At 39.4% G+C, this 63,969-nt stretch overlaps 1 protein-coding gene and 1 long non-coding RNA gene across 2 annotated transcripts; one reads left to right on the top strand and one right to left on the bottom strand.

Moving 5' to 3' along the window:
- Positions 1-6,059: 6,059 nt before the first annotated feature.
- wnt7ab (wingless-type MMTV integration site family, member 7Ab) lies at positions 6,060-16,713 on the top strand (the record flags this gene model as incomplete). The annotated part of the gene is made up of 4 exons (XM_081386331.1): positions 6,060-6,130; positions 6,683-6,909; positions 9,071-9,342; positions 16,231-16,713. 4 exons carry the CDS (start codon positions 6,060-6,062, stop codon positions 16,711-16,713), a joined length of 1,053 nt encoding a protein of 350 aa, XP_081242457.1.
- A 32,152-nt stretch (positions 16,714-48,865) lies between these two features.
- Positions 48,866-51,536, bottom strand: LOC308702731. Its single transcript, XR_014031646.1, has 6 exons — positions 51,419-51,536; positions 50,822-50,898; positions 50,637-50,745; positions 50,357-50,431; positions 49,529-49,611; positions 48,866-49,424 (listed from the first exon to the last, which is right to left on the bottom strand). It is a non-coding gene; the product is annotated as an uncharacterized lncRNA (long non-coding RNA).
- Positions 51,537-63,969: the final 12,433 nt, after the last annotated feature.

Genomic DNA, 63,969 nt, shown 5'->3' with positions numbered 1-63,969 from the left:
TGCTGGGCCATAATAACCCAGAGCTCAGTGGGTCCGGGAGTGTGTGCTGGCCCATAATAACCCAGAGCTTGATGGGTCCAGGAGTGTGTGCTGGGCCATAATAACCCAGAGCTCGGTGGGTCCGGGAGTGTGTGCTGGCCCATAATAACCCAGAGCTCGGTGGGTCTGGGAGTGTGGGCTGGCCCATAATAACCCAGAGCTCGGTGGGTCCAGGAGTGTGTGCTGGCCCATAATAACCCAGAGCTTGATGGGTCCAGGAGTGTGTGCTGGCCCATAATAACCCAGAGCTTGATGAGTCCAGGAGTGTGTGCTGGCCCATAATAACCCAGAGCTTGATAAGTCCAGGAGTGTGTGCTGGCCCATAATAACCCAGAGTTTGATGGGTCCAGGAGTGTGTGCTGGCCCATAATAACCCAGAGCTTGATGGGTCCAGGAGTGTGTGCTGGCCCATAATAACCCAGAGTTTGATGGGTCCAGGAGTGTGTGCTGGCCCATAATAACCCAGAGCTTGATGGGTCCAGGAGTGTGTGCTGGGCCATAATAACCCAGAGCTTGATGGGTCCAGGAGTGTGTGCTGGCCCATAATAACCCAGAGCTCGGTGGGTCCAGGACTGTGTGCTGGCCCATAATAACCCAGAGCTTGATAAGTCCAGGAGTGTGTGCTGGCCCATAATAACCCAGAGTTTGATGAGTCCAGGAGTGTGTGCTGGCCCATAATAACCCAGAGCTTGATGAGTCCAGGAGTGTGTGCTGGCCCATAATAACCCAGAGCTTGATAAGTCCAGGAGTGTGTGCTGGCCCATAATAACCCAGAGTTTGATGGGTCCAGGAGTGTGTGCTGGCCCATAATAACCCAGAGCTTGATGGGTCCAGGAGTGTGTGCTGGGCCATAATAACCCAGAGCTTGATGAGTCCAGGAGTGTGTGCTGGCCCATAATAACCCAGAGCTTGATGGGTCCAGGAGTGTGTGCTGGCCCATAATAACCCAGAGCTTGATGAGTCCAGGAGTGTGTGCTGGCCCATAATAACCCAGAGCTTGATGAGTCCAGGAGTGTGTGCTGGGCCATAATAACCCAGAGCTCGGTGGGTCCGGGAGTGTGTGCTGGCCCATAATAACCCAGAGCTTGATGAGTCCAGGAGTGTGTGCTGGCCCATAATAACCCAGAGCTTGATGAGTCCAGGAGTGTGTGCTGGGCCATAATAACCCAGAGCTTGATGAGTCCAGGAGTGTGTGCTGGCCCATAATAACCCAGAGCTTGATGGGTCCAGGAGTGTGTGCTGGCCCATAATAACCCAGAGCTTGATGAGTCCAGGAGTGTGTGCTGGCCCATAATAACCCAGAGCTTGATGAGTCCAGGAGTGTGTGCTGGGCCATAATAACCCAGAGCTTGATAAGTCCAGGAGTGTGTGCTGGCCCATAATAACCCAGAGTTTGATGGGTCCAGGAGTGTGTGCTGGCCCATAATAACCCAGAGCTTGATGGGTCCAGGAGTGTGTGCTGGGCCATAATAACCCAGAGCTTGATGAGTCCAGGAGTGTGTGCTGGCCCATAATAACCCAGAGCTTGATAAGTCCAGGAGTGTGTGCTGGCCCATAATAACCCAGAGTTTGATGGGTCCAGGAGTGTGTGCTGGCCCATAATAACCCAGAGCTTGATGGGTCCAGGAGTGTGTGCTGGGCCATAATAACCCAGAGCTTGATGAGTCCAGGAGTGTGTGCTGGCCCATAATAACCCAGAGCTTGATGGGTCCAGGAGTGTGTGCTGGCCCATAATAACCCAGAGCTTGATGAGTCCAGGAGTGTGTGCTGGCCCATAATAACCCAGAGCTTGATGAGTCCAGGAGTGTGTGCTGGGCCATAATAACCCAGAGCTCGGTGGGTCCGGGAGTGTGTGCTGGCCCATAATAACCCAGAGCTTGATGGGTCCAGGAGTGTGTGCTGGCCCATAATAACCCAGAGCTCGATGGGTCCAGGAGTGTGTGCTGGGCCATAATAACCCAGAGCTTGATGAGTCCAGGAGTGTGTGCTGGCCCATAATAACCCAGAGCTTGATGGGTCCAGGAGTGTGTGCTGGGCCATAATAACCCAGAGCTTGATGAGTCCAGGAGTGTGTGCTGGCCCATAATAACCCAGAGCTTGATGGGTCCAGGAGTGTGTGCTGGCCCATAATAACCCAGAGCTTGATGAGTCCAGGAGTGTGTGCTGGCCCATAATAACCCAGAGCTTGATGAGTCCAGGAGTGTGTGCTGGGCCATAATAACCCAGAGCTCGGTGGGTCCGGGAGTGTGTGCTGGCCCATAATAACCCAGAGCTCGGTGGGTCCAGGAGTGTGTGCTGGCCCATAATAACCCAGAGCTTGATGGGTCCAGGAGTGTGTGCTGGCCCATAATAACCCAGAGCTTGATGAGTCCAGGAGTGTGTGCTGGCCCATAATAACCCAGAGCTTGATAAGTCCAGGAGTGTGTGCTGGCCCATAATAACCCAGAGTTTGATGGGTCCAGGAGTGTGTGCTGGCCCATAATAACCCAGAGCTTGATGGGTCCAGGAGTGTGTGCTGGCCCATAATAACCCAGAGTTTGATGGGTCCAGGAGTGTGTGCTGGCCCATAATAACCCAGAGCTTGATGGGTCCAGGAGTGTGTGCTGGGCCATAATAACCCAGAGCTTGATGGGTCCAGGAGTGTGTGCTGGCCCATAATAACCCAGAGCTCGGTGGGTCCAGGACTGTGTGCTGGCCCATAATAACCCAGAGCTTGATAAGTCCAGGAGTGTGTGCTGGCCCATAATAACCCAGAGTTTGATGAGTCCAGGAGTGTGTGCTGGCCCATAATAACCCAGAGCTTGATGAGTCCAGGAGTGTGTGCTGGCCCATAATAACCCAGAGCTTGATAAGTCCAGGAGTGTGTGCTGGCCCATAATAACCCAGAGTTTGATGGGTCCAGGAGTGTGTGCTGGCCCATAATAACCCAGAGCTTGATGGGTCCAGGAGTGTGTGCTGGGCCATAATAACCCAGAGCTTGATGAGTCCAGGAGTGTGTGCTGGCCCATAATAACCCAGAGCTTGATGGGTCCAGGAGTGTGTGCTGGCCCATAATAACCCAGAGCTTGATGAGTCCAGGAGTGTGTGCTGGCCCATAATAACCCAGAGCTTGATGAGTCCAGGAGTGTGTGCTGGGCCATAATAACCCAGAGCTCGGTGGGTCCGGGAGTGTGTGCTGGCCCATAATAACCCAGAGCTTGATGAGTCCAGGAGTGTGTGCTGGCCCATAATAACCCAGAGCTTGATGAGTCCAGGAGTGTGTGCTGGCCCATAATAACCCAGAGCTCGGTGGGTCCAGGAGTGTGTGCTGGCCCATAATAACCCAGAGCTCGGTGGGTCTGGGAGTGTGTGCTGGCCCATAATAACCCAGAGCTCGGTGGGTCCAGGAGTGTGTGCTGGCCCATAATAACCCAGAGCTCGGTGGGTCCAGGAGATAATAAAAATAGTATACCAACTTTGTTTGTATGTGGCTTCAGAAAATACATAGGTATTCGTAATATACTATTAGCCTATAGTTTTGGTTAATATTTGAATTAGTATTTAATTTTATATTTTATATTTTCAATTTTTTTTGTAATTTTGTTGTGTTTTTGTCATTTTTATTTGTTTTTTGGTAACGCTTTATAATAAAGTTCATTAGTTAACATTAGTTAATGTGTTAACTAACATGAACTAACCATGAGCAATATATTTGTTACAGTATTTATTAATCTTTGTTAATGTTAGTTAATAAAAATACAGCTGTTCATTGTTTGTTCATGTTACTTTACGGTGCATTAACTGTTAACAAATACAACCTTTGATTTTAATAAAGTATTAATAAATGTTGAAATTACTATTAACTAAGATTAATAAATGCTGTAGAAGTATTATTCATTCTTAGTTCAAGTTAACTTCATGTTATTGAAGTTCATTAAGGTAGTTAAATAATGTAAACTAATGAACCTTACTGTAAAGTGTTACCAGGTTTTTCAATGTCTATATAGTGTATTTATTTATTTTTAGTTTAGTTATTTTTGTATTTGAACTTAAACTAAATGGAAATGAGAAATGGTGCCTTGGCAATGAGCAGAAATTTTTGGAATTTTAGTTAATGTTTTTTTTTCCCAAGTGATTACATTTTTTTTTCATGGTCTTGGTTTTAATTTTAAGCTAACTTTGATTCACATGTTGTAATGCTTTTTAAAATGTTCACATCAGTCTCACTCTTTACCCCAAAATTATAAAGCCAGAATTGTCATTACTTTGCCAATGTATTTATTTAAAGAAATACTGAATGAAGAGGTCTGAGTGCTTTCTGAATGCACATAATACTTTACAAGAGTGTCACTGTCAGAGAAATGTTTGATTTGCAGGCTTCAGGCATCACCACACCATTACTTCATGACCTTCAAGTCAGCCATGCGCTTGAACAGAGTCCAGTAATGAAAAGGCATCTCGTCTTGACATGGTGCCCAACGTGACAGAAACTCAGCCGAATCTGAGGCGAGGAACCAGCCTGAGACCAAAAATAACATTATCTGATAATAAGTGACAATATGTGCCCCATTATTGTGAAAATATATACTGTATTGGAACAAACTTTACAATCACAGTTTTCATTTGACAAACATTTATCACATATGTTTTAGCTTATAATAGTCCTGTATATCTTTTTGCAGATGTTAAGGAGTTTGAAAAACTATCAAATATTAGGTCATCATACAGTTTTAAAGCTCATATAAATGGGCACCGAACTTTTGATCTGATATTTAAACATGAAAGTGCAAAATTAATTTCATAAATTAATTAACAGAACTGACCACATTTAAGAAAATAAACCTTCTTGAAACATGGATAAGTTGTGTTTTCACAAATACTCGCTCTCAGATGTACAGTATTCACTGAGTCATTTAACTGATCATGCCTGTAGGGGGAGTGATTGCAAAAGATGTTAATGTTTTCTTGAATTGATAAACAATACTGCTAAGTAAAAAGCTGCAAATTATTAAAATTGTGATTATGTGCCTTGCTCGAGTGAATAGAGAATGGACGGACAGACATCTGACACTATAATCTGCAGTTATTCCTGAAGCACCTGCAGTCTATCTGACTTCAACACTCATAAACCCACAGCAAACACAACTGCGAGTTCATCAACTAGAGAGAAAGAAAGAGCGTCAAGAAAGAAGTCAAATTGGACACGAGAAAACAGTATTCTGTTCTCTAAAGAAGATGTAGCACAGGTTTGACTTTAGCTACATTTATTTATTTATTTTTTCCAGTTTTTGAGTCCTGTTTGCTTATATCTATACATCTAAGCAAGTCTTTAGAGTAGCCTATACAATCACTTCTGAATTGTCCTTGGCATTGATCCACAACAGCAATGCTTCAAATGCGCAAAATCTCCTGTTATCAGAATCAGAATGAGCTTTATTCGCCAAGTGCGCGCAAACACATACGCGATTGTTGTGGTTGCAGGAGCTCTGGGAACATTCATTCATTCATACATACATAACACAAGATAATAGAAAGACTATTTAAATAAGTAAGATTAAGAAAAATAAATTAATTTAAAACAAGTTATATGCATCAAGTTCAGAAGACTTACAGATGTTGTGTTGATTCTTGCTAACAACGTATGTGCTTAGTGTTAATTGATTTTTGCCAGCCTGTGTCAAACGGTTTGTTCCATTAACCTTATGATTTATGGCAGTGAATAAAGCATACAGGGCTACTGTAATGCATATGAGATAGCATGGGTGTCTCTAAAGCCCGCGAGAACACGCCCAGAGATATAAAGCCGTCTCCAGCGTGAGGATGAAGGGCTCAGATCAGACACATCTGTTCGACCTGTGCCGATATGCGCTCTCAACTCGACCTGGACACACCGTGAAGGTGGACACACACGACCTGAACACACCGTGAAGGTGGACACACACTATCCTTGCTGGAACTTAAGTGCAAACTGACTTTATTTACTAATATACTGGCTATTCAAGTTCCTCGTTCCTTTTGAGCGAAAACGAGACAGGACCATCATGAGCAGAAAAACACGACGCTGGATATTTCACATTTTCCTTTGTCTTGGAATAATCTATTTGAAAATGGGGTGAGCTGATAAAAACTTTACTGTAGGTAAATAGGCCATGCTCTTTGGTGTCTATAAGTTCTACTTTTCTAGTTCCAGCTGAAGTGAAATTGATGTCTTATCAGGTAATTTTATAACAACGATATTGAGATAGAACAAAGCAAATTGTTTTTATTCAGTGGGAAATGCACTTTTTTGGGGAGAATACAATCCATTAAATAATGATGCTTTCCAGAGACATTAGGGGATCCGCTGCGCGCTTCGGAAACCTGTGGATGTTTTCGGTGAGCGCGTGAGCTGTCCAGTGCTCGTCCATGCGCAGTATCCTATAAAACCTGCACTAGGCTGTAGGTTATATATATATATATATATATATATATATATATATATATATATATATATATATATATATATATATGTGTGTGTGTGTGTGTGTGTGTGTGCGTGTGCGTGTGCGTGCGTGTGCGTGTGTGTGTGTGTGTGTGCTATATCTCCTACAGGTCGTCCAGTTTTTAATCTTATGCATGCATTCAAAGATTAGTTTGATTCGCGCTCTTCTCTGATCACTTCTAGGGGGTTCTCCACCGTACTGGCGCTGGGAGCGAGCATCATATGCAACAAGATCCCGGGCCTGGCGCCCCGTCAGCGGCTGATCTGCCAGAGTCGCCCGGACGCGCTGATCGTGATCGGCCAGGGCGCACAGATGGGCATCAGCGAGTGCCAGTTCCAGTTCAGACACGGCCGCTGGAACTGCTCCGCGCTCGGCGAGAGGACCGTCTTCGGGAGAGAGTTGAAAGTGGGTATGTTGGACATCTTCTCATGTATGTCAGTGTTTCGAAAACAGTGTTTGGGTTGAAGTGTGTCACTGAAGATAGGACGGAAGTGTTTACCAATGTGGTTACGGATTATACAGTTTGTTTAATTTGGGGTAAAACAGTTACCTCCTTTACTAGTCGCCGTTCATTGGCTTCGATATACAAATCGACCGGTTGAAGTTAAGGTTTCCGCGCCACATGCCTGAAATGTCTAGTAGATGAGATATTAAGCCTATATGCGCGCGCATGTTTCTCACCTGCGGTCATAGGTATTCATGATGCGCTACAAAACATCTCATTACAATCGCAGAAACCAATCATTAAAGATGGGAATATAGCTAATAATAATATAAATAAAATGTTTATAAATATCTTCAGGAAAATACAAGCACATAAATGGCTCTTCTTGGAGGGGTGTAGGCCAACTCGAATTGCTTTATTTATTTATTGTAGCCTACTTTTTTAGATTCAAAAATGCTTGAAGTTTAATAGCTTTGAGATCAGTATTTCAGTGTCTTGGGCTCTTTAAAGCACCAGCACCGATGGTTTTGAAAAGAACTAGAAGTTCTCCGACAGAAGGACTAGGCCTACTTGGTTCTTGTTAGAACCTTTATTTTTAAGACTACAGCCCCCTTTCCAAACTGAAAACTGTCCTGTGAGTTTGGTACTAACATTTTTCATGCATGTATCAGTGTTTGGGTTAGTATTTGCAGCCTGAAGAGTTTTTCCACAGGTGTAAATTACAGAGCATGAAAAGATGTCACCTGAGACAAATGGACTTTGCCAAACCAACCTGCTTAAAACTACTGTATCAGTTTATAACTTAGGTCTTCCAGATGAGTAAAGTTAAAGAGCGCAAGCAAGTCAAGTCACCTTTATTTATGTTTTAAAGCAGCTTTACAGTGATAACAGGAAAAGGATCCAATGATGCAAACAGAGTTCATTACGGCTGTACAGCTGAAGTCAGCTCAGTGTTGATTCAGTTCTGTTGTAAAGATCATCAATTATTAAATGAGTTCATTTCATTTATAAAGCAGTCCTGCAGAAAACAGTGATGTCATCATCCAGCTCTCATCCAGTAATGTCAGTGCAGTCAGATCAATAATGTTGTTGAATATTAAGTGTATGTAATGACATGGACAAAAATATATAAGCATATTTCTTTGCAACTTAAGTAGCTTCAAAAGTCCCAGATGAAAATGTTACATTATTTCTGTATGGGGTCTGCGAGAGCTCAGGTATAAAACGTTAATAAAAGCAATTAATTTTTACATACGTTTTGACTATACGTTCATTGATTTATCACATTATCTTGGATGACAGCTCTAATTTACAATTCGAGTTAATGGTTATACATCTGCCGATTATGCAAATACTGCCGTGTTTGTCAATGATTTATGGAGAAGCGATGAGTGATAACCTCAGGAAGCAGATGTTCGGAAGTTCATTCCGTCCTTCAAGTAATTCGTTTTTTTTTTTTTTTTTTTTTTTTTTTTTTACTTTTAAGCTCATTCATATTTTGTCTAATTAAATGTACTAAATGTTCTCTGTCTGGGAAATATATTAAAAAAACTACCTATATAAGAGTATAAAAAAACACACACACACACACACACACACACACACACACACACACACACACACACACACTTATTAGTCAAGTCAAGTTACCTTTATTGATATAACGCTTTTTACAGTACAGATTGTTTCAAAGCAGCTTTACAAAGATAACAGGAAAATAATACAACAAAGTTTGTTTCTAGAAAATAGCGTCACAGTCCAGCTTAAGTAAGTGATGGTTAATTTTTATTGTAAAAAAGTTATTATTATGAAAAGTATTTCACATTATTATGAAAAAGGCATATGACACACTACTAATTGTCTGCACGTAACCAAACGTTTTTACAAATACATATGCACTAGTGGTCTAAGACATTTGGACATGGATTTGACAAATCTGCACGTCAGCACTTATTCAAAGTCATTTGTTTTTGCGCTTCTAATCACATTAAATCCGACATCATTGCCGATATTTGATGGTTAATTTGAAGTATTTGACTCTTGGCCAGCCACAGTAGCTGATCTACAGAGAACTGTGACTGTTGTGATGTGCAGTTAATACAGCGTGTCTGTGGTCTGCTGGCAGGCAGTAAAGAGTCTGCGTTCAGGTACGCCATCCTCTCGGCCGGAGTGGCCCACGCCATCACCTCGGCCTGCACGCGGGGGAACCTCAGCGCCTGCAGCTGCGACCGGGACAAGCAGGGCTTCCACGGGCACGCCAGCGGCTGGAGGTGGGGCGGCTGCTCCGCGGACATACAGTACGGCCTGGGCTTCTCCAAAGTCTTCATGGATGCTAGAGAGATCAAACACAGTGCCAGGGCGCTTATGAATCTGCATAACAACGAAGTCGGAAGAAAGGTATGTATGTCAAAGTCCCTTGCATCTTTGAAAGGCCCCCGGGCACAGCTCATATCTCTTTGAATGGGGAAACATCAAATTCCAAGCGTACGATTAAATTTCATATTTGAAATCACCAATAAAATCTGACATGAACTGTCTGCCTCACAAATGTTATTTCTCACGCTCATATGGCGTATATCTCAGGTTGGTCCAGCCAATGCACATATGCATGAGCCTCAGGTTTCTCTGACTTTACCAACTCCTGATTGGCTCTTTTATTTATTCCCCCATTCATAGTAATACGAGAGAGCCGTCTTTGTATGTCTTTAGTCTTTGATGTATTTGATTATCAAGAAAAGGTTTCCGTTTGTATGTTTGTTGTAAATGAAAGCTGCCGGTGTCCAAAGCGTGTCGCTTTAGTTTAAAGAAAAGTTGACCCACAGTATAGTGTAACTATTTTACGAGGTGGTGATTTCATATAAATTGGTATGATGTGAATAGGATAAAAAGTAGGATTTTTAGAAAAAAAAGTAGGATGAAGGTTCTCCCCTAAACATAACCGTCATTTGGGGGAAAACAGATGGCACATAAACGCGTGAATGAGATTGGGCAATTTCATATGAATTAGCCACGAGTTCACCAGTTTGTCACCCTTGTGTTGTGCTGCATGTGTTGTGGAGCTCAAAAGAGTTCAAGTCTAGTCACCCTTATTTATATAGCGTTTTTTACAATACAGATTGTATCAAAGCAGCTTCACAGTGATAACACGAAAATAATACAACAAAGTTTGTTTCTAGAAGAAAATTGCGTCATCGTCCACCTTAAGTAAGGCAGATCAATAATATTGTTGAATATTAAATGTCCCCAACTAAGCAAGCCAAAATCCAAGGCGACAGTGGCAAGGAACCAAAACTCCATCAGTGACAGAGTGGAGAGAAAAACTTTGCGAGACCCAGGCTCAGTCGGGGCCAGTTCTCCTCTGGCCAACGAGCGAACAGTGTATGATTATGATCCAGGCAGCATTAAAGGTCAGAAGAAGGATTGGATCAGAACATTCAGAATATTTATCCAGTTCATCTGGTTGGAGGTCGGAGTCACGCCGGTATGGAGACGAGTTTGTTGAGGATCAGTGCCGATGGCTGTCGAGTCCATGAGGCCTTCACAGGGCTGATGAGGCTGGCACTTCAGGGATGCGTCATGGTCGTGTCCAGGCGCAGGTCCTCCATCTGGTCTGGATCCGGCCCGGATCCGGCTGACTTCAGTAAAGGGAGCCAAAGCAATGTTGACAAACGACAAAGACTTGACAGAGCAGCCATCAAGTGTTAGACAGTATTCTGGGTTAATACGTGCAGAGGTTTTGTGCCCAATAATTAGAATCTCTTGTTTTTTAAGAATAAATTACTAGTCATCCAAATTTTTATATCAGCTATGCATTACGTTAATTTTGTGAATTGGTGCATTTTGTCGGGACGTGAATAGAGCTGAGTATCGTCAGCATTACAGTGAAAACTAATTCCATGCTTCCTAATGATATCTCCCAAGGGTAGCATGTACAGGGTGAACAGCAACGGTCCTAGTACTGAGCCTTGTGGTACACCATACTGAACTCCGTTCACACCGTTATTTTCCGTTCACTGAAAGCATACAGTTACTAGTGACAAAATCACACGAGAAGTATCATAAAAAGTAGTGTGCATTCCACCACATAATAAAAATAAGAAATAAAGTCTGAATTGCACGATATAAACTCATAATTGTGAGAAAAAAAGTCTCTTGCAATTCTGACTGTATAATTTTATCACAATTCTGACGTGAGATGTAAACTCACAATTGCGAGAAAAAAAGTCAGAATTGTGAGATAAAAAGTCGCAATTACCTTTTTTATTTTTTAATTCTGTGGCGGAAACAAGCTTCCATATATTCAGCTACGAGACGCATGACGTTCAGTCATGCCTTGTCACGTCAGGTTGGAAAACGAGGATATGTGGATGACATGCGAGAGCTACATATGGTTTTGAATGGCATGAGGGTAAATGACCGAATTTTCATTTTTGGGTGAACTATTTCTATAAGAGGTATTATCTATCAGTGAAGTGATGTTTTGGTTACACTGAACGCATCAAGTGAAAGTCAAGTACAGGGAAGGATTCAGTAACTATGGCTCTGCGGTTTGCAGCCGTCAACAATCCAGCAGCAAAGCCAAGACTGGACTGGCACAGCGATAATAGGAAGCTTTTAGGGGTAAGAGCAGAATAAGTGCTAGAGTTTGATTACAAATCAGATGAGCTCCAACACACCGAGCTCTGTACAAAACCACTCCCATTTTCTGCTCAGTTAAATAGACACTGGCTTACACCAGTATCCCCTATCTCTACCTTTGATGGAAAAGCTTCATCTTTGATGGTGTGCTTTTGTCTCAACTTTCAATGCTCAAACCGCCAGAGGTCCTAAAAGGCTTTTTCACTTTCACCTGCATTTAGAGGCTGTGCTTTTCCCCGCATATACTGTTCAGACTTTTGTAGGTTGTCTTTGATGTGGAATAAGGGATACAGTCCCTTGGGGGAAAAAGCGTGCTTAAATGTCCTGAATGTGCACTTGTAGTGTACTTTTTTTTTTTTTAACTGTACATATACACTTAAGTACTTGAGTACAGTAGGCTACTTTAAAGAACATTTTAAATCATTGTTTTAATAATCTTTGTTATTTTTTTTTAACAAAGTACACGTTGTGATTACGTTGCTTGACTTACTAAAGCACAGGTATTGTGCAGGTATCATTTAAAATATAGAGTGTTACTTTACATTAAATTTAAAGTTAAATACATTTTAAATGTATTAAATTGCAACTTCTTTACAAATGTGTAATTACAAATATATTTAAATATGTGAATACAAGTTTCAATAGAAATTACATTAAAGTATACATTAGTTTGCCATAAATACTTGTCAGTACATTCGGCGGTACACTTTAACCATATTTCAAAGACAATCGAATTATGAAATGACAAATAAAGATGCTTAATACTAAAGTCCTTTTTAAGTAGGTCAAAAATGCTCTCTGAATTTCAGCTAATTGCATTTAAATGTAAATGATAAAACATGTTTATTACTTGTAAATATCATGCAATTAAAAACATTCAGTTTGACTTGAGTATTTTTTTAAGAATATTATTTCCGTAATAAGGACTCTTTCTTAAAGAATGCTTTTTAAAGTGTGCAAATTTGTAATGGGAACACGTTTTGTGATTTATTGTTGCATTGCTTCATCAATGGGAGGAGAATTACATTAATATAAATAACGTTCTTCCAAGTGACCAACTAAATGGAACACCGATCACAATAATGGTGAGTTCAAACAAACATTTCAAACATTTTTAGGAAAATCTACATCAATTTATGAAGTCAGCTTATGTGATGTTCTCTCAAATCTTTCAGTTGTATTGACAATTCAACATTCAAGATGACTTTGGGAAATTAGTGAATGCAGCTAGAGAAAGATGCAGAAGTGGAGGAAATTAGCACAAAGTCTATTGCCCTGGCACTTAAACTAATCAATTAATCTTAACTTAAGTTTTCTGAGTAAACAATGAATAGTATGTGAAAATGAAAGTTTACTAGGTTTTTTACAATAAAGACATTAAGTGTTAGTTAGAACAACTGTTGGATTTTACAGTGTAGTCATTATGATGCACTATATATTCCAAGCCTTCTGAAGCTTATGGCTCAGTTCGGACGTCAGTGAAATAAAAAATCATTGGTTCTCGCATGTCTCACGACCAAACATCAATAATGTCAATGTAGTTAAATATAGTTTGACAGAAATCGCATTTATCATACAGTGTTTTCATTCTTAAATGAAAGAGAGACTAATCAGTCAAGCTTAATGAGGGGTAAAGAAGCTTCCAGCGTATATCTAGCATGTTCCACCTTTGGTCACAGAGAGCTGATTCATGGCACCAACACTTCTCCTCATTCACCCTGACATTGTGCAGCTAGTTGAAGAGCCTTTTCTGTGGGACTGCGTTCATACGGTCTTATCTGAGATGCTTAATTGCCTCTTAGTGAACTGACTATCCTTACAGGATCATTCTAGCTGCAGGTTTTGTGTTGAGCGAACTAAAAGGAGTGCTCTGTTTGAATGCCCCCTCCCTTTCTTAATTTATGCCAGCGAATGTATTGTAATGACATTGGCTCATGGCGCCCATCTCTGAAGAACAGATAGCAGAACGTCTTGGTATGATGAGAGGATGTGCAATTTGACTGGTGTTATTGCTGTTCGTATGTTGTGGAGAAAAATAACAATATGTGCAATGATAATACAATTATTGTACATTTGTTTGTTGAATGTGAAGTCATGTAATTATCAGTTTGCTAAGTGAAGCCTCACTTTTGCTATTGCTCATACAGGGTTTGTAATTTAAACAAGTAACCTTAAATTTAACTAACTTAAACTAACTTGTCCCGTACCATTTGTGCTGTGAACATGAATACCTTAGAGAACAAGAACTTTATACTTTTTACCTAATAGAGGAAAGAACCCAAGCCATTTTTGAGAACAGAATATTGACTTGGGAATCCATCTAGCAAAGAACACCCTAGCAACCACTTAGCAACCATCCAGAACACCCTACAGCAAACACCTAGTATTAGCAACCATACAGAAGACCCAAGGGCACTGTTTCCCAACCCTGTTCCTGGAGGCAACGAACTCTTCCTAATCAAACACACCTGATTCAAGTCATCAGCTCATTTTAGTAGAGACTCAGGGTACATTTACACGACAACGATGTGCTTAAAAAGGAGAAGTTGTCATTGTCATTGTCACAAGGATCCGCGAAAACGACTAAAAACTGTGTATTCTGCAGCCAGGCATTAGATGGTGATGAAACACTATAGACTAAACATGTAATTTGCATATGCATGATGTTATCGTCTTCAGAGATTCACGTTTTTGCTGTTTACGTGGAGGCCATTTACGCTGCCCAAAACGCTGTTGTCGTGTAAACGGACGGCCAAAAATCGTGTTTTTAGTTGAAAACGGTGTCCTGTAAACAGCCCCTCAAGACCAGGCGCCGATTGCACCCGCTCAGTATAAGTTACAACTTAGCCTAGATTTGACATAAAGGGGCACTTAAGTATTTACACACTATTAAATATTTCTCCATTGCACCATTAAAAGTAGTTGAAATGATACTCTACTTATAAACAAAATATTTATGAAAGCCATCCGAGTTACGGATGGAATAAAATATTAGATTGACTGAATTTCATCAATTAGGTCTTGACTTCAATTCTTTAGACATATCTGGTAATGTTGACATTTACATTAATTTACATTTTAAGAGAGAGAACAGTATCTGAATAAAGTCATTATAGTCAGTAGAATTTTGATGGAGGAGCATCTAAATAAAGAGTTGGCAGATATTAAGCAGACAGTTTATGTCAACTTCATGTCAACTTATTCTACTAACCCTATCCCAACATGTGGTTGCAGATTAATGAGAGTTAGTTGACATGTAGTTGCAAAGCTGCATATAGTCCAAAGTGGACTATAGAAATAAAGCATAACCCATTACGGTGTTTGCGCTCTTCAACACGAGCTCAACCTGAACAGTGTTTCTTTGTTTGCAGTTGTCCATGTCAAATTCATTGTTTTGTTTTATTTGGAATCAGTATTTATTGATCCTTGTATTAATTTCAAATACAGTTGAATGTTATATACCTATTATGTTATTCATGATTAAGTACCCGGCAAGCAAGTTTGCATTTAAAAGACGTCTAATAGCCGTCCAAGCACAGCCCTGACGTCTAGGCTAAAACAAGGCAAAATTTGGGCTGTCAGGGGAAATTTTATAGACGTCTAAACCATAGCCCAAGAATAGACTATAGCCATCAATTAGATAACATGTCAAAGAAATGAAATCAAACACCTTATAATCACTGTTGAATTTGCTTACACAATGAAATATCATACATCTCACAAGTTATTTTAGCAAAAACGACATGTAACCAAATTCAAGATTACTTTGGCTAAAAGTGGGTTACTCATAGCCAGACTGTATCGGGTCTATTGTTAATCTAGACGGTGACATAATGGCTATTGACTGCTGGGTAGTATCGTATTTCAATGGGAACATATTTTTCCTAGTTATGAGAAGCAAAAATGAGTCAAGAATAAACTTTCAGCACAACTTCTGCTCATGTATTTGAAGGCTGCTATTGGATCATTAGGGTAAACGTCATATTATGCGACTACGGAGAGCTTAAGACCTACTTCTGCATTACGTTCCTACATTCTGCCTCAAGAACAAATGGTGCAACCAAATAAAGTTCAGACTTAGTTACAAACTAGCTAGGTCTCTAGTGTGGAGTTTACGCTCCAATTTAAGAAAGACTGCTAGTTGACATGTAGTTGCAGTGTTACTCATCGTTAGTAGAACGTCTAAAGTGGACTATTAAGTCTTACCAGAAAAAGTGCACTTTAAATTGCAGTCATTTAATCACAAAACGACATGTGGTATGTTGGACACTTCATGCACACAATGGTCACACAGCTTTCGTTACGTAGCCCTATAGCAACTACATGGTAAAGGTGTAAAAACAATCAGAAGACTTTTGCACCAGCAGCAAATTCTAGTTCTTTGTATTGTGTAAGTGTACCAACAGCTTCATGTTTTCATACTATTGAGGATGTTATACCTGCTTAAGCAAACCTTTTTAATCTGAATACTGAGGTTCAAACAAAACGTCAACATGAAACGATATTGCAAGCTCCCAAATTTGTGCAATTTATACAATAAATGTATGACATAAATGTAAAGGTGTATTTGTATGACATCATTTGAGTGTGTTGACAATATGTGGTGTATGTGCATAGCTGGTGTATTAAAGCGCTAATTTTGCCCAGGTCCTAGAGCGGAGTATGCGGCTGGAGTGTAAATGTCACGGTGTGTCTGGATCCTGCACCACCAGGACCTGCTGGATGACCCTGCCCCAGTTTCGTGAGCTCGGCTACATCCTCAAAGACAAATACACCAACGCTGTCCACGTGGAGCCAGTGAAAGCCACGCGCCACAAACGACCAACATTTCTCAAGATCAAAAAATCCTACTCGTACCGCAAGCCCATGGACACAGATCTGGTGTACATCGAGAAATCTCCCAACTACTGCGAGGCGGATCCGGTGAGCGGCAGCGTCGGCACTCATGGGCGCGTTTGCAACAAGACACTGATGCACCATCACAACGGCTGCGACCTCATGTGCTGCGGACGCGGGTACAACACACACCAGTACTCGCGCGTGTGGCAGTGCAACTGCAAGTTCTTTTGGTGCTGTTATGTCAAATGCAACACGTGTAGCGAGAGGACAGAGGTGTACACGTGTAAATGACTTTGACCGTATGCCTAGTTTTTGACAGGGTCTTTTGACTCCCTGACCTTAAAATATGACTCAATCAGGTGGCATTTATTCTTTTGCACAAGACCTTACTTTAGACATGCTTCCTTCACTTTAATGGACGATCATCAAGATAACTGGAGAAAGAATTAATCTTGAGAAGGAACTGAAAGGTGTGTATTGTTTTATTTCTGATGCCACACAGTTTTACCTGCTTTCTTCACTAAACGTGACTCGGGTCTGCAGGATCTGGATTCAAATAAGGCTTTCTTGTCTTCGACCTGCTGCAAAACTGATACTAAACTATCTGCACATTGATTTTACCAATGGAGTTACTGGGACATGGACGTCTTGCAATGAAAATTATGGAGTAAATACTCCAATAGAGCACAACAGCAGTGTTCGTGAAGTAAATCCTATTCATCTTCTCTGATAATGTATGACGTTTCAAGACAGACCTACCGTGAGTGTTATTTACGCTTCTGTAGAAGCTACAAGTCAAAGTGGATTAACTGCCATATTTTTATAATGAAGACCTACACTTTACAATATAAAAGCTGTTGAAGACCAATCAGAGAAGTCACTGTTACTAAACTGAGATTGCTGCAAAAGAACTCAGTAGTGACGTTGCTCTACACCCAAATAACTAAATTTTATTCAATATTTTTCAATTAAACAGTTTTATATTGGGCAGTCAATTTTAATAGATTATATAATTTGATATGTTTATATACATACACTACCGTTAAAAAATTTTGGGTCAGTAATTAAAAATACAAACAAAAACAGTAATATTGTGAAATATTATTCCAATTTAAATAATCTGTTTTCTATGTGAATATACAATAAAGTGTAATTTATTCCTGTGATCAAAGCTGAATTTTCAGCATCATTACTCCAGTCTTCAGTGTCACATGATCCTTCAGAAATCATTCTAATATGATGATTTGATGCTCAAGAAACATTTATGATTATTATCAATGTTGAAAACAGTTACTTAAATTTTTTTTTCATGATGAATAGAAAGTTCAAAAGAACAGCATTTATCTGAAATCTAAAGCTTCTACCGTTCAAAAGTTTGGGGTCAGTAAGAATTTTATTTTTATTTTTGGGGGAAAGAAATAAAATAAATCAATACTTTTATTAATCAAGGTTGAGTTAAACTGATCAAAAGTTACAGTAAAGACATTTATAATGTAAGGAAATATTCTATTTTAAATAAATGCTGTTCTTTTGAACTTTCTATTCATCAAAGATTTTGAAAAAAAATTTACACAACTGTTTTCAACATTGATAATAATAATGAATGTTTCTTCAGCATCAAATCATCATATTAGAATGACTTCTGAAGGATCATGTGACACTGAAAACTGGAGTAATGATGCTGAAAATTCAGCTTTGATCACAGGAATACATTACAGTTTAAAATATATTAAAATAGAAAACAGTCATTTTAAATTGTCATAATATTTCACAATATTACTGTTTTTTTTTTTTTTTTTTTTTTTTTATCAAATAAATGCAGCCTTTGTGAGCAGAAGATACTTCTTTTAAAAACATTAAAAATCTTACTGACCCCAAACTTTTGAACGGTAGTGTACATACAAATCAAGATTCGTGATGCTGTGAAGCTGGTTTATGAATCTGAATTCCTTACTGAAGAAAATGAATGGGAAAACTACTTCCGGAACCAAGGTTGCTGAAAATGTTGGCGATAATTTTTGTGCTCTGCTGTTTAATTCTTCCAAACAACTGATTTTATTTATTTATTAAAAAAATGTTGATAACTGTAATTAATGAAACATTGAGCAGAAATAATGGTTAAATGCAGCTCTCCATGTTTATGAATGCTGAATTTATTCAGAAAAACACTGAGCTTTTATCTAAAAAGAATAGCTTTTTTAGTTTACATAATACATTGTTATAAGACAACAAGCAATATTTTTTTCTTTGAGAAATTTCCTGTATGCTGCTACTAGTCTGGAATAATCACATTTGCTGTAATATTAAGAGACTACTGACCACAAGCTTTTTGTAACTGGTATAGTGATAAATCCAGACATAGAATTTACACTGAAAATATTGGTAAGAGAGTATATTTTGTGAAAGACTATTTTTATATGAATGTTTTATTTATACTTTGTCATTACGGACAATTCAATGCCTTCCAGTAGCATTGCATTATGCAGTCATTTTAATTTGTGGGTGACAAAGTTGGAATGTGAATGTTAATTATTAAAATAAAACTTCTAGATCTAATCATGCAAACATGGTTGTCATGAAGATGAAGGTACATAGGATCCAATGCGTAGAGATTTTAATAAAACAATAAACACAGGAACAGACAGAAGGTTTAACAGTTTAACAGACATCACTGGCACAGGCGGCCTGGGCGATGCCACAGGGACGATCGTCTGAGGTGGAGCCAGATCGCCCGAGGACTGAGGCGATGCCGGTGTGATGGAGGATCGAGGCGTAACCGAAGGGAAGGAGGAGCCCGCTGCAGCCGTAGGGGTGGAGGAACGGAGCGTAGCAGAAGATCTGCAAGTCCGTGGCGGAGGTGGTGGGACGAGCCGGTGGGACGAGGGTGTCTGGTGGGGCCGTAAGGCCGAGGGTGTCTGGTGGAGCCGGTGATCTGGTGGGAGATGATACCTCCGTGCTGAAGTCCATAAGCCAATCCTCAGTCTCTATTTCCACCAGTATACCCTCAGCCACAGATGCTGCAGACTCACAGCCCTGGGTGGTCTACGGGGTGATGGTAATTCCCCCCGACACAGAACAGTGACTTGGGGGTCTCGTCATTAAATGGTCAGGTTACGGCCAGACGGCAGAAGTTCTCGGTGAACATAAAACATTTACTAAATACACAGAGGTAACAAACTAAATGATGGGCAGCTGTGGTGGAAGATTAGTGTACATGGGAACAGACGAGTGGCGGGAAACAAAGACTGATGAAAACAAACAAAGTCCATGAAAGTGAAACTGAAGATGAACAAAACTGAGTGCGTGTGACAATGGTGATATTATTAATTGTGTGGCAAGCTGTAAAGTAATCTTTGTTACTATTGCTCTTACTTAGGCTTAGTGATTTGAACAAATAGTCCCAAGTATTGAACATTAGTGTGTTGAAGAGAGGTGTGCTGTTGCTTTTCTAAGAGATGGTGGATGTTAAAATGGGCAAACAAATTGGGACATGATCCATATAAATATTACAGACAGAAGCATAGAGTTTTGGGTTTAAGCTCTTTTGACTTGAGCCAATAAGCATCACCCAAAAACCTCAGTGACTGCAATTCACTAAAACACTTTAGCAAACACATACATATCACATTAAACACCCTAACATCGCACAACACGAGTTTTCCACTCACATTTCCTTGACAATACTGTATGTAAAAATGTTGATGGTGTTAGTGTACCTCGTGTGTCTTAGCATGTGTGAAACATCTTGTTAAGGAATTCAGGCTAAATAAACAGTGATATGCACAAATGCTTAGTTTAGGACAGTAATTCGAGGCTCCTCATGTAATTGATGAGCGCAGTGAGTGTTATAGTGATGACTTGTTTAAGTGGGCGGAGCTGGAGCTGTCAGGTGATTGATGACTCTGACATTTCTTTCATTCAGTCCTTTGCCACTAGTTGCTAAACAACCCCATTGCCTGCTGCAAAATGTCAGCCAGTCACTCAGAGAAAGTCAGCTTGCCCACTAGTGCTGACGTGTGTGATGGCATTCAGATACACACAGTGGGGAAGGAAGGACAGTACAAGGCATTACTTTCAAGGTCATAGTGAATTAAGATAGATAGATAGATAGATAGATAGATAGATAGATAGATAGATAGATAGATAGATAGATAGATAGATAGATAGATAGATAGATAGATAGATAGATAGATAGATAGATAGATAGATAGATAGATAGATAGATAGATAGATAGATAGATAGATAGATAGATAGATAGATAGATAGATAGATAGATAGATAGATAGATAGATGCCCACAAAGCAAATTATAAAACCATCAACAGGTAACCATCATCACCTGATCTCATTTCACTTTAGCTTTCTTTGCTCCTGCAAATGTGTTTAACAAACACACAGTCACAGCGGCCAAAACTGACAAAAGATATAATAAAAGTTAAGAGCCCAACTAATGGAAACACTAATCACCATTATGGTGACTTCAATTGAAACACATTAGAGTTAAACCTCTGTTAATTCTCAATACAAACTTCTGTAGAAGTCTGACAGAAATAAAGTCAGTCTGGTTAGTAATAAGTGAAGCTGGTAATGCTGTTTGTGGAGTTGTTCAATCCTCCTCTGCTGAGATCTTCACAGATTTAATGTCTCCTTTTCTCTTCAGTTGATTTCATCTAAGGCTGTGTCTGAAGTCAGTTGTAGTTCTTGTGTTTCTGCTCGTCTCTTTTTCTGTTCTCTTCTTTCCTTCAGTGATTCTGCTTGTTAACAGGCTTATTAAGGCTGAAATGACTCCATATTTACAGTTTTTCTCAGTCGCTTTGGTGCATTTCTCACTTCACTATTTACATTTGCACAACAGTTAGTTCAATCTCCACAACATTTAGTCATTTGTGCACATCATAGTAGCAGTTTCTCATTCCTTCCAACAAATTGCAAATGCTTTTGGACATGCATCAAATGCTTTCATACAACTCTCTGCTGTTTTATAACATTATCATTTGCTTATGTCATGTCAGTCAAAATTAACTATACTTGTGAATGCTGAATAGTCATTCCATAAAACTAATAGTCCTCATTTCATTGCTTGAGGCATTACATCCAAAAATGTTGAACTAGTTGTCAAAATCTGTCTTTTTAAATCTTTTTTTTTTTTTGAAAATGTCTCCTAAATTGAACAATTTCTCTCAGGTGAATCTCAGCTTTCACTGATGAGGAGCGTCTGGATGTGCATGAATGATTACAGTACTATGTATGCTGTATGTTCAGTTCCAATATGAACTGCAATATTGTTTACAGTTGTGCACAGCTCTACCCAAAGGGAGTTTATGTTTGTTGTAAATAAGGGTGTATTTTTTTCTGTTGCACAATGCTGTGAACAAATTAGAATTGCAAAGAGCATATGCAGTAAAAATGTGAAACATACATATTCAGTGTCTTGTACTCAGTTACCTCACTAAATACAGTAGGCTAATGTGTAACTTTACTGTATTTTTCAAATGGTTGTGCAAATAGTATATAGTGCTGTATTGAGCATTTTCAGGTAGTGTCACCAAGATCTGACTTTGTTGCTTTTTTGCATTGGAAAACATTTACAGAGTAAACTGTCATAATGAAAACACGACTAAGCCATTTGACTAACTTGTTCATAAACAATGGAGTCAGGTCTTTTCATCTTGATGACACTGACACTTTCATTGACATGAATACTTGCTTTTGAGGAATGGGCTATCCATTTTGAGCAAGTGACACGCTTTTGCAGGTTATCAACTAGGTTTTGCAGTTTGTACTAATTGTTTTGAGAACTGCATTAACTGTTGTGCAAATGTAAATAGTGATGTGAGAAATGCACCAAAGTGACTGAGAAAAACTGTAATATACACAGATTTTGTGGCTCAGATAAGGTCCAGTTCTGGTTTATTTCTTTGCTCTTGGCTGACATGTGGCATTGCTATGGCCTGCTTGTGGCCCAGATATGGCAAACAGGAGCGGTCCGCCCAAGGGCCGTCATTCCACGCTGCATGTGGGCCAGATCTAGGCCATCACAAGATGTCTAGATAGATAGATAGATAGATAGATAGATAGATAGATAACACTTATTAAGCTATTAAATTCTCAGCTGTTTGTACATAAACATCTCCGTTTCACTGACAAAGCTTATATATGATGTAGGATATGTAAGGCTATTTTTGTTTTATATTTTATTGTATTTTCAGAAGGGCAGTTGATCTTATTGGAAACCTTTTTTTTAATGCACAAAAAAGAGTCAGAAGTCAATATCCAGTACAATCAGAGCATAGAAATATAAAATGAATGTGAATAGCATAGTTCAAAACTCATTGATCATTTGACCTTTTGTGAGTTTGATGAGAAATTTTGAGTTGATATTGAAATCTCAGACTGCAGACTGGTATCTTGCCTAGTACTAGACTGGTCTAGCTGGTCTACCAGCGCTCCCACTTCCCATGCTGGAGACCAGCAACCAGCGTCCCATTCAAAACATACCTGATTTTTGCAGGGACAGAGAACAGAGTTGAATTTTAATCAGAAATGCTTTTCCGCAATATGCTTAATCTCACAATTTTTCGCTTAAATTGAGGGTAAAAAACACAAACTATCAGTAGTCTAAAGATAATAATAACAGCAGTAATAGCATGTAGTGAAGAGGTGGAAGAAACGTGTGTTTTGCACCCGCTGCCTGTCTATAAATCACCCAACACATAATTCCATCAGTCATATGTTTGTTTTTCATCTGGTTGAGACATGCACGTGCATCTTAGAAGAGCTTGCAAATTGCAAGGCAGTCTTTCTCTGGTTTTCATACACATGCATAGAATAAGTGTGAGTTTGACTTCTCCAGTGCCATTTCAAAGCAGCAGTTTTCACCAGCAACACCATAACATGTTATGTTATGGGATATGAACTGTTGTTTTTGACAGCGTTTCTTTGCCTGTAACCTTTCCAAAAGGTTCAAAGCTTCAGAAACCCCACAGGGAACATTACTAGACGCTTAGATTAGACTTGTAAAGTTGCAGCTCTCAGGCAAGCAAAGCTGATATTGTAAAAAAAAAAAAAAAAAAAAAACTTCCCTTTAGGTCTGTATTTCGCAAGACTGTTTGAGATATGGGGAGATGGATTTGTGAGTGAACCTAAGTAACAATCGCCTTTGAAGATCATGCATAAATTCCTGCATGTGTTCTGGGATTCATACTAATCGAAGGGTCCCATATGATACTTTTTCATCTCCTGCTGTGTGGGGTATGGTGGTCCCTCACATGCCCCTCCACCTTTAATGACATCTGAGGAACGATTACTGTCTGATGAATCGCCATGTGGAAAACAAACATAACCTCAATGCTGAGAGATATTCAGGAATCATGCCATTTTCCTCTTCTGATGCTTTGGGAGTGTTTCAAACCTGACGTGAACATTGAGAAAGCCATGCTTATTGCATCAATCAGTCACATGAACACTTTTCATATTCGTTCATATTTAACTGACATTTTTGAATGATGATCTACATCTACATAATTAAAACTGCTTTTATTCAAGTCAGAAATATGATCTAATATGACTGAATAAATCAGAATATTTGTTCATATTTGATTGAGGACACTCTACACCAACAGAAATCTTCAAGAGTCCAATCTGAGAAACAACAGCACATTTCCCTTTTTACAATCTATGAAAGTGTATAAATACAGAGTATAAAATGTCCACTTATTAAAGTGTATAAAAGCCGAAACGCTTGTGTGATCAGTCAACAACACACATTGTTCTCCATATCTTTTAGATATCTTTATGAATAGATATATGAAGCAAGGCTAGCATATTAGTGATGGCAAATGGTGATGAACACTTCTCTTTGAACCTGCTGTGTGTCTTTTTATGTCCTCTGGCTTAATGACCACATGTGCAGATCAACAATGTTGTGACAACAGCACAACGTCTAGTCCAGATTACTGTTGAATTAAAGACATGTTTACTGTGTCAACAGTGCTTTAATACACAGAAAAACTGATCTTGTTTTCCTTTTTGCTCACAAATGAAATTTGATAGCACTATGGTAAAAGATAAATACTCATTTTAATCATTTCTACTCTGAACTACAAGGGGGAAAACACACAGATTACTTTGTGCCATACATTATTTTGCCATACTACATATTGTATTTCTAATGGCATAAATTAATAAAAACGAATCCTAAAGGAACAAATAAGAATTGTGTAATCTGTGAAGGAATCAAATAAGATCTTACGGCCCTGACCTGTGACAGTTTAACTCTAATCCTGATCAATATCAGTATATGCTCTTCTTCAGAATCATAAACATTAATACACAGAATCTCATTTGGCTTTAGTTTCATCAGGAAGGATTTATGGCACTACTTGCTCATTTCTCTCCTTCAAACAACGACTGTTCATCAGATATACATAGAAAGAAATCATATGCAAATGATTGTGGCTGTATTGCATGAGTTGATAATAAATGTATGATTTGAATAAATCATGGTTTTATGGATGTTTTTGGGTCATTGGATTAATTTATGTTGCATATATAATCTCTAGTCTCACCACTTTCACATGATTAGAAGCTTTTTTACCAATACTTTATTTTGAATTTTATATCATTTGCAAATATGCAGAAGAGTCTGATTTTATTACAAACTAAATCTTGTGAAAATCAGCTGGGTTGGAAAAATAGTTGTAGGTCCCCTCATACAACATAACTTATTCAGTAAGATTTCAATTATACTTTAAGGAATAAATTTGTAGATTACAATTTTGTTTGTGTCTTTTATTAGGATTGGACACTAGCTAGACTGTGAGAGAGAGAGGACAGGGTCGAGAAAGGTCCACGAACCAGGACTTGAACTCCGGTCGCCCGAAGCACAGCGGCGCTATATGTCAGCGCACTGGCCCACGAGGCTATCAGCGCCGACATAGATTACAATTTTAAAGGATCCCCATCATCCTCACTGATTATTGTAAGTAGTCCTGCTATGACAAATGAGCAGAACAGGTGGACAAACATCCACAAATCAATGTGAAATGCATATTTATGTAACAGTGCTTTTTTGTTGTTGTTCGTATGTCATGTTAGTTTTTACCATACACAGAATGTTTACACATTCCCTACCCCGTTTTTCTGTCTCTTTCTTTTTTGTTTGAAGTAAATGTAAGTTAGAGGAAAGATTGATGTCATAATGACTATGATGGCATGCTTTAGTCATTTAAACTGGCAGTATCATCTCAAATTATTTCATGGCTTTCTGCAATGATACATTCAGAACAGGTCCAGACAGGAGCAGAGGTATACGCGTGAAAGCTGAGAGAGGCTGTGTGTTACAGTGCCTGGAGGACATGCCTCACTCAGGTCTGTGTTTTCATGAGGAGCTCACTGTAAGAAACATCTGCAGAGATGGTGTATGATTCCTGCTCATACTCATTTTCAAGTGCATTGAATTGAATCTGGAATTTGCTCTACATGTTGGATAGTAAGCTCATAGTTCCCTTTGTATTGCGTTTAAAGTCGCATTGAAACAGAAGTGGCAAAAGTTTTTTTTTTTTTTTTCACATTGTGACGTATAACCGAGTTTAATGGATTATCAAAAAAGTTAAAAATGTAGGGTGAGAACCACTTGGTTCTGTGGATCGCTTGGATCTTGAGATGTGGACGTTGTAACTTCTGTCCCATTAGCTGTCACTAGGGGGCGCTCTAGTCAGTGAGCTGCCTGTTAGCATAAAAAGGAGAAGAGAAGAAGCGTGAGGTATGAAGGGTGGGTGCTTTTAAATTCTTTTTTAGTGCATCCTCGCTTCCTTTCCTTGCGTCTCAGCTCCACCCCTGTAGGATGCGAGGGAAGGACGCAAGGAAAGAAAATGATGACAGAGGAATCGGATGAAAGCTTTTTTATACATTGGAATATTTGATCACTCGAGCGTCACTTCACTGCGTCATCAGCAGCACTCAAAGGATCTGCCCTTATGTTGTTGAAGTTTGTTTATTTAAGAAATTCACAATGAATAATAATAAAGCAAGATACCCTATTGAAATATGTGAGATGTGTGGTTTATTTAAACTGCAAAGGTAAAGTATAAATTAAAATTATTGTGACTGATGTGAAGGGGGAGGAGAATTTATACCTGCGTCACGATTAGTCGATAAAACTCCGCATAGGATACACCTGTGTATCCTCGCTCATGACTCCTCTGGAAGCTCCTCACTCCTCGATCCTCGGCTCCTCGCGGTGCAGTTAGAGATTTGAGATGTCCTTCAAGATGGCTGAGCTCGATCGGTTTCCGGGTCACAGGCTGGAGGAAGGAGGAGCGAGGAGACAAGGAGGTATATGGAGAAGCTTTCTCGCCAATGCTATCTTGTGTTTGTGCCCTGTTTCGAGGAACTTGTGGTTCCTGAACTCAAATAAGGTTTATTGTGTAAGCATGAGGAAAAAGCTTGACTATAAATACGACCTTTACCAAAAAGGGATTAATTGTTTTCGTTCTGCCAACAACACCCTTTTAATTTATTGTTAATTTCATGAGCTACAGTTCGTCTACATTACCAACAGCCGCTTGGAGACTCATTTGCAGGGCTTCATCAACATTGCACTTAAGTTCTGCTTCATCTCGCTCCTACTACTCAAATGACTGAGCTCTTGGTAGCCAAAAATGTGACTGTAAAAGTCTGAACTCATTGGTGTTTCCCTTGCAACTAAACGACTATGTATGTTATGTGTTTGCTGACTGTGTGTTGATTTGAGGTGTAAACTTGGACATCTCTGGAAGTCTCTGGAAGTCTTAATTATTTATGCAGCATCAAAAATGTTTTAAAAAGCAGGTGTTACAACGTGGCACTAAAAAATCAAAGCGAGCTTGCTGTCGAATTTACATGATTGGAGAAGTTATATGTCACGATTCACCAGAGTCTGTCAATTTTACCTGAAGATCAAGTTATGACATTGTGATTACAAGCATTAAGGTTTTTTTTTTTTTTTTTAAGTGATATATATGGACGTTTCATTCACAATATACGGAGCCCCTCACATGACATGTAGGGAAAACATATGTAGGCTATATCGTGGCCACAAATCAACAATTTTTCCCATGTTTTACTAATTCGTTCCCGTTTTGAGCTATTAAACTCATCTCATAACTCATAACTCATCTCATTTTTACTAAATTTTCTAAGTAGTGACTTCTTAGTTCTTAGACTTAGACTTCTACCAAAGTAATTTTCTCATAAGATATCTACTTTTACTCAAGTGTGTCTTCCAGGAACTTCATCCACCACTGGTCCAGGAACTTCATCCGACACTGAGTGTCACGTTTGACTGCATGTTAGAAATATGGCTAAGTCAAAAGAATGGTCCAAAAAGTTAAGAGAAGACATCATTGCCCTTCACAAACAAGGAACAGGATACAAAAAGATAGCGAATGCACTAAATGACTGTAAAACACCTGCAGCAAGACTTGGTGGCCACAGGCACTGAGGTTTCAGCTGCACAGTATGGCCCATACTAAACGCATGCCAGAACTCCAAGACGTACACCATTACTGACCCAAAAGTACAAGAAAAGTGCTCAAAATCATAAAAATAAGCCACCGAAGTTTTGGGATTCTGTTCTGTGGAGCAATGGAACAAAACTGGAACTTTTCGGCCCTCTGGATCAGCGGTGTGTCTGGAGGAAGAAGAATGAAGCATGAACACTGAAATGAACACTGTCTACAGTTCAGCATGTGGAGCTCGTGATGCTCTGCGGCTGCTTTACGTCCTCTGGCACTGGAAACCAGCAGCGTGTGGAAGGAGAGATGGATTCATTTTTGCAGGCTATATCAGGAAATCTTAGGAGAAAAACGTCAAATTCTACCACGGTTTGGTTGCAGAAGAAGTCCTGGAAGATACAGTGCCATCACAGTCACCTGACTTGAACCCCATAGAAAATCTCTGGTGGGATTTGAAGAAGGCGGCTGCAACATGCAAACCCAAGAGCATCACTGACCTGGAGGCCTTTGCTCATGAGGAACGATCTGTTATACAGCTCATTTGAACAGAAAAAGGCTGTTCTACTCAGTACTAAAGATGCTTGCCATGAAGGGGTTGAATAATTTTGAAACTGCAGAAGTCAATAAAAGTTGCATTTCCAGTTGAATTTAAGGAAAACCACTTTACCTTTGTTTGATTTGTGTGGCGAGCAGGACGAGGCCGAGGGCCGTGGGAGGACGGCGCGAGGCCGGTGGCGTAATTATGATGAGCTACACCTGTGAGACGCACCGGTCTCGCATCTCTCACGGAGGAGCGGAGGCATAAAGGAGGAGCGACGACAGTGAAGAGCGAGAGAGGACAGGCCTGTGTTTTAGTTCATGTTTTGTTTCTGTTTGTGTCGCCAGCAGTCGTCCGTGAGGGGCTGCTGGCTTTTACTTTTATTATTGTATTTGTGTATTTTGTTATTAAATATTGTTGAATGTTCGCCGGTTCCCGCCTCCTTCTTCCCATAACATCTGAACCCCGTTACATTGGTGCCGAAACCCGGGAAGGAGGAGGAACGCGCTGTCAAAGAGCCCTTGCCGCTGTTGGGAATCCGCGGTGCCATCGAGCATGGCGGGCAGTTTCCGTCGCCATGGACGCTCGAGGCGGTGCGCTGGAGTGAGTTGCCGGGGGGACGGACGAGCTCGCTGCTGGCCGCCTGGGTGCTGGAGGGGTGGCTGCCGTCCGGTAGGGAGCGGAGGAGTCGTCGCCGTTCGCCGTGGGCCGGAGCCTGCTGCCATCCGCCATGACGGGGAGGAGCAGGGAACGGGGGACTCCTGCCGACTGCCCGAACCTGGAGGAGCCGTCGCCGTCCACCAGGCGGCGGAGGAGTGTCGTGCCGTCCACCGAGGTCTATCCAGCGTCACCGCCAGGCACCGCGGAGAAGATCGCCCAGCGGGTGGCGGGCCGGATGGCAGCGCGTTGTGGGAACCGGATCAAGGTTTTTTTTTTTGTTTTTTTTTCTCTCTCCCCTCTCTCGTCTCTGTCGCTCCTCATGCTTCCGTCTCCTGTACTCTCGCCTCGTCTGTCCATACCCCCAGGTACCGCAGCCGCCGTGATCGGTCCCCCCGGGGAGGGGGGGGGGAGTAGGCGCAGCCTCGGTGGTACCCCCCGGCCTGCGAGGGGCGATGGGGGTATGTGGCGAGCAGGACGAGGCCGAGGGCCGTGGGAGGACGGCGCGAGGCCGGTGGCGTAATTATGATGAGCTACACCTGTGAGACGCACCGGTCTCGCATCTCTCACGGAGGAGCGGAGGCATAAAGGAGGAGCGACAACAGTGAAGAGCGAGAGAGGACAGGCCTGTGTTTTAGTTCATGTTTTGTTTCTGTTTGTGTCGCCAGCAGTCGTCCGTGAGGGGCTGCTGGCTTTTACTTTTATTATTGTATTTGTGTATTTTGTTATTAAATATTGTTGAATGTTCGCCGGTTCCCGCCTCCTTCTTCCCATAACATCTGAACCCCGTTACAATTTGTTCTTTGCAAGCAGCTAAAAGTCTGTAAATTTTGCCAATAAATCTGATTTGCAATGGGGGAAGTTTTTCCCCCAAGGTTTTGCAATGAACAAATCAAACAAAAACTTTACATAGATCTGAGTGATAATACAGTCACGCAGTCGAACTTTGCTAAGCTTGTGAAAGCCTGTGCTGGTTTTGGTGGAGAGTTAGTGAAAATTTGGACTCAGTTAGGAATTATAAAACCCTATAAAGTATAACAGATTGATAAAAAAAAAAAAAAACTGAGTGTAACATTTAAATGTGATGATCAAAAGTTCAAATGATCAAAAGTTCAAAACCTCTATTTAGTGACTTTATATGACCTCTTTTAGCAAGAGTTCAGAGTAAGGTCAAAGGTCCTGCTCAGTGTTGATGTGGCACTGCTGAAGAATAGGAATGCTAATGAGTCAAATTAGATGTGACAAAAGACATAATGGGAAAAAGAGAAAAGCCTTTGTATGTCACCAAAAAGACAGAGGCCCTGGTGATACAGCACTGATGAATATTAACCTGAACACAGACAGCCAGTTCAACACTAACTAACTCTTTCTGCTCAAGTTAGTGAGATGGTTGTGCTGTACAACAGTGTCCAAAGGCAGAGACAGACAGAGACGAATTTACTCAGAGAGGCTATTGTCTTCTGTTGTGCTCTATCAGGGTTTCTCCTGGCGCACAGAAGCAATCTTTTCCATTTGAGGGAGCTGTCAGTGGTTTTAGCCAGTCATTGAATGTGGGAAGGTGTCAAAGGAGTCTTTTCAAGCTGCGTCTCGGAGGGGAAAGCGAACACCGGCAGTGCGATCTTCCATTGTCGAGGGTGTCTTGGGAAAAGAAAGTAGCACACTGGCATTCTTTGCTGTAACTGGTGTCATAACCCTCCTTTGTAAATGAGAGACTTTCAAAAGACTGAATCTCCCATTACATTAAAGACAGAAGAATCCAGAAATCCGGTGAAGACAGGGAGGAGTCCCACAGCATCTGAATGGAGCTGCTGCAAAGAGACGTGCTGTAAAGACATTAATTAACCACAGGTGCCTCCCATAGTGGAACCATCTGACACATTAGCAGACCACTGTCTTTTTCAGCCAATTGTCTCAAGGTACATGAGACACTGATGTTGGGCTGGGCAACCCACCAAACTACTGGACTTTATAGTCTTATTCAGTATCACTTCAGAATAGTCATCACTTCAGTAGTGTTGGTAACCAAAATATTGCTTGACCTCATTGACTGCTGTATAGAAAAAATACTATGGAAGTCAATGGGGACCAGAAACTATGTTTTCTATTTGGAAATTGACTGTGCTCATATATTTATGTATGTTTCAACAACAACAAAAATGCCTAGAAGTGGCTGTGCAATTTCACTATAATTTTTGCAAAACAAGTTAACACAACAACATCACACTGGCATTCTCTCACTCAAGTGTCTATAACCATATGGTGAACATATAATCGAACATTTTTTGTCAAGTAGGTATTTTTCATAAATGACAAGTTGGGGGAAATTGTCCCATTTTTTTAAAATGTAAATTAAATCTATACAATTTATTGATTAAAATATTTGTTTTAAAATGATTTATGGTGCCTTTTACATTTGACTGTTTTCTGAATTGTTTTTTGTTTCATAATTGTTTTGTGTGCCAGTAATGTCAGAGCTAAACCATGTCACACTTTTTACCTCAGTTATTTCGTAGGGATGTTTCAATCTTTGAAAGTAAATTTCTAGACATCTACTATTTTACAGTACATGTTGTGAAAAAAAATGTTTCTTTAAATATACTTTTCAAATGCGTGTCATTAAAATGTTGAATGTGTGTTGTAGATTGATCTGAGCGAAATGAACAGGTTGGTTCACGCCTTGGTTCATTTGCCGCTTCGAAGCCTGTCAGATAATCACTCCTGATATGAAGACTGTACCTCTATAGCTCTCATTAACAAATATGACCCTTGAAAGACCTTTTTTGTTTTCAGAGATATGCTTGGCCAAGGCTGAGACGCTTTCACTGCACATCATACTTGTTAAGACAAATAATTTTTTATGGCTAGGCTTAAATTGGCAAGACAATCTAAATCCTTTGCAAGAAGAAGCCTGACAATATTTTGCAGGTTTGGAAAAGAGTGAAGCTTTCTTGTTGGGACCAAACAGGTGAAGTGTTGCTGCAGGTGACAGTCGCTCAGAATCCTGGAAAGAGAAACAAGTTTGCACACAATAAAAACACGCTGGGTGTTACATATAGACTGCTTTTGGATACGGGCCATTGTCACATTCACACTACAATTTTAATGCTGTTTATTTTTAGAATAGCTTGTAAAAAGCAAAACCAACTGCAGAGTGTCTTGGAAGTCTCGCCTCTGTAATATAAAGTACACATGTTTTCAAGGCAGTGTGTTAGTAGTCATGAAACTGATGCTTTTATTCAAAATGACTTGCAGAAAAGGTACAGTATTTGTTGATGGTTGTTGACTCCATCAGAGCTGATGTTGAGGAAGAGGTGCACAAGAACTCAAAGGCACACCAGAGACACATCATTCTGTACTTGAACCCTGAAGTTCACAGTGGTGCATCAGTCCTAAACAGTCAAGCTCATTACCATACAGCCAAAACTTCATGAATTAATAAAGTGTCATCGATGACATGAATTTGGGCTTTGGGAAAAAACACAAAGGGAAAGAGAAAGGGTGCTCTACATTATTATATTTCTCTATAAAGCATAGACTTCACTTGTGCATTAACAACTGAAAACGGCATTGCCAGGTGTAAAGTGGGCCTAAAAACAAGCATGCTAAAGAGCATTCGCTTTTGGAAAAGAGCCCATTGCACTGATTGAGAACAATTTCAGTTTTTCATTGTAGTTCACTATAGAAACAACAGGCAGGCTCTGATGTACTTTATTTGAAGAAACATTCACATTAAAGCATTTGACAGATGTGTTTATCCAAAGCAACATAGATTGCATTAAAGCAATTTAGAATAAGGTTTTATAACATTAAAAATAAATACAATTAAATATAAAAATTATATGTATTAATTTAATTATACAGTTAAATATTATAAAAATTAAATTGATTTATTATTAAGATACTTTACATGCTATAACAAATTCTCATTGCTCATTGTAAATTAATCTTACTTAATGCATTAACTAACATACTGTGACCTTATTGTAACGTGTTACCATTTTACAGGTTGATAATTCCTTTGGTGTTGCTGTTGGAGCTACAGGATCAGAAAGCCTTGAGATGTTTTTGACTGGTTAGACAATAATACAATAAACAACATGTTTCAAGTACTTCAGTCTCATGTGTGTTGTCTCTCACCCTCAAAACCATAAAAAAAAAAAAAAAAAAAAAAAAAAAACACTGTATTGTTATCATGGCATAGTATAGGATGGTAAAGGATGATTACCATATTTAAATGGTACACTATGCACAAAAAAGCATGGCAATACTGTTACTTTTTGTAAGTTAAAATAAAAATTGTATTATAATATTTTGCTAAGAAGTCAGAGACAGTGAGCAAAGTCTTGTGTTCTCCCTCATACAGTGGAAAGAAAGTCTTTGAGCTCAGAAAGCTCGTCAGGCAGGTTTGCTGTAATTATGTGAAAAATGGCCTCAGTCCCTGGAGGCTTTGAGCCCAGCGACGGCAGAGCGATGTGAACCGGCATGCACTCCACTGTCACTGCTTCACACACACCTATCGCGCCAACAGAGTGTTGGATAATCAACAAGTTTTAAGAAAGATCTTAATAAATCTGTGCATAAATTAAATAATTAAATCCTAATTGCTGATAATTATATATGCATACTCCGAGTTACCTGTAAAGTCCTTCTGTCAAACATTTCTATATAACTTTAACATAATAGAGTGTTGACATTTATAACATTTAGACAAAGCATAGTTTCTCACACTAGACAGACGGCAGTGTTCTCAAGTTGTTTGAATAATTTCCCTAAACACACACACGTTTCCTGTTTGATGAATGCATGATTGATTTCACATTGCATTTCACTGTCTGAAAGACAGTAAGTTATTATGATTACACTTATGTGTGATTTGTCTTGTTTTTTAATGCATTAACTTTCTGTTATCATACATCATACATGTGTTTAAGCACAACCTGCAGTTGTGACTGAATTTCACGTTTGTGATGTTTACATGATTACATATTCAGATTGTAATTTGATAACAAGAGTTTCTTTTATCCATCGCCACGCACGAGGAAGAAAGAGATTCCAGTGGGATAAAGGGAAATGGCATGATGAAGCCATAATCTCTCTTCACCTTTATTGTTGCTTGTTTCACCAATTTCAAAGCTTCATAAAATAGGAATTTATCACAACTCTGTACATATATTTCACATGCGCAAAATCCTGCTTGGCTCATGTCGTGTTTAATGACATCATGGATTACACAGATTGAATGGTTTGAACGTCTCAGTAGTTGCTTGCTTCTTACCATGCTGGTTTTATAGTGTTTGAGTTCTTTGGTCCTGTGGAGACAAGTTTGGAGATCTCCCATAAAGGAAGCCCATATTCTGCTCACTGAGGCAGAGGAGAAAACATGGCCCTGCAGGTAGCCATTATCCCACGCCGTCTAATACTGAGAACAACTGATCGTCAAGGAGAATTCTTGTTGCAGATATGAACGCATACACATTCAACTGAGACAATTTCACATTTAAATAGTGTAAAGATAGGGATGCAGAGATGAGGCCATACACACCTCTGGTGTTTATTGACAACCTTCCCAAACAAGTTGTGGTTGTGAAGGTGGTTTGATCGTAGTTTTAGGACGTTTTCACATCTGAGAGTCCACACCATGGTCTGAACCAAAGGTCATGTTTTGATACATTGTATACATTAGGTTAGTTTTGGTTTGGTTTCTCATTGCAATTATGCGAGAGCACTAAAGAACTTTACATGACGTACTTGCGTCCTGTCGTCATCATCTATATGGGCTGCATCTTTACATTGATTGGTTTGTAAACGGACGTGCGTCTGACGTCAGCTTGTTGTAAATTCGGCGGAAACTTTGTCAAGAATGAATTAACAGACGCATATCGTTGCCACTATACTTTTATCATAATGGCATTACTCCCTGCAGCACCAACTATACTCGAGGCTAGTTCACATTCGCCAAATGAATGTCCTCATTGTGCGAAAATTTTATTGTCGCCGGCAGGACGCAGGACAAATGTGTTTGTGTGTGTGTGTGTGTGTGTGTGTGTTTGTGTGTGTGTGTGCGTGCGTGTGTGTGTGTGTGTGTGTAGGACTGCACATAAATATTCTTCTTCAGTTGTTTAGGCTACACGGAAACCACCGGAACCTCTTGTAAATGGTCTGAAAGTCCGAACCATACAGAAAATGCTTTCACACAAGAAACGAACCAAACCTTTGCTCAGTTTGATCCGGACCGAGACTACCTCTTTTCGTCTGACCAAATTTCGTCTGTTTGGTCCAGACCATGGTCCGGGGGAGGTTTCACACCTGTAATTTTGATTCGGACCAAACTGAAAAATCCAAAAGTCCGGACCAAACAAGGTAGGTGTGAAAGCGCCCTTAGACAGCTATAGTTATAGAGAACAGCTATAGGTCTCTAACTGTGATTGTTACCGATTGTTTGGTCACACAAATCCCTCTTCTCGTATGAGTGGGGAAACATGTCTTTTTCTCGTCATTTGTTCCAGGTTTACTCTCCATCTTTTTAATAATTGTCCTGTTAGTGGGAATGAGCACCAACTGTATTTTCTTAAAGCCATTTCCTTCATTTTGAGCAGCTCAACAGCTTTAACAACATCATTACTGTATTTTTGGGTTCTTCCCACTGATGTGATCCTGATGTGATCCTGATGTGATCCTGATGATCCTGAGGATGATCTCATGTGTCATCTCGTGTTCAGAGCGGAACCGTAAGTAAAGTCATGGATTAAAATGTTCCTATTGTGGAAAATAAATATACCAAAATGTATTTGAAATAGATTTATTTCATGCTAAGTTTACTACAAACACATTTACATATGTACAGTATGTGCTTAATAAAAATACCCTGCAATTGTACTTTTGGTTTACTAAATTGGTATAGTTAAAGTCTGCTAAATTGGAACAACTAATTTTTAACTTAATGCACTTTAGTTATCCAAAAGTAGTGCTGAGATCCAACTCAAGATTCTACAACAATTGAAGTAAACTTTAGGTACATTTTAAATACCTTGCATTTAAAGAATTATATTATTCTAATAGTGATATTAAACACATTTATAGGCTTAATATTAAGAAATGTGAAGAAGTACTCCAATAAAGTTAAATTACAATATTTATATTAGCAAGTCTCAAGCGATATGTCAGTAAATATGTTAATGGATTTGTGCTATACTTTATGTATTTTAAAATAATTTTTGGTATAGTTTTTTTCACAAGGGTAATTACTAAGGTAAACTTAAAAACATAGCATTTGAATGGGAGTATATACTTCAGTTTGATCTTTACTCGAATTTGTAGGGGTGCCAGAAATATTGGCAGGAAAACTTCCCTGTGAATATTTTGAATGAAGGTTTAAGTGGAGAAAGGGGAAAAAAACATTTTTCACAGTCCGTTCTGTTTATATTTACCAAGGATGTCAATATTAGTGGAGGACACTGTATATTGATTACACTTTTTTCAAATTGTTTAGACACTAAAAGTGGAACTTGAGACTCACTGCAAAACTGCAAGCACATTAAACGCTTTACACTCAGTTTGAATTGAAAAACAAACTTTTTGCACAATTCTAAACACAGTTCTCTACATGCACACTAATTTACTGATGGCCTACACCCAATGATCATGTGTGAAAACACTTATACTTGATCACTTAGAAATCAAAACTCAGTTTTGAGAAAGAAATAATTTTTACCCCCTTGAATTTCTGTTGATAGTGTAAATATATATATATACTACATATACATACATGCATACATACATACATACATAAACTGTATACACACGCACACACACACACAGCGCTTTAGAAATAAAGTTGACTTTCCGACTTGGCTTGTATACATATTCAGTATGTGTGTGTGTTTGTGTGTGTGTATATATATATATATATATATATATATATATATATATATATATATATATATATATATATATATATATATATATATATATATAACTGAATATACATACAAGCTACTATATAGGTTGTTTCACAGCAGCTTCACAATAATAACAAATTCAGAATCGCCCGAGAAACAGCTCTAACAAACCAATAGTGTCAGCATTCAGTTCAGTTCAATAACTGTAACATCAGTTGTGCAAACATACTGTATATACAGTACAGTGTATTTGTGCACATACATGTACGTGTGACAAACTCCTTTACACTCCACTGCACACTGAACAAGCAAAAGACACAAGATAGTAATGTTTTACATGTTTCACATCTGTGTGTAGTTTGGTGTGTATGTGGCTAATCATTTTATGTTTGTGTGTAGAGTTACTATGCAAAAACACAATTTTTGGAAGAGTTAAAATAGTTTTGAATGATGTGTTTGCTTTTGCAAGAGATGTCTGATGTTTAGCATGTTGTATGTGTGTTTTGTAGTTTTGTGTGTTGAGTTTAAAGAAATTGAGCCATAGTTTCAGAAATTGTGTTTAAGCAATTTGAAAAAACTGTAATGAGAATTGCGTATTTTACTTTAAATGTGCACCTTTTATGATTTATCTTTCCTATGCTGAAGCACAATCAAATTGTATAATGAAAGTCAAAATAAGTCATTGGTTTCCCAAGCAGATGATTTGGGATTTCTTGCACATAAGGAACAGCCTACCAGAATACCAAGGGAAATAGGACATTAAATAGTGTGTATAGCACACACTATTTAATGTCCTATTTCCCTTGGTATTCTGGTAGGAATTTGCTCCATCTTTCTCCTTAACATTTACATGTATTCATTCAGCAGACGCTTTTATCCAGAGCGACTTACAATTGAGGAATTCATCTTGTAATTAAAACCCTGTCATCTGAATATTTACCAGAATCCTGTAAGTCAAGAATCACTTTGTTGGGCGTCTTTAGGTAGCAGTCGGCTCGTCGTGCTCCAGGAAATTCCCATCTTCAAGTAGTTTTGTTGAAATGCCTCAATGTCACGAGTAATGAGCCTTCACACCTGAAACATCGCAGATGAAAGACTTGACCACAATTAAGCGTCTCTATTGAGGTTTCTAAATTAGAAGGAGCGGAAATTCCCTCGCAAAGATCAACACTGAGGAAAGCCTGGTCTCTAAATGCATGTTTATGGATGTGGCCTTTACCATGATGAAACTTGTGTCTTTAAGATGTTTTCATTTATTTTACAGTGTCTCACTGCACTCACTTGCACTTGTGTAAACAATCATCAGCAGGAAATGTCATAATGTGAAGGATTGCCTATATGTCTCTTCTTCATATTGCAGTGTATAATTTCTGTGCCAATAGCGGCACCAAACGGTATTGCACCAATAATGAGGCTTCAAACAGGTTTGAACACACACATTTCTGCCATTAATATACTTAGACTTTAGTCAGTATAAGTCAAGTATACTTAAGTGTAATTTTAAGTATATTTCTGAGAAGTACGTAAGAAGAAGACTGTATGCTTTCTTTTTTTCTTCTTTTTTAAAGAAGTATACTAATAGCACACTTGAATAAACTTATTTTTTGTAAGGGTGTGACTATAAAAAAAAAGTAAAAAGACAGTAAAAAGATACATAACAAAAAAAACGCTAAAACCCTTTTCTTTTTGTTTTTTGCCTTTAAAGTTTATCACAGTATTCCATTATTTTTACAGCATTAATAATCAAATGGGTCTATTCTAACTGGCTAACAGAACAATGTCTTGAAGACTGAGTTTTGAATCACACACATACACACACATGCACAGCAGCTTTAGGCACACGGTCACCTGTAAGTTACATAATCTGTTTGGAGGAAAATATTGTGAGCAGGAATCAAACACACATGCAGCACTGATCACACTTAGTTTCCCTCTACACAGAGGCCAACATCTCAGAAGTCTCTGCTCTGCAAGATAACAAACGTGAGCGTCAAACGACTCTTATATTGTTGACACAAGGCCGATGACTGTGAAAGACATGAATGCGGGACTCTTATCAGTGTTTGAGCACAATCTCATGCCTAAGCAGTGAAATGAACTCAGATCAGTCTGTCCTCTCCAGATCCTCAACAGAAGGACACAGGACTGTTCTGGGATCAGCACACAGGGCAGATGGCTGATAGTGGTGTGTATGAATAGGGAAACTACTCTGAGATCAGTGAATGAGTTAAAGCTACACATTCCATGAGTGTTATGATGTGAAACAGCAAAGCGGAGGGAAACAATGATCACATTCATTAAATTCATCCGTCATTTTCCTCTCCTTTTATCTCACGCTTTCTCGCTCCCTTTTCATAAGATTTCACCTGCACCTCCACCAAAAAGCGGCCCTTTGAAGAGGCAGTCCTGCCATCTGACCTCAGTTTGAGCTGCAAAATGTCCCAGCCTGTAATGCCATGTCATCTAAATATTTACAGTGGCCCCCTCAAATATCAAATAGGACTCGCACATTAAAATATCTGAATGGCATTGTATTAGATGACAAAAAAACTGTCATTTATTTTAAAGAAATAAAATAATCCGTAGTTAGCCGGATCCGGCCGTATCCAGATCAGATGGAGGACCTGCGCTTAGACACGACCACAACGCACGATGTAGTCAGCCGGATCCGGGCCGTTTCCACATCAGATCGAGGACCTGTGCCTAGACACGACCACAACGCATGATGTAGTCAGCCAGATCCGGGCCGTATCCAGATCAGATGAAGGACCTGCGCTTAGACACGACCACAACGCATGATGTAGTCAGCCGGATTCGGGCCGTATCCAGATCAACGCATGATGTAGTCAGCCAGATCCGGGCAGTATCCAGATCAGATGAAGGACCTGCGCTTAGACACGACCACAACGCATGATGTAGTCAGCCGGATCCGGGCCGTTTCCAGATCAGATCGAGGACCTGCGCCTAGACACGACCACAACGCATGATGTAGTCAGCCAGATCCTGGCCGTATCCAGATCAGATGAAGGACCTGCGCTTAGACACGACCACAACGCATGATGTAGTCAGCCGGATCCGGGCCGTATCCAGATCAGATCGAGGACCTGTGCCTAGACACGACCACATGCATGATGTAGTCAGCCGGATCCGGGCCGTTTCCAGATCAGATCGAGGACCTGCGCCTAGACACGACCACAACGCATGATGTAGTCCGCCGTATCCGGGCCGTATCCAGATCAACGCATGATGTAGTCAGCCAGATCCAGGCTGTATCCAGATCAGATGAAGGACCTGCGCTTAGACACGACCACAACGCATGATGTAGTCAGCCAGATCCGGGCTGTATCCAGATCAGATGAAGGACCTGCGCTTAGACACCACCACATGCATGATGTAGTCAGACGGATCCGGGCCGTATCCAGATCAGATCGAGGACCTGCGCCTAAACACGACCACATGCATGATGTAGTCAGCCGCATCCAGGCCGTATCCAGATCAGATCAAGGACCTGCGCCTAGACACGACCACATGCATGATGTAGTCAGCCGGATCCAAGCCGTATCCAGATCAGGTCGAGGACCTGCACCTAGACACGACCACAACGCATGATGTAGTCAGCCAGATCCGGGACGTATCCAGATCAGATCGAGGACCTGCGCCTAAACACGACCACATGCATGATGTAGTCAGCCGCATCCAGGCCGCATCCAGATCAGATCAAGGACCTGCGCCTAGACACGACCACATGCATGATGTAGTCAGCCGGATCCAAGCCGTATCCAGATCAGGTCGAGGACCTGCACCTATAGAGACGACCACAACGCATGATGTAGTCAGCCGGATCCGAGCCGTATCCAGATCAGGTCGAGGACCTGCACCTAGGGACGACCACAACGCATGATGTAGACAGCCGGATCCGAGCCGTATCCAGATCAGGTCGAGGACCTGCGCTTAGACACGACCACAACGCATGATGTAGTCAGCCGGATTCGGGCCGTATCCAGATCAACGCATGATGTAGTCAGCCAGATCCGGGCCGTATCCAGATCAGATGAAGGACCTGCGCTTAGACACGACCACAACGCATGATGTAGTCAGCCAGATCCTGGCCGTATCCAGATCAGATGAAGGACCTGCGCTTAGACACGATCACAACGCACGATGTAGTCAGCCGGATCCGGGCCGTATCCAGATCAGATCGAGGACCTGTGCCTAGACACGACCACATGCATGATGTAATCAGCCGTATCTGGGCCGTATCCAGATCAGATGAAGGACCTGCGCCTAGACACGACCACAACGCATGATGTAGTCCGCCGTATCCGGGCCGTATCCAGATCAACGCATGATGTAGTCAGCCAGATCCAGGCTGTATCCAGATCAGATGAAGGACCTGCGCTTAGACACGACCACAACGCATGATGTAGTCAGCCGTATCTGGGCCGTATCCAGATCAGATCGAGGACCTGCGCCTAGACACGACCACAACGCATGATGTAGTCCGCCGTATCCGGGCCGTATCCAGATCAACGCATGATGTAGTCAGCCAGATCCAGGCTGTATCCAGATCAGATGAAGGACCTGCGCTTAGACACGACCACAACGCATGATGTAGTCAGCCAGATCCGGGCTGTATCCAGATCAGATGAAGGACCTGCGCTTAGACACCACCACATGCATGATGTAGTCAGACGGATCCGGGCCGTATCCAGATCAGATCGAGGACCTGCGCCTAAACACGACCACATGCATGATGTAGTCAGCCGCATCCAGGCCGTATCCAGATCAGATCAAGGACCTGCGCTTAGACACGATCACAACGCACGATGTAGTCAGCCGGATCCAGGCTGTATCCAGATCAGATGAAGGACCTGCGCTTAGACACCACCACATGCATGATGTAGTCAGACGGATCCGGGCCGTATCCAGATCAGATCGAGGACCTGCGCCTAGACACGACCACAACGCATGATGTAGTCAGCCGCATCCAGGCCGTATCCAGATCAGATCAAGGACCTGCGCCTAGACACGACCACATGCATGATGTAGTCAGCCGGATCCAAGCCGTATCCAGATCAGGTCGAGGACCTGCACCTAGACACGACCACAACGCATGATGTAGTCAGCCAGATCCGGGACGTATCCAGATCAGATCGAGGACCTGCGCCTAAACACGACCACATGCATGATGTAGTCAGCCGCATCCAGGCCGCATCCAGATCAGATCAAGGACCTGCGCCTAGACACGACCACATGCATGATGTAGTCAGCCGGATCCAAGCCGTATCCAGATCAGGTCGAGGACCTGCACCTATAGAGACGACCACAACGCATGATGTAGTCAGCCGGATCCGAGCCGTATCCAGATCAGGTCGAGGACCTGCACCTAGGGACGACCACAACGCATGATGTAGACAGCCGGATCCGAGCCGTATCCAGATCAGGTCGAGGACCTGCGCTTAGACACGACCACAACGCATGATGTAGTCAGCCGTATCCGGGCCGTATCCAGATCAGATGATCCCTGAAGTGTCAGCAAAGATTGTGTCAACTAGACTCTCCCCTGTGAAAGCCTCATCGACACGACAGCCATAGGCACTGATTCTCAATAAACCCGTCTCCATACCGGCGTGACTCCGATCTTCAACCAGATGAACTGGATAATATTGTGATTGTTCCAATCCAATCCTTCTTCTGACCTTTAATGCTGCCTGGATCATAATCATACACCATTCGTTCGTTGGCCAGAGGAGAACTGGCCCCCCGACTGAGCCTGGGTCTCGCAAGGTTTATTTCTCCATTCTGTCACTGATGGAGTTTTGGTTCCTTGCCACTGTTGCCTTGGCTTTTGGCTTGCTTAGTTGGGGACATTTAATATTCAACAATATTATTGATCTGCCTGCATTGAGACCATTATATGAGAACTGAACTGAGCTGGACGATGACATCACTTTTTTTTCTCCAGAGCGTCTATATATGAATGAATGAACTAAATGAATAACTTTTTTACAACAAAAATTAACCAGCACTGAACTTACTTAAGCTGGACTGTGACGCTATTCTCTTCTAGATCTGCTGTACAGCCGAAACAAACTTTGTTGCTTTATTTTCCTGTTATCACTGTAAATCCGCTCTGAAACAATCTGTATTGTTAAAAGCGCTATATAAATAAAGGGCGCTATATAAATAAAGGTGACTTGACTTGACTAATGGCTGTTGCCCGCAGTCCGCCCAAAGACACTGAACACCATTGAGGCAATAGGCGATAGAGCCTTGAGTGCTGAGCCTTTTCTTCATAAATGCAATAAATATTGTGATTTATAGATTTTAATTTGCGATGACATAACATAAAGATTAATTTGGTAACACACACGAACAAACTACACACGAGTAATGCAGTGTTAACATTCTAGTAACTACTATTAACTAACAAGAAACTCTTTTTAAGACATTAGTAAGTAATAGCGCTCAGTTGAATGTGGAAGTTCACTATTAGCTAATCAATAACTACTATTTTTCATACCTCCCAGAGAACTACTATATACAGGTTCATAATTAATATATGTTTAATAATTTGGATCAGTATTATAAAGTGAAAAACATGATAACTAATATTGACTGAAGTCATTGTACGCTTTTGAGATTTTTGTAAGATCTTGAATAGTAATTCCTTCAGATGGATTTGGTAACACTTTAGTCATTAGTGTGTTCCCATGATCTTCACTTTAGATACTGATCCAAATAACTAGTAGTTCCTTTAGAAGGATGTAGTTAGACTTGATTCATTACTAATGAGTTACAATAACCTTATATTATACATGATGCATTATTAATATTAATTATGAACCTCTATATAGTAGTTCTCTGTGAGGTATGAAAAATAGTAGTTATCGATTAGCTAATAGTGAACTTCCACATTCAACTGAGCGCTATTACTAACTAATTCATTAATCAGAGTTTCTTGTTAGTTAATAGTACTCATACAGTAGTAAATAGTAAACGCATCTGTTCCTGTGTAGATATTCATTAATAAAGGAACAGTATTCTAAAGTGTTACCGTTCATTTATGTACAGGCAAATGAAAATGTCCTATTACCTGTGGCAGTTGTTTGTCACTTGAATTCTGCAATCTCTCGAGATACACACATGTAAGAGGCGACAATTAGCTGAACATTTACTTGTTTAATTAGTGACACTTAGCCTACATTCTAAAATCTTTAGTCAAGTCAAGTCCCCTTTGCTTTTTACAATGATAACAGGAAAATAATGTTTGTTTCAGCTGTACATCTTACATCTTAAGGCTAAAAGTAGCGCCGATTTAGGAGAACTCAGAGGTAAGATAAAATGTTTTGTGAATTCGGTCCCTGGTCATTAAACGTCATTGCAAAAATGCATTGGAAAAGCAACTCTACTTCTGATAAAAACACTAGCAGCATCTGATTGATAAAACAACATCAAAATATCAAACCAAGTGTTATTTAAACGTAGGCCTGAAGTACGAGAAAATGAGAGGATAAAATCAGTGTTGAATTCTGTCCTATCATAAAGCAGGGGACGCATGTTTCAGATCTCCTATAGAGCCTGCAGATCTGGTAAGATGTGCTCAAATGATATGATAACTTCACCTGTAAACAGTTTTCAATGTGTAAATAGTTATAAAAACCTAAATCAGCATTGTCCTTTCCTGAAGCACAGCACCACCTGGTGGAATCTTAGCACAGGTGCACGCAGGTTTGTGGAAGCTGAGATTTCCCAATATTACACTAATTCTTCAGTCCCAGGACAAAATCAGACTGCAGAACTGAAAACATAAAAGTGTATGTACAATCTGTCCAACATATTTACCTATATTTCATGTGACAACACAGATACAGTATTAATATAAATATTATAATAAATATATAAAAAATAATTTTAAATATAAATATTGAAAAGTCCCACATTGCCATTTTTGGTTAGGACACAGTATAAGCACATAAGTGGGATTAAAGTTATATTGTCCCACGTCTCAAGAAATACTACATTATCATAGACATATAAATCATGCCTCATCAAGCAGATCTTTACTCTGAATAGCTGACTTCTTGAAATGGGAGACACTTCATGCATTTGCTCGAGGGAAAGCACAAATGTTTCTGTGTATCCTGCAGAAGCCGAGATCTTTTGGAAGGAGTACACAGGATACTGTCACCTGAACTGTAGGGGAAAGATGAAGAAAATAATAGTTAGAATGTGGTTTCTGAGGTATGCAGCATGAAAGACCTGCCTGTTGTGTCTTGCAAAACTCAGTTTCTGAAATATGACAGTTTGTCTGATATATGTAACCCTGCCTGTATGCGCAGGACTGCATTCAGAGAATAAAGACACAATTATCTATCAAACTTTTTGATAGTCATGTATGGGGAAAACAGACCATTAGAAATAACTTTAATTTATTAACACTTCCTTCCTTCTCTTGAATGTCACTGACGTCAACAGGAGCTCAAATAAAACTGCTCAGACCTGCTGTTGCCTCACACACACACACACACACACACACACACACACACACACACACACACACACACACACACACACACACTCTCACACTCACATATATACTGTACACAGTACACACTCACACACATGTATATATATATATATATATATATATATATATATATATATATATATATATATATACAATACACACACTCACATATACACATACAGTACAGGTCAAAAGTTTGGAAACATTACTATTTTTAATGTTTTTGAAAGAAGTTTCTTCTGCTCATCAAGCCTGCATTTATTTGATCAAAAATACAGAAAAAAAATGTAATATTGTGATATATTATTACAATTTAAAATAATTGGTTTTCAATTTATTATACTTTAAATTATCATTTATTTCTGTGATGCAAAGCTGAATTTTCAGGATCATTACTCCAGTCTATCACATGATCCTTTAGAAATCCTTCTAATATGATGATTCATTATCAAAGTTGGAAACAGTTCTGCTGCTTATTATTTTTTCATAACCTGTGATACTTTTTTAGGATACTTTGATGAATAAAAAAAAAAAAGTAAAAATAAAAAAAAGAAGCAAATGTTTTAAAAATAGAAATCTTTTGTAACAATATACACTACTGGTCAGTATTTTTTTTTTTTTTTTTTTATAAATCAATACTTTTATTCAGCAAGGATTGGTTAAATTGATAAAAAGTGATAGTAAAGATGATTTATATTATCAGAAAATATTTTTTATTTTGAATAAATGCAGTTCTTTTTAACCTTTTATTCATCAAATATATTAGGCAGCAGAACTGTTTCTGTAGTGTGGTTAAAATCAATATGATTTATACTAGAGAAAAATGAAGGGTAATTGAGGAAATAAAATGAAGTGTAATTGAGGAAATGTCCACTAGGGGGAAACCAAAGGCTGCAGGCAGTAGCTGACACTCTCTATGTTTTGCATCACATTCAATACAGCTGGCGCACAGACAACAAGGAGTTCGTGTCGTCTCATTTTATTTATGTCCAAGTAGACGTTCTGTTTTACACTGACACTGACCATTTATTCACAACCAACATGGATACGCTAGAGGACTTGAAACTTGAAGTAGTTGGGACACTTTATACACTGAGTAGTGATCAGTTGATTGCAGTGTGTAACTTTCTACATATCTTTGGTACCGAACATGAGAATGTTTTGGGGAAAAGTCGTTCATTTCTAATTGCACACATTGTGAAGTGTATAGAAAGAGATGAGGTAGAGGAACTTGAGGACCAAGGTATGTGTCTCCTCCTTAACCTGAAAGACAAAATTGTTGAAATTCAACTACCAATTCAGCCTGCAATTCAGAATTCTGTAGAGCCAAAACAAGTAGCTCAGGTGTCAGAACAGGAAATGCTGCAAAAACAGATTGAAGCACTGCAGTTAGCTTTACAATTATCACTACAGAAAACACAAAGTGAAACAAAACCCAAAGTAAAGACAGTGAATCAAACAAACCAGAACAGTAATCCAATAAGAGATCTACACCATTTATTTGGCAAAGAGAGTTTAAAATAGCGGGCCAAATTGGAGAGCCAGGACAAAAAGATAAACTTAGTTTCTCTAGCATGGCTCATCAGATTGAAAATGGAATAAAGAAAAACGTCCCTGAACACGAAATAGTACATGCAGTCATCAAAGCAATCGCGCCTGGCATGCAACTACGCAGTTACTTAGAGGGCAAAGGCAATTTAACGTTACCTACCTTGAGAAGAATCCTTCGCTCACATTATCAGGAGAAGGGCGCTACCGAACTGTACAAACAACTCATGTCAGAGGCCCAAGACAGCAAAGAAACCCCTCAGAACTTTTGTCATTCGTGCATTAGATCTGAGGCAGAAAATTCTTTTTGCATCACAGGAGGCTGAGTCTAGCCTTAAGTACGACCCTATCCTGGTGCAAAATATGTTTCTCCATACAGTTCTTACCGGTCTGCAAAACGATTACATCAGGGTTGACCTCAAGCCATACCTGCAACAAACAGATGTGAGTGATGAACTGTTGTTAGAGAAATTGAATATTGCATGCATGACCGAGGCAGAAAGACAAAGTAAAAAGAAAACTGCAGTTAAACATCGGCTGATGGTGCACACCGTTGAATACACGGATGTTCTAGCCCCTGCAGAGAAGAAAGAGAAAATTACTTCAGGAAAAGCAGAGTAAACTAATGAACTTGCTAAATGAACTCAGAGAAATCAAATCAGACATGGCGCTATTAAAGAACCTTAGTGCTGAAGTGTCACAAATCAGAGAGTCGATTCAACTGCCTCAAGCCAGTGCAGCACATAATTTGTCTTCACCTGGTTTACAAGACGACATACCAGCCAATCAGTTTAAGTATTCATCTCCTCCGTATTGGCCAAAATACAGCCCAGGACAGAGAGGAAGGACTGCTCAATTTCAACAAGGATTTGCTCCTCAATGTCATTTCATGCAGCCAAGGGGTCAGCCTAGGAGATGTTTAAACTGCCAACAGAGTGAAATTGATACTTAATGTACACACTGTTACAGATGTGGAAGCAGTGAGCATTTCCTGGCAGGCTGCAGAGCAAGAACAACAAACTCACCCAGAGATGATCGTTTAAACGAGGGAGGGTTACTTCCATGGGACAGGAGGTGACCTGCCAGGTGTTAATGTCCCACCAACAGTGCACGTGTTGTGGCGTGAAGGGGGATTCCCATACTTTAAGACTCTGTACATCATGCCATAAGTCTCTTTACTGCTCTAAGTTGTGTCAGGCTCATCACTGGAGTGAACATAAGAAAGAATGTAAGCGAAATGAACACCAAGATATGCAAGAATTAAGGGTGAAAACGAGAACAAATTCAAACAAAACATTGAGGTGGCCACTTTAGTGGAAAAGCAGTGTCTCATTGACTGTTATATCCATGGAGTAAAAACAACAGCAGAGTGGTGGAAAAATAAGGTATTACCTGATGTGAAGCTGAGGCTTGTCTCCGAGATAATTGATGCATCTGACACACTTCAGATAGTTGCAGCCAACGGACAGGGTATCCCTTATGTGGGATGGATAGAAGTCACATTTCGGTTGCCAGGAGAAAACAGCGATAGCACACTCTAAGAAATGATATGTTGGCTTTAATTAACTATTTTATGTCAACCGGTCCCACATAACTGGGTTATGTTGGATTTATGTAACATTATTTATTTCAATAAACTTAAGTTCATTACATAAGGTTAATCCAATGTCGTTTAGTTGAATAAGGTTAACAGTCTTAATTTTGTCCAAAACAATTAAGTTAATTAAGTTCAATTATCCTAAAATTAATATTTTTACATTCAACCAAAACAAATAATCCAGTTTCATTATGAGTTTATTCAATGAATACATTCACTTTTTCTTTTTTTACAATTTTGTTTACATTTTTACAAACTTTCCATTGTGAACATTTACACAATAATTACTCTGTAAAGACTGCCTTCACTTTTCAAGAAAATAATTAATTTAAAAAAAAAGAAGCATATTGCCTTTAGGTGAAAGGATTTATCAATCATTACTTATAAAGGTGTTCTGCAAAAAAAGCAGCAAATAATTTATCAGTTGTTAAAAACAAGACTATTATTCAAAGGAATGTAACATGGTTGATATTGAAACAAAAGTACTGTAATAGTCAACAGTGCAACATTATAGAAAGCGCAGAAATGTTCCTAACCTCAGATTACAGGAGTAAATTTTTCAGGCGTAAATAAGACCAAGCATCGAAGAACACACTTATGCACATTGTTCAGGTTGTCATGTATTTAGATGCTGTAAATCATGATGCCAACATCTTTGTAAGGATCTGTAGCCTCTGCTCCTTCATGTTTGACCACATTCCTAAGGTGGTCTTGAGGTTAGGACTTCATGTTCAACATCCTAAAAAAAAAAAAAAAAAGTCAAATACAAAAAGCAACAATTAAAAACAGATCAGTTGGTTTTAGAGAAACATACAAGATTTTTTATAAATGTAAATAATTTACCATGCACAAGGTTTGAGAGGGCCTAGTCCAGGTAAACAGCAAGTGCTTTCAAGATGCATTCACCTTTTCCCAGTGGTGTCATTCTGAACAATGAGACAAATAAGCAGTGTTCAGAATAATTAACACAAATTATGCCAAAGTTATTTATACAAGAGCCAAAAAAAATATTATCTGCAACTGCATCTGTGAGGGCCTCAAAATTCAGAGAACCAGTACAATAAAACTAATAAATGGTTCTAAACCAAAAGCTTTGCAACAGAAAAGCTATTAAATAATCTTGGATGTCAGAGCTGTTCCAATTGTTGGTGCATAAATCACATATCTGATGCTTCTGAGAAATAGGGTAAAGCGACGAACAAGCTCTGAAATTAAAACAGAATTAAGCATATACATATTAACATTCCAGACCGTATATACCAAAATTCAAGGGATACCCAACAATTCTGTATTTTTTTACTGACACTTATGTCATTCAAACTCCCAAAGTCTTTTTTCCTTCCTAGGAAATAAAAATTTTCCTGGTTTTCCTGCTCTTTTCTGTCATTACAATGACAGTCAATGGTGAATTCTTCTTCCGAAGCTTCAATAGCATCAAACAATTGCATGTGACTTTAGAAGCTTCAGAACAGGAACTCACCGTTGACTTTTATTCATGGACAGAAATGAGCAGGACAACCACATAATTTACCTTTTTAGTTAGAAAAGCTAAAAATAAAAGGGATTCGGTGACATGAAGCTGAGTAAATAATGTTCATCTTTGGGTATACTATTTAATCTATAGTGAATTATTGTCAGATTTAAAGTGATGAAGAATATAACAGAACATACCAGATTCATAACTGATAGGATGCTTATGATCTTCTGTGCCGCTGTTCCTTCTGTCTTTTTGAAAGTTTTGAGGAGCTGGGTTTAGAAATGAACAAAAAGGACAAATCAGGTTGGATGCTGATAAATTTGTGAATCGTTACAATATTATCATACACTAACAGTATTTCTTTAACAGCATTTATCTGAATTACATCTAAAAGACTTCAATTTATAATTTGGAATTGCATACAATAACCATCCAAGCAATTCATCACAGCTGACATTACTTATAAAGACTTACCTCTAAAGAGTGCTGGCTATCTGTTATTAAATTCAGCGACGAAAGGCAAATCTTCAATCATCTCATGCCTCCTGTGCGTAAATGTTCTGTCCATCAGCACCTTGATAACCTGCACAAGTATTGAGCATAAGTGGGACCACAGCGAATTCCATGTTTTAAAACTTTGTCTGTGTCCATGTACCAACCTGAAGTGTAAAAGCTTAGATCTGGATGTGTGAGAAGAGCCACAATCTATGCACCTCACATGTAGGACTCCAAAATTCTGAGGAAACAAAAAATGAATATGTGAGTCAAAGAATAATAATAATACAAAAAAAAAAAAAAAAAACTCTAGGTTGCTGACTAATAAACTGTAGTAAAATTATTTTGGATGACCTAATAAGCTGTTTATTGCCATAGGCCCATGTGTTATTCTGTACTTCAAAAGTTTCAGAGTTATTATCTGACATTAAATAAAAATGCTCAACATTAAGGAAGTTATTAAAATGTATACTAAAACTAGATAAAACTGCTTTATTGGGGCACAACATGGAGAAACTCTTATTAACTAGCAATTTTATATTAAAAAATAAGGTCATTTGCCATTTTTTGTATGGGTGAATTCAAACATTATCAAAGTTTAGCGAGTTTAAAAGATCACATAAGAACTAAAAAACGCTAACAACACCACTTGAGGACGAGTGCTAAAAGCAACTTCAATAAAATACCAACAAAAACAGCGATTGACTATTCTAATTTACTGACAGCCTCAATATTAAAGGATAGGAAGTAAAATAACTCACCTTTTGGTCCAGATAAATACAAAATGTTGATTGCATCCTCCGTTTGAGCATGATTTGATTCCCTCAAAATGGAGAACAAGCGCTAAAAGATAAGTGTCGCATTTAACGTGATTTGAAATATTTGCGCATGCGCAAATATAGCTCCACCTGTTGACCAAAGTGCGGTACTGCAGCAGTAACACAACTGCATTTCGTTAATTTAACTTAAGTGAGTTGTGTAAATTTGACAAATTACTTTTTCTAATTCTGTCAACACAACTGTTTTAGTTTTAATGCACAAACACAAGAACATTATTTAATTTGAGCATAGTTACATTTCTTTGGATCAACAACAGCCATGTTTCATTTTTTAGAGTGCAGTGATTCCATCATTCCCATTCTAGTAACAAAGGGAAAACACTTCTCCCATCCTATTATTGGTTACAACGCTATAGAGCTTATAGTGACTAACCACTCAGGGGAAAGCACAGATCCAAAATGCGGAGAACAGTTAAAGAGAATAGTGAAGATGACATTCCCGAGATTAGAGACAAGCCACATTAAAGCTTTTATAGAAAGTGTCAGGGCAGAAAAGTCATATGAATATGTGGTGAGGACTCCTAGAGAAAAGGTGTTAATTCCCAAGCGTACCTCTCTGCAGGTTGAGTGTCAGATAAAGATGAGCTCTCTGAAGGAGGACACAACTTTAATGTTTGAACCTGATGTTGATCCAAAATGGGCAGAAGGGCTTGAGTTCCAGGAAACACTTGTGCAGGTGAAAGGGGGGGCATCACCATACATCATGCTTGAATGCTGAAAATATCTCTAAAAGACACAATTCCTGTTGCACGTTCATACATCTCCGTGCCTAAGCCGTTGTATAGGGAAGTAAAAGATTACCTTCATGACCTGATTTCTCAGGGCTGGATATCAAAATCAACATCATCTTATGTACCACCTGTAGTCTGCGTTAGGAAAAAGGATGGAAGCCTACGCCTTTGTGTGGATTACAGGGAACTGAATAAGAAGACCCATCCTGATCGTCAGCCAATTCCCAGAGTACAAGATATCCTCGACAACCTGGGCAGGAATACGTGGTTTTCACTATTAGATCAGGGCAAAGCATATCATCAAGGGTTTATGGCAAAGGATAGTAGACCCCTGACCACATACATAACTCCATGGGGGTTATATGAGTGGATAAGAATTCCCTTTGGCCTGACAAATGCTCCAGCTGCATTTCAAAGGTGTATGGAGGAATGCCTGGAGAATTTGAGAGACCGGATATGTGTGCCGTATCTTGATGACATACTAGTCTATAGCAAGTCTTTTGAAGACCATGTCCACCATGTGCGGGAGGTACTGCAGCAGCTTAGATGGTATGGAATAAAACTGAAACCAAGTAAATGTGGAATGTTCAAAAAAGAAATCCCAAAGTGGACCCAGCTGATACGGAGGCTGTGCAAGCTTGGAAGGAAAAGAGACCAAGCACCGTTGGGCAGCTGCGAACTGTGATGGGGTTCTTAAGCTACTACAGACAATATATTAAAGATTTTTCAAAGATTGCTGGACCACTATATGACCTACTCAAGGGCACCCCAGAAGAGGGAAAGATGTGCCAAAAATCAAGACAAAGCAGACTGAAAAATAGAGGAGTGCCTTCTAACCAACCAATCGTTTGGAAAGCTGAGCACCAAGAGATTTGGGAGACATTGATCAACCATCTGGTCGAAACCACCTATCCTCTGTTTCCCAGACTTTTCGTTGCCCTTTATTCTTCATACGGATGCCTCAAACCAAGGTCTGGGGGCAGTATTATACCAAAAGCAAGAGGGTAAGCTCCGTGTAATAGCGTATGGCTCTCGGACACTCACGACTGCTGAAAGAAACTACCATCTCCATTCGGGAAAACTAGAGTTTCTCGCCCTCAAGTGGTCAGTGACTGAGAAATTCAGAGACTACCTATACTACGCACCGAAATTCACAGTCTTCAGCGATAATAATCCTCTCATGTACGTGTTATCCAGCGCGAAGCTGAATGCAACTGGTTGTAGGTGGGTAGCTGAGCTAGCCGACTTCCATTTTTCAATCAAATATCGCAGAGATGATGGAACAATATACAGAGGAACTGTCATCAGACTGTATTGCAGTGACTGCTCAAGCAGTGGAAGTACAGGAAGATTCTTCATCGTGGGTAGTATCTGATCCTCCATGTCCATCAGATGGGGGAGTAAATAATTATATTCCTGGGAATGAGATTCAACAGGCCCAACGAGAGGATTTGCATATTGGACCTGTAATCAAATTTAAACTGACCAGTGTGAGGCCTCGTGGAAACCAAATTAACCCTCTGGGGTCTGAGCTGTTTTCTGGGCCCTGGAGGTGTTCTGACATGCTCTGACATTTGTGCTTATTTCTGTTACTTGTGACATTTTCATGGCTAAAGTCTAATTACACTGTATTCAGCACAAACTCTGCTACAATAATATATCAGCAGCATGTGTGTAAAAGTTTGTTGTTTTGAGATAATGACATTTATGCGTGGTTTGTGAAAATACAAAAAAAAAATTCTCACTGAAATAAGGTCATGAAACCCATACTGATTATTTCTTCACAAGACTTTTGAAAATTGTATGACGTAGCCTAGAATATTTGCTCCAAAACTATATGAAAATCACCCTGACTGCTCATTCAGATAAGACAATATATTGATTTAAAAATTTTACAACATGTTTTGTGTGAAAAAGCTTTAAGCTTTAGAAGACTAACTGGAAGGAATCCCTGAATAAACTGATTTTTGCATACAATAGTACTAAATGTGAGGTCACAGGGTTCTCACCTTTCTATCTTCTTTATGGACGACATCCCAGACTGCCAATTGACCTTCTCTTTGGTTTGGAAGAAAGCACTGGTACAGTAAGCCAGCAGGAATATCTGAAGAGATGGAAGGAACAGATGCGGGAAGCATATGAAATATCAAGGGAAAATATGGAGAAGGCAGGAGGATGGAGTAAAAAGTATTACGATAAGAAACTGAGGAGCACAACCTTGTATCCAGGTGACCGCATACTTGTTAGGAACCTGACGCCAAGAGGAGGTACGGGTAAACTGCGTAACCATTGGGAAGAGACCATCCACACTGTTGTGAGGCAAGTAAAAGAAAACCTCCCAATTTATGAAGTCAAGCCTGAACTGGGAAAGGGGAGGTCTAGAATCCTACACCGTAATCTCTTGCTTTCATGCGATCACTTGCCAATGGAAGGACAATCCCACAAAGATGATAACCTAGAGAAAAGGTTGACAAAGGACTACAAAAAGAGGAGTGACATTGTTGAAACTGATAGAGATGAAGAGGATGAGGATGAATGTTGTCTTTATTACTCACCAAACCAACAGCATAGTGGAGAAGGGTGCAACGAAGGTGCAAACGAGTTAGAGAGGGGGACGAGCGGACTGGCCAAGTAGATCGGGAATATCGCAGAAATCGGAGATCAGGTGGACGCTGTTGGACTACCAGAGGACAGATGCCCAGGTGAAGAAGACTGTGATGAGGAACTGATTCAAGCTGAGGATCCTTTGATAACTGGACAAGGAGAGGAACATGACGAGAACACATTATCACCTTAGCAATGCAATGATTCGACAACAGTTGAGAGACAATCTAGACCTCAGAGAGAAAGACGTGCCCCTCGACTGTTCACTTATGATCACCTTGGTACTCCCAGTGTCCATAATATAAGTTGTAGTTGTGAAGTTCAGCAGCAGTATCAGAATATGCCTTACCTTGGACACCAAACATTTCCATCATGGTCAAGCCCAGGGCCATTTTATAATCCTTTCCCATATCTTGCATACGGATAACAGGGATAGATACAGGCTTAATACAGGCTCAGATGTAGTAAAAGCAGCATAGTCCACATAAAACAAAGTCTAAAAAGATGGTCGTTACTAAAGCCTAAGTTAACTGCAAGATGTTGGGACAACATCTAATTGTGAGGGGGAGTATGTAGTGTGGTTAAAATCAATATGATTTACACTAGAGAAAAATGAAGTGTAATTGGGGTCCACTAGGGGGAAACCAAAGGCTGCAGGCAGTAGCTGACACGCTCTATGTTTTGCGTCACAGTCAATACAGCTGGCGCACAGACAACAAGGAGTTTGTGTCGTCTCATTTCATTTATGTCTATTTTCCCCTGTTCCAGGGGTGCAACATTTCCAACACTCATAATAAATCAGAATATCAGAATATTAGAATGATAGACTGGATGTCACATGTGACACTGAAGACTGGAGTAATGATGCTGAAAATTCAGCTTTGCATCACAGGAATACATTATTTTTTAAAGTATATTCAAATAGAAAACTATTATTTTAAGTTGAATAGTATTTCACAATATTACAGTTTTTTTAAGTATTTTTGATCAAATGAACGCAGCCTTGATAAGCATTAGAGACTTCTTTCAAAAATATAAAAAACGTAATGTTTCCAAACTTTTGACCTGTACTGTATACTGTACACAGTACACATACATATGTGTACACACTCTCTCTCTCTCTCTCTCTCACACACACACACACACACACACACACACACACACACACACACACACATATATATATATATATATATATATATACATATATATACACACTCACATATATGTACTGTATGTGTATATGTGAGTGTGTATATATATACATATATATACACACTCACATATACACATACAGTACATATATACAGTACACAGTACACACACACATAGCTAACAGAGTTTTGTTACAAGAATGTTCTCCAAATATTCAGTGTTGGTTCTGGGAATGTAAAAAATGTCCAGTTTTCTTGACGTTAGAGGAACGTGTTTTAGAAGGTATAATGTTCCTCAAATGTTCTTTCAACTTAATTTTGATTAACAATTAAATATTCTGGGAACGTTGATTTGTAACATTCCAGGAAAATAAAAATGTCCAGTTTCCTGAATGTTAATAGAATGAAGGTTAGTGTGATGTTCCTGAAACATTCTTTCAATCATTCAAACTCCTGCTGTGAGCAAACACTGAAAGAAAGAGAAATAAGAACACAAACTACAACTTTCTTCAGTCACAGTCTTAGATGAACTGAAGAGAAAAGAAGACATGACATCTCTCAAGATCTGATTAAACAACTCCACAAACAGCATTACCAGCTTCACTTCTTACTAACCAGACTGACTTTATTTCTGTCAGACGTCTACAGCAGCTCTTACTGAGAATTAATAGAGGTTTAGATGATGATGATTTATTGTTTAGTTTGACGTTACCATCATGATCAGTGTTTGCTTTAGTTGGGCTCTTGACCCTTGACTTTTGTTAAGTTACTTTTTTTCAGCCATTGCAGGTGTTTACAGAAAACATTTCTGCATTGATAAAGCAGCTCAACATGACTGCTTAATGGTCAAATGACAGCATTAAAGTGGTTTAAACAACTGTTTTTTTTGTAGTTTTGCTTATTTTTATAATATATATATATAATTTCTTTTTGAGAATTGAGTAATAAAGTCAACCGTGAAAATTTAGATGTTAAGACACACTTAGACATCAACACTCATCATACAAACCTCAACAATGGTGACAATCAAAAAATAATTCAGCTGCAGAATAAGCTTCCTGAGCTTTACACACCAAAACACTTTGTAAAAGCAAAGTCCAAACAGTTCTAGGCCACTTTCATGTGGTTGCCACACGCTCAAAATGAGAAAAATCTCTCACAACCAGGGTTGGGGAGTAACGGAATACATGTAACGGCGTTATGTAATCAGGATACAAAAATCCAATAACTGTAATCCGTTACAGTTACGTCAAAAAACGTTGTAATCAGATTATAGTTACATTTTGAAAAAAGGGGGAATACTTTCAGGATTACAATGGTTTCATTTGAAACTAAATAAATAAGTATTTTGGCATAATAACACTATATTAAGCGCTGCTTGATTATACAGTAGTTCCTGGTTCTGTTGCCAGTAATGACTCACGTGTGCCACGCGCTGGTGCATGCGCAAATAACAGCTGTCTACAATCTCCTCAGACGCAGATTGAATCACTGCTGCTAGTAGAAACGATGCTGCCTGCGGGTAAAATCGCTTTTAATTCATGGAAATTCCGCTGCTATTTTGTAGAAATTAGAAGAGTAGCTTTTTTAGTACCCAAAATGTCCTTTCTTAATCTTTTCTCACGTAACGTGATGTTCGCTGTCTATGTAACTTAGGGGAACTCCCACTGCCAACGCCCCAAGTTCAGTCAGGCAAATTAAGAAAGATCACGGCTTTAGTCAACATGTAGGCCTATTTTAAAATAAACTGTTTTACACACCTAAATGTTGTGTTTTTATTTTTTAGTTAAAAAATAGTTAAAAATAAAACAAAATAATCTGTAATACCATACATTAGCCACTAGATGTCTGTATAGCCCTTTACATAAATATATTCAGGCCTGTGTGTATATTTTGCAAATATTGTACACTGGACCAAATTCTTAATAAATAAAAGTTTTTTTTAATTTATTTTTATATATTATTTCTTCTTGCTTGACTTTATTTATATACGTGACCTTGAAGTAATCCAAAAGTAATCAGTTACATTACTTTCATATTATAGTACTTGGATTACGTTACTAAATACTTTTTTTAGGAAGTAATTTGTAACTGTAACGGAATACATTTTTAAAGTAACCCTCCCAAGCCTGCTCACAACATGTTTCTCAGAAAAAGGAAGCACTAATCTAATATGTCTACCCACATCAACTGGAGGAACATCACCTCTAGGAGTTACAGTAGCAGATTTTAATTCCAACTCTTTAAGAAACTGTTCATGTTCAAGATGCATTTGCTTTTCACTTAATAGTCTATAACTTCGAGCTGTTTCTCCTGTAAAGCTATATCCTTGAGCCTAAGGCTTAAGGAACAGTCATGGATTGTTGGGAAACCTGTTTAACTTTCAAAACACCATTGTCAATCAAAGCACTAATGATTTCCTTCACACTATCCTTCAGTCGCTTCTCACAACTTGTGACGGGAATATCATAATGAGAGGTTAAAAACTCAAGTAACTCTTCTGAAGGTTCCTTTAGGAAGTCCTCTAAAGAAGCCATCACTAAACTCATCACCAACTTCACTAATGTACTGTCACTACTTCCTACACAAAATTGCAGCTGACACAAGTCCACTACAGCACACAGCTACAAAAAATAACAATAAGCAGCAACAAACAAAAGCTTTAAACACACAAGTAGAACTAGAGTAGTCAACATTTGAAGTGGAACAAAAAAGTTCATCAAAGTTGTGTAAGACTAAGACAAGAATGGGTATTGTTCAAAATTCATGTATATCTTTGATGAAAGGTTTTGATCCACTTCAAATGTTGACTACTGTAGAAACCCAACAGACTACAAACACAAAAGATTACTCACCCGAAACAATTAAACACTTTCTAATGCAACTTGTCAGTAATCTGTACTAATATTAGCGTAGATTTATGGGGAGTGTTCCCGGTTCCGGCTGACCTAATCTATGCAGCCTAACATTGAATTATAGAAGTCTATAATGTGGTATGTATATGCTAGGTCAAAGAGATGTGTATTTAGTCTAGCTTTGAACTGACAGAGTGTGTCTGCTTCCTGGACAATGTTAGGAAGACTGTTCCAAAGTTTTGGTGCTAAATAGGAAAAGGATCTACCTGTAGTTTTTTGTATTTCCTAATTCGGGAAATAGACACAGTCTCTATATGATGATATCTAGGTGAAAGAGGCTCTATGTGATGGGATTTATCTGACCTCAGTGACGTGAGACAGCTAGCAGACGGTCGGTTTAGCCAGTCTGTCTGCTTCCTGACCTGAGCCCCAGATTGTCATGCTTAAGCTCTAAGACGTTGTGTATGACGTGTGCCATATTACTAGAGAGAAGAGCAGCACCATCCCAGGAGGGATGAATACCATCATTTTCAACAGGTCAGGTCTGCCCCAAAAACTTTTCCAATTGTCTATGAAATCTATATTATTTTGCGGACACCACTTTGACAACCAGCCATTGAGTGAGGACAGTCTACTAAGTATCTCATCACTCCTGTGAACAGGAAGGGGGCCAGAGCAAATTACAGTGCCTGACATCGTACTTGCGAGTTCACACACCTCTTTAACGTTAATTTTAGTGATCTCCTCTGGCTCCCGACAAACATGTGACTATGGTGGCTGGTGTCTCTATTTTCACGTTGCGTGTAATAGAATCGCCAATAACTAGGGCACATTCAACAGGATTCTCAGTGGGTGTTTCACTGAGTGGGGAGAACCTGTTTAATGTTGTAATCGGAATGGAAGAGTGGTGTTTTGTCCAGCGCCTCACCATCACCCAGTTGCCCTGCTGCACGGGCTCTGCAGCCGGAACCGAGCAATGTACAGAGTTCACTAGCGTGCTTCGCTAGCGATAACTATTTAGATAAAAGCTAGGGATGTCAGATTAATGTGATAAGCAATATTAGACAATATCTAATATATGTTGATGAGTAAGTTATATTTAGCAATATAAACAACAAGGAATACAGAAAATAGAGATTCTAAACAGAAAGCTATATGGAGCTTACAGTCTCAAACCAGCAGCAAGACAGGAGCGTGTAAAAGTGTAACCAAATATGCATTTGTAAGTTAATAAGCTAATATTTTAGTAACAGTGGTGTCCACGTTAGGTTTTTATGTCCTCGAAGATAATAGAAATAGTTGTTGCAGGACAATAAATTATTAATCATATCCACAGGCATGTACTCATACATGAAAAGTTTATTTAATCCAAAATACAGTAATACATTAGATGTTATATTTAGATGTTGTTTCTGCTTAAAATGCAATTTTGTCTGTGATCAAAGCTGAACTTTCAACATTCAGTTTTTAGTGTTTACACGATTGTTCAGTAATTGTTGTGATATGGTGTTGTGCTGAAATATTATTGTTGGTCAATTTAGAATTTTATTCAAATAAATTGCATATATATTTGAGGTGATGTGTTAACATTGTTTAAATTTTTGTGTATTTGTTTTCTTTGTTTTCTTTGTTGCTGTGTAATATGCAATGATGGAGGTGAGTTTGGTGTTCAGTGTGGAAGAGCTACAGTAATTGCGATTACAGAGGTGGATTTACTGTGAAAGATCCACCAGAGAAGTCAAAGAGGACTGTAGCTGAAATCCTTGCAATGGCACCAAAACAACAAGTAAGCATTTTGTCTGGTTTTGTTCTGAGTGAAAAATAAGTGTGCTTATATACTAAGAATTGTGATGAGTTGTTTGTTGAAGGTGAAAGTAAAATCTGTATTGTTGACGTCTCACTTTTTTTTATACTGGTGTATAAAAAAAGCACTGCCAGGAGTTGTCAATTGTATTTGTATTTGTAGTCCTGTATTTTATTGTCTTATAATGTGCAAACTAAAAAAAATATATTTTAAAGTATGAAAAATAGTAGTTATTGATTAACTAATAGTGAATACCACATTTATCTGAGCGCTATTACTTACTTATTCATTAATCAGAGTTTCTTGTTAGTGAATAGTAGTTACTAGAATGTTAATAGTGTGGTTCTAATTTGTTCCTGTGTAGTTATTCAATAATGATGGAACATTATTATAAAATGTTACTGAAAAATTTTGTGTGTGCTGTATGTTTTGATGTTATTAATGCTATTTTTCATCTTTTGCTTTTAGGTTGGTTGTATAGAAGCCAAGGTAATCCATGTAAATGCGAGTACAGAAACAGTGGAGTGTCGAGGTGTGCAAATTGAAATGCAGACTTGCCATGCAGGATCATAGTGGCTCCATTAAAATCCAGTTATGGGAAGGTCAGGTGGGGTCCATGATAAAAGGCACCTACAAATTGATCAATTTGAGCTCCAGGTCATTTGCTGGACATTTGTTTGTGACCACCACTCCAGAAATACAGGAGACTGCAGCTTTGTGTGATGTCAGCAGAAACGTGACCTTTCACATCACTGAACCAGAGGTGGTTGCAATCGGAGGCACTGTTAATGCTGTGGAATTCAATGTATCGTGCAAATGCAGGAAATCCCAAGCCTGGCAAAATGACTTTTGAAAGCAAACTACAATTTCATCGATGCCAAAGATGTGGTTTGTTGCAGAAATCTGCCAGTTACCAGCCAACAGCGAGTGGCACAATGACGGTAGGTGTAGGGGTGATGCATGAGCTCTCTGTGCCACACTCTTGTGTGAAGACAAGAGGTACTGTATATGTTGATTTCAAACTCTAAGCACACAAACTCTAATTACAGACAAGTAACTTCTTATAGGAAGTATACAGTTTTGAAGTTTTTATATTATAACATCATGTATGGTTTGATGTCCTTAAAACTTTGCAATGCATGATTGTTTAGAATAAGTTGTATGTGTACACCTATTTTTGTGAAGTTGTGAGTTGACGTTAAGAAGGTATAGGCTTTTGTATGCACTTTGGCTACGTTCATTTTGTAAATTACGCTGTTATAGGTATCAAAATTTGAATATTTTTATTAATTATTAATTTAGAGCAGTGGCTGCCAACTAGGGTTTTACCCTAGGGTTTAGGGTTTTTTGGCACATTTTGCATGTCTGACACATCCATTTCAGACCTTTGAGTCATCATTACTAATGAGTTTCTTCTCTTCTTTTCTTCAGTGATTCTGCATGAACATTTTTTTCATGTAAGTACATAGTAGTTAAAGACAACTAATATAATGTCTGATCAAGTACACTTTAGCATACTTTTAAAAAGAGTACTTATTACAGAAATGAGTGTGCTGTCTTCAGTATATGCTCTGTATATACAGTGCTATGCATAAGTTTAGACACCCTTGCTAAAGTTGACTAAAAAGAGGAATAAAAATTAATCTTTTGGAAATTGAACTTAATGCCTTAATTTAAAAAACAAGGAAAAATCCAACCTTTAAGGACACCAATTTTCTTTGTGAATGAATAATGTATCGTAAATAAATAAATGTTCTTCCTTAAAATACAGGGTGCATAAGTCTGGACACCCCTATGTTAAATTCCCATAGAGGCAGGCAGATTTTTATTTTTAAAGGCCAGTTACTTCATGGATCCAGGATACTATGCATCCTGATAAAGTTCCCTTGGCCTTTGAAATTAAAATAGCCCCACATCATCACATAGCCTTCACCATACCTAGAGATTGGCATGGAGTACTTTCCATAAGATCATCTCTCAATGCAAATCAAACTAGCTATTAGGCTAACTGAAATAAAACCATGCCAATCACTAGGTTCCCTAGCCAAGATGGAAAGGTGTGTCAGGTTGAGGTCAAGGTCATTAAACCAGGAGGTTATCCGCTTTTTCTTAGGCCTATTACAGAGTTAGTGCTTCTACTTTCCCCAGAGTCCAAAGTAGATGGATCATCATAGAGTTTGCTAAGTGAAGTGTAAGCACATCAGGCGGGGAGTGTTCTGTTATCACATAATATGTTAGAAGTCTTGTTTCCATTCTTTAAGTGATCCTTTATGTTTTCTCTTTTATTTGGCCATGGTCCCTTTAAGAATCTTAGGTTTCAGTAAGGAGTCATGCCATATGACCATGAATGAGGACGCAATCGAGCATGGCACAGAGAGCAGTATGGCTGCACCCGCAAACGTAGGCTGCTGACTTGTTGCCTTGCTGCCCTATCAGGCAGTGACTTTGCAGGTTGTGTTTGCTTACCACACAAAACTGATTTCGGACAGACTTCTGAGGCAGTGTTACGTTTTAATGATCTACAGCCAAATAGAGCGAGCTTTGGTGAAAACTAAGTAAATATTAATATTAATATGACTGTAATAGCAATTTAAGGAAATAGGAAAACATTGATCAAAAATGTACATTTACACAAACTGTTGACAGCCACAACTTTCCGATGCCATCTTTATATTTCTAGCCTAACTGTCACAGAATGGAAAGCACAGGATTGTGGGATATCAAAGTTAGTGAAGGATACATCTATGCTGCCTTCGAAGGTTTCTCAGAAGACAGCAAGTGAAGCTAACATTGCATTCGGACGTGCCTTGATGCCTTCATACCTAGGAATGCGTCCTCCGAAGGCAGCATATATCAGTTTTCGGACACAGCCTATGTTTATTGTATCTGAGCTAATCCTGTGACATCTGCATACATCTTATGCCTTTTTTACCAAGAGTTTACCTGGCTGTCAAGTTACAGTGCTATGCATAAGTTTAGTGTCAGGATCCCGCAATTTACCCATTCGTTCCAGCCTGTATCCACTTTTATGTCCTAAACACTCGTTTTTTGGGGTCGAGAGCTAATAAAAACGTATTTCTGGGTTTTTTAGCTTGTTTGCTGTACACCTTGTCACACAGCAGCTTTTAGGCATTTTTCTGTCTTTTGTTAGAAGCTAGAAATGACAAGGAGGCAGCCTCTCGCAATGCAAAGTCAGTGGAGACGTTTTGATTGTTTTCCCCCCCGGGTGTGGGTGTGGCCTAAATACGCTCTGTCTCTATAGCTCTGTCAAAGCTCTCCATATCGTCCAAGCTTCCTCCATTTCTTTCGGTAATGGAGCATCCCA

The sequence above is a fragment of the Scardinius erythrophthalmus genome (assembly GCF_964197995.2).
Source record: "Scardinius erythrophthalmus genome assembly, chromosome: 15".
Lineage (NCBI taxonomy): Eukaryota > Metazoa > Chordata > Actinopteri > Cypriniformes > Leuciscidae > Scardinius > Scardinius erythrophthalmus.
This window is presented reverse-complemented; position numbering and strand designations above follow the sequence as displayed.